The sequence below is a fragment of the Elgaria multicarinata genome, chromosome 4 (genome assembly GCF_023053635.1).
Source record: "Elgaria multicarinata webbii isolate HBS135686 ecotype San Diego chromosome 4, rElgMul1.1.pri, whole genome shotgun sequence".
Taxonomy (NCBI): Eukaryota; Metazoa; Chordata; class Lepidosauria; order Squamata; family Anguidae; genus Elgaria; species Elgaria multicarinata.
In genome coordinates this window covers 18,688,302-18,760,234 of record NC_086174.1, presented here as the reverse complement: position 1 = coordinate 18,760,234, position 71,933 = coordinate 18,688,302, and the positions used below count along the sequence as shown (strand labels likewise).

The 71,933-nt window shown below is 43.9% G+C and overlaps 1 protein-coding gene across 1 annotated transcript; it reads left to right on the top strand.

The window, feature by feature from the left end:
* Nucleotides 1-14,167: 14,167 nt before the first annotated feature.
* Nucleotides 14,168-64,127, top strand: PPP1R21 (protein phosphatase 1 regulatory subunit 21). Its single transcript, XM_063123864.1, has 22 exons — nt 14,168-14,302; nt 17,863-17,931; nt 20,127-20,273; nt 22,697-22,798; nt 26,463-26,627; nt 27,364-27,422; nt 28,499-28,593; nt 30,964-31,016; nt 31,998-32,147; nt 32,874-32,975; nt 33,062-33,150; nt 35,479-35,615; nt 37,529-37,621; nt 39,954-40,081; nt 40,673-40,825; nt 45,641-45,733; nt 48,902-49,150; nt 50,887-50,922; nt 52,925-53,041; nt 55,015-55,113; nt 56,455-56,583; nt 62,431-64,127. Exons 1-22 carry the CDS (start codon nt 14,243-14,245, stop codon nt 62,458-62,460), a joined length of 2,355 nt encoding a protein of 784 aa, XP_062979934.1. The 5' UTR covers nt 14,168-14,242; the 3' UTR covers nt 62,461-64,127.
* Nucleotides 64,128-71,933: the final 7,806 nt, after the last annotated feature.

Below are 71,933 nucleotides of genomic sequence, written 5' to 3'. Positions count from 1 at the left end.
GTTGAGCATAAGGCACCGTTTCACCTTTCGCACGTTTCTGGAGGTTTGTTGGCCTTTTTTTGTTTTGTTTTCAACTTTTGTGAATAAGTTCACATCAAGCCATCAGTTTATTAGCATATTGAAGATAGGGTGGAAAAGTGAAATGTATCTAACTTGGGAGAGATTTCCAAGAGAGGAGCCTGACCATTCTTGAGATACACTACTAATGTTAGTGCCGTGCAAATCTTTCTGTTTTCTTCTTCTTCTTTCCATATCCCAGTGCTAAATTATAGCTTCCATGAGAATTGCAGGCAATCCTTTTTAGAAGAAAAAAAAACCCCAACTTTGAACTTGTATGGTTTTTCAGCTTCTTTCTTTGGCTAAAGCAAAAGCACACCCCGCCATGCTAATAATGGGGTAGTCAAAATATTTATTGAGAAAGAAGAGTATAGTATTTTTAAAATATTGTACCTGCCATTTATTTGGGAAAAAGCACATTCTCCACAGCTTAACTGCCAGTGCCAATAAAAGGTCTGTTTTTAGAAATGTACATTTCCCCCCCCCCTCAGACTTAAAGTGCATAATTTAAAAGTATTACGTTGCCATCTTATAGTGATATGAAACCATTTACCATTGCCAATTCATTGTAACTATTATTTATTTAAAATGTGGAAATTGTAAGAATGCTTTTGGATCAAAGTAACCAGAGTTCTTTTGAAACATTCCCATTAGTTTGTTGCTCTCCCCACCCACCCCTAACATAGCATAAAAAAAAGCTCTTTGGAATTACTTAGAATAACTCTGCCAAGTAGTTGAAGACCGTTCTAACTCTTTACTCCCCAAGCCCAGTTAAGTAGTTTACCTGGTTTAAAGACAATTTTACAGATATTTTAGTTTTTGTATGCTAACCTCTATTAATTAAAATGTTTATGGAGTTTATTTTTACCAAAGAGATGCAATTCATTATGATAAAGTATTTCAAAATAAACTTTGTTTTATAACACTCTTGAGTTATGTATGCATTTGCTTTTTTAAAATAACAGATACGATTGTAGATTCTCATTTTTCAGAGGCCCATTCCTGTAAAATCCATAATGATCTTGTTGGCCACTAATTTTCACTTAGTGGCTGTTTGCAAACTGGCTAACCCATACTCAGTGGTTGACTGTGGATTGCTGTTGAACCACGGGTTGTTTGTTAAAGCGTGGGTGAGCATGTTGTGTGAACCCAGGAGATTTTCCGCAGGGTGGCTTGTTAATCATCCTGAACCTACCCATCAACAAACCATGGGTTCTCAAGGTGGCTTGTTTGAGAAAAATGCCACACTGCATGGTTAACAAGTCACCCTGTGGAAAACGTCCTGGGTTCAGACAGTGCGCTAACTCACAGCTCAACAAACAACCCATGGTTCAACAACAATGCACACTTAATAAGGTAGCATGTTGTGAATACCTAGTCTTAGTAGGCGACTTCAAAGCTGGGGGGAGTGCCTGGTTAGCACCCTTTGCTTTCCACTCCACACAAAATGGCGGGCACACAGAAGATGATCCTGCCTGACCATCGCACATCTATCAAGAAGAGGCTCAGATGGAAGTGAATTCTCTTTCCCTCTTAGACATGTGTTCACATCAGGGGTGCAGGACATCAAGTTTGTGGGTGAGATTCAGTCAGCCTGGGGTTTCAATCTGGCCCTCTGAGGTTCCAGCTAACCTTGGCATGATGCTGATTCTATCATAAATGTTCTTTTAGTCCCCCCAAATAAAGCCCACCTACCCAAATTGGAAACTCCCTAGAAGCTTTTGGTTTGGCCAGACTTCCTCAACCTGACATCCTCCGAAGGTATTGGACTCCCAACTCCCGCCATCCCCAGCCAGCGTGGCAAGGGCAGGGGATAATGGGAGTTGTAGTCTGACCCATTGGGAGGCCTCCTTCTGGGGAAGGCTATACTAGGCTGTCAGACCAAAAAGCTAGTCCAGATTGTGCAAACATATGAAGCTGCCTTTTCAAAGCCAGAGGTGAATGGAAATCTAGTCCTATGCTACTCAGAGTGACGGGTAGCAGCTCTGAGGTTGTGAGCAGAGGACTGTTAGAGCCCTGAAAGCGAAGATCCTTAGAAATGGAAATGCCAGTGACTGACACAGAGACCTGCTGGTGCTCTACCCCTGAACAACTTTGAAAGCTCAGCTGATGATAAAGATGAGCGACGTTTCCATTTCCAGAGACATCCCAAAATCTGTAGGCTGCCCAACACATGTCTTCCCTACTGTGGCAAGAATTTTAAGAAATAGTGGGTAATATTGCACTTTTCATACATCTACCATTGCGTACTGTATGAGGCTGCACAACTAAACCAGAGGGTTGTGAATGTGGGTTTGTGCAATGTTCAATGCACTGCTGGTGGGGTTGCACAAGGCATCAATGAGCCAAAACTCCACTAGCTCAAACCACATTCTCAAGATCAATTCAACGCATGGTTTCAGGATGCATTTTGAGTTGTGTGAATTCTGTTTCCGGGAAGACCGTGATGGCTTAGGGCCCCGAAATAGGGGTCGCGTCCCTTTTAGCAAAAAAGCCCTCATTGGCACATCCAGATAAGCAGATTTCACGTTTGGGGAAAGAGTGCACACAAAGAAAGTGCAGATTAAATTCTGCAGGGTTTTTGCAAAACAATAACCTGTTTATACTGCATTTCCCATACTTTTGCTGATCCCTTCCTCAACCTGGTACCCTCAAGATGTTTTGGACTGCAACTCCCATAATATCTGACCACTGCCCATGCTAGCTGGGGCTGATGGGAGTTGCAGTCCAAAACACCTGGAAGACACCAGTTTGGGTAAGGCTGCCCTAGACTGATGTGTTTGAAGCAGCTGTTGCACCTTGTTTCTAGGGATGGGGTGCTCCTACACTTGAATCGACGCAATGGAGAACTACAGCTTGCTCCAATGGATCTTAACTCAGGACGTAAGCCCCATTGAGTTCAATGGCACTTGCTTACAAGTAAATGTGTGAAGGTCTACACAGCCTTCAAATCTCCCATCTAAAAGTGCCCTGACATTCAGGACCAAATCTAAGATCCAGTAAAGACTTTCCCCCTCTTTGAGTCCCACCTACCCACTATGAAGGAAGCAAGGTCATCCCCCTTACATGTTCCTGTTCCTGGACACATTGGCTAAGAGAAATTGGTCCCAGGAGCAAAGGGTATGGAGCGATCCCCTTGGAAGAAGTGTGCTTTAGGAATTCACAGGCTCTTCTCCAGCCCTGGGAGGGTTTCCTTAAATTAAAGGGATAAGAGAATTTCCCCTGGAATTGATTTCAAAAGTAATGCTGCCTTCGTAACAATTTGGAGCTCTTGACAAGTTGCATGATGTCATCTCCACCCAATCATAACCTGTTTTCTGTGAGCAGAAGGTTGACTCTCCAGGGAAGTATCCAGTGAATGACAGTAGCATCCCATGCAGCAGTCGCTAGGCAACCGAGTCAGCTTTCTTTCGGCAAGACCTAATTTTAAAGAGTTTAACTCTAGAAGAGCCGGGATTCATTATGCCTGGTGTGCTCCCTAGTCACTGCTTGCAGATATTCTAATTTTTAAATTTTATTTTAAAGAATCATTTGGGGGGCGGGGGAGGATTAGGAATGCTTTCCCAGTATATTAAATATGTATGCTACAGAAATATTAACCATTACGTCAGGATGGTGGGAACTCAAATGAAAGTGACCATCGCATGGCATCCCTTTTGACTGAAGATTAGGATAAAAATGCTTTGAATAAATAAATAATTTGGAAATGCATTGCAGACCTTTACAGTGTCCATGTCAGGGAACGCATGGCTGTTGAGTGTTGAGGGCAGGGCCAAATTTCTCTCCCACAAGCACCCAAAGTGCTTTACTTTTCCCCATAGCTGTGAAAGGCAGCCATGCTTGCTTATGCACAAGCAAGTAAAGAGCTACACTTGCCAATACTATTGGGATGTGGGCTAATGCTAGGGTGACCATATGGAAAGGAGGACAGGGTTCCTGTATCTTTTAACAGTTGTATTGAAAGGAGAATTTCAGCAGGTGTCATTTGTATGCATGCAGCACCTAGTGAAATACCCTCTTCATGTCAACAGTTAAAGCTGCAGGAGCCCTGCCCTCTTTTGTATTTGGTCACTCTAGACAGGGCTCCTGCAGCTGAATGAATTAACCCTGAGGGTCATTACAGAACCCAGAAAGCATCCACATCCACATTAAATTGCAGTCATTGTAAAATATATCCCATTAACTGTGACATTAGGGTTGATTTGACCACAACATTGAATCAGTGAAGTGCATTTTATAGGTAAAGGAGTCTTAAAATAGGCTTAGAAGATCAGAGGATATCTTTGCATTATACTGGATCCTGCTGTGGCAACATCAGTAGCACACAGTGCTATGTTAGCATTATAATGCTTTATGAAGTGTAATTGTAACCAAGCACACAACCTATATTCATTGTATACTGGCTCTCATCCTCCCTTCTGTCAGGAATAGAAGGCCCAGTCATGGGTCTTGTAGAGCTAAGTGACCATCTGGACAGGAGGACAGGGCTCCTGTATCTTTAACAGTTGTATAGAAAAGGGAATTTCAGCAGGTGTCATTTGTATGCAGGCAGCACCTGGTGAAACTCCCTCTTCATCACAACAGCTAAAGCTGCAGGAGCCCTGTCCTCTTTCGTCTCTGGTCGAGATGGCAGAGTTCCTGCAGCTTTGGATGTCATGAAGAAGGAATTTCACCAGGTGCTGCATGCATACAAATGACATCTGTTGAAATTCAGGTGCTCCTGAATCTTTAACAGTTGCATAGAAGTCCTCTTTTTCATATGGTCACCCTAGAATTAGACTTTGGGCCTCTTCCAGACATCTTGACAAGGGCTTTGGCCTTTAGCAATGCCCCTGTCCAAACATGGCTGCACTGCTCAGCTCACCAAGATGATGCTTCAATCTGGGGGACCTTTCTGCAACCCCCCTTTTTTCTATCAATTTCTCACAGAGAGTTTCCTGCCTAAGGCTGAGACAAGCAGGTAGGTTAGGGGCATAAGGGCTCTCCTCCATCTCTCCTCTGAGAACACCGACAGAGATCAATTCACACAGATTGTAATATTCCAAAGGCAGATCAGGCCCAAAGGCATTCAGACTACTTCTAATTAAATCTTAACTAAACTTCAAGACCCACGACCACACCTTCTATTCCTGACACCTTCCCTGATACCTGGCCCAGTTTTAGAAGAACATTATGAATGGGTTTGGAGAAATGTAAAAGGCACTGCCCTACAAGAGAGATTTGCCAGAACTGTGTGATGGGAAAGCTTGCTGTTGCTATGATAACAGGAACAAAACAGCCCTTCAGGGCACTGCAGCGTCAGCATCTGTGGGCCTGAGACACTTAGGCTGATGACTTTTGATGACTCACAATGGTTTTCTGATTCCAACCCTTAGTTCACAGGAAGCAACCTGTTGTGAAACGTTCCCAGAACTATCAATGTGACTTGGCGATAGGAAGAAACTTCTAAATAGAGAACAGGAGCGCAGGTGGAGTTCAAAAAGAACTGGACAAATTCATGGAGAATGTGGGCTTTTCTACAAGAGGCTTTTTTAAAATTATTTATTTATTTAAGGATTTTTATGCCGCCATTCAGCCAAAATAGGCTCTCATGGCGGCTTACAAAAGTATTTCTTGACAGTCCCTGCCCACAGGCTTACAATCTTTTAACCCACACCTTTACTGAGGTTTCTGCTTCTTGATGCTTTGTGGGTATAAGGTTGGCTCCTTTACACGTTTTTTTTTCTTTTCTGGTTTCTTTCTTTCTCAGCATTTCTGTATGTTCCATTATGCAGCCACTAAGTGGCACAGCAGTATAGCGAAATTATGCAATTACACAAGGCTTCTATAACACCATTCAGAAGAAATACTACGCTTTCTTTGTTAGAGGGGAAAATGTGATAATGGTTGCAAAGTACCCGACAGGCCCTGGAGGATGATATTGTGTAAAGGACCCACAAACTACCATAAGTAAGCAATCACGAGTGCACAATAAAAGCTTTGTGTAGAAACACTCCCTGCTCATGTACACAAGCCTTCCCCAACAGGGTGCCCTCCAGATTTTTTGGGCTAGAGTTTGACTGGGGATACCCTCTGACTGCAGATGATGGGAGTTGTAGTTCAACAGATCTGGAAGACACTGGGTTTGGGGAGGCTGGCTGTCATGATTCCAAGCCCTCCCACCTAGGTGAGAGACAATAAAGAGGTCTGCTGTGCAATCCACCAAGCTTTATTCAGTAAATAGACATCTCTTCACACCTGAAAGAAGTGTGCATGCTAGGTGCTATCCTCTAAGCTTAATTAGCCTAACAAAGCAAGGGGTTTGCCTATCAACTAAATAGACAGTTTACTGCAATGCCTGACAGGCTTTAACCAAATCCCTCCTTCACGGCGGATCTTCACGTTGTAATCTTTGGTGAGTGGCTAACCTAGGGGACAGCCTCCCAACTTCGCTTGTTTGACCATGCGACCGATTCTGGGATATATCAGTTCCGATGTCTTCTCCCCATCCAACAATGACCAAGTTCCCACAGGTGGGGAGGATGATCCCTGAGCCTAGGCATCCTGTCAAATAAGCTCCTGGGAAGGTTCCTCCTTGACTCATGGAGAATCTTGCAGAATTTCCTCCCCTACTTCCTGTCTTGGCTTGTCTTCAGCCTCTGAATCTGATTCAGGATACCCACCTGGGAGTCCAGACCTAATCCTGACACAGACAGAGGCAATGTATTACTGAATAGTAGATGCTGGAGGCAGACCTCACAGTGTGCCCATCAGCTTCGCTTCCTGCTTCCAGAGGCATTTTGTTGGCGGCTAGCGGAAACAAAATGGACCCTTCGTTAGTCTAGCAAGGCAATTTTTATGTGACAATAGCAAAGCTTTTATATGGAGCTTTGAAACATGGTGAATGGCAAGCAGGGAGTCAGCCCATTAATTTTTTGGTTCCATTCCAGTTCAGGTTCAGCTGCAATTGAAGCTGTTCCAGTTCGGTTCCAGTTCAGGCAGATAAAGGTATAGTAACTCGTTCAACATACACAGTCTATCAGTTCAGTTCTGGTTCAAGATCACATTTAAATTTAACATTTAAATATAAGGCAGGTTTTCCCAGTGAGGTGGAGTAACCTAATAGGTCTAAAACTGTTGCACCTAAGGCTTAATCTACACCAAGCATGATATCGCACTATGAAAGCAACATGAAAGTGGCATATAAAAGGCAGGAGCCACACCAAGCAGGATATAGCATTATGAAAGCAGTATATGGTATGTGTCAAGGGGCCCCAACAGTTGTCAGTGCACTTCAATACTGCTATACTATACCGCTTTCATACCACTTTCATAGTGCTAGATTAGGCCTAAATGTCAGCGACCTGTACTATAAAGCATGCATACAACAACAAAAATGAATTCTAAGTATTAAACAAATGCTTTTTTTATTTGTACTGTTTGGTTTTTATTGTACAATGAAGCAACTAAATCAATTTTAAGGATGAGAGAAAGGACTGGGTAAACAATAGAACTTTCACTGAGATTAGTTAACAGCAAGATCATATGTTTTTCATCTTATTTAATAAAATTAGGGAAACAAAGAATTACAGATCTGCATGTTGTAGCTAATCTAAATCTAATCCACAGTAAGGACTTTTCAAGCACAATGCAACCACAACCAAAACCTAATATACATGCACAAGTGTATTTAATCTGACTGTTTTAAATTACACATTTAAGAATATATGCTAAGCAACAATACACAATTACAAGCACGTACATCAAGATACGCTAATATGTTGTTGGAGAACAGTATTAATTCTTAAAGACCATCATTTACAAATGGAAACAGATGCTATCTCCTGCTAATACTGACTTCTTACAGAAACACTGACAATTCAAAGTTTTCACTAAGCCCATGAGGAGTTACTTGTTGTAAACTAAATATCCAAAATGCCTCTCACAGATAAATTTAGAACATAAGAACAGCCATGCTGGATCAGACCAAGGATCTGTGTAGTCCAGCATTCTGTTCACACAGCAGCCAACCAGCTGTCGACCAGAAAACCACAAACAGGATACGGTGCAAGAGCAGCCTCCCACCCATGTTCCCCAGCAACTAATGTATATAGGCTTATTCACCTGTAAGACATGAGGATCTTGCCTGCTATGAGTAGAAATATGTGCCTGCTCAATTGCAATAAAGATAATGGGTCAGGTTCAGATAACAGCTCAGGTTCTGTTCCAGTTCAGGAAAGAATTAAAGATGTGTTCCAGATTTTAGTTCCGATTCAGTATATGCTTACAGTAACATCTGCTCCTAAGGGAGCAATCCTATGGCCCCTAGACAGCGCCTGGGGGTGGGGGGTGCATAGGATATTTCAGATTCCTGGATCCAAGGTCAGTAGCAGCTCTCCAATCTCAGGTCCAAGATTCCATGTTCCTTGGCCCCTCCCCCTCATAGCCCATGCACAGAGAACCACACTGGTTGCCTTTCTGAGGTCACAAATGCGACCTTGGGGAGGGGAGTAACAGGGGTGAGTCTGTGGGTGGGGCCAACCAGGTCCTTCCCCCCCCCCAACTGCTATTTACTTTTTAAAAGCCATTCACACAATTCCTAACTGTCGTGAATGGTGTCTCCTCTAGTTTGTAGCTTAGACACAACTAACTTCAAAATGTTATGCAAACTCAGCGTGAACAGTCCTTTCCATTTTTAATGATTCACAAACACAAATTCTACATAATGAGGTTGTGCTGTTGAGATTTCCAAACACTGAATATCTTGAGCAGGGAAACACACTAGGACAATGTAGCAGTATTTGGCAAGAAGCACTGGCAGAAAAATTGACCCATCATGGTGGGACTATTGAAGCAAGTGCAATTCATAAAAATATCGTTTCCATACCTATCTTTTATCAGTAAAGGAATAAATGGTGTTCAACTTCAAAGTCACTAACACCTTTCTGGAGAGATACCTCAACAACTTCAGTACTTGTAATGTTCATTTAAAAAACAGCAAACCTTTACACCGTCTTAAACCGACATTAGCTATCTCATGACAATGTTATTCTGTTAACTGAACTCTACATGTTTTTTGTTTTGTTTTCTGTACTATCATTTCCAGGTTAATAATTTTTATTTTACAAAAAATATTTATGCAAACTTTCAGGGGTGGGTGGGTTTCGAAGAACCCTGTATTTTCTTTCCTATTCAGAAAACCAAAGATTGCATTCCAAACATAGACAAAAAGCTCCCCCTAGTGTATTTAAGAAAAAGAGCAAATTGTATTATTCATTGGGATGTAGAAAATGTTAATGGTGTAGGGTGACCATTTGAAAAGGAGGACAGGGCTCCTGGATCTTTAACAGTTGCATAGAAAAGGGAATTTCAGCAGGTGTCACTTGTATGCATGCACCACCTGGTGAAATTCCCTCTTCATCACAACAGTTAAAGCTGCAGAAGCTCTGCTTGAGTTACCAGATACAAAAGAGGGCAGGGTTGAAGTGTGAAGAGGAGTGATCTAGATAATCAGAAATATGTAAGCACTGCCTAAAATTTAACAGGGCAACCTAGAATCACCATAAACATTTAAACCTTTTTACCCACAACAGCAGCTACAAACCATGGTCTCTGGACTTAGCTGATGCGCATTTGATATCCCATTCTTTTTATTTCAGAGACACCTGGGCTCTTTAAACTTTTTATTTATTTATTCCATTTGTATACCGAAGCTCTCTGGGCGGTTCACAAAAGTTAAAACCATCAAATACGAATCAAAGTATAAAACAAAGAACAGTATAAAAACACAATATAAAAGTGCAACCAGGATAAAACCAAGCAGCAATGCAGATATTTATACAGATTTAAAACAGTTTTAAAACAGCAAAGTTAAAAGACTAAGATGATAAACTGTTAAAATACGAAAAATAAGGTTTTCACCTGGCATTGAAAAGAGTATAACATAGGTGCCAGGCGAACCTCTCTAGGGAGCTTATTCCAAAACTGGGGTGCCACAGCAGAGGCCTTCTCCTGGTAGCCTGGACTTTGAATCGGGCCCGGACCTGGACAGGCAGCCAATGTAGCTGGGAAACGACTGGCATAATGTGGTCTTGTTGGCCAGTCACTGACTAGTCTTCCTGCCCTGCTTTGTACCGGCTGGTTTTTGAACCAATTCCAAAGGCAGCACCACTTTATGCTGTGTTGCTTCCTTGGCGTGGGCCACCGTTACTTCTATCACATCTACTTCCTCCATGTCATTATCGCTGCTGACTTTCGTCTCTTTCTATCTGCAGCAGTATTTTATGCCACCTTGTTCTGTCATGTTCATCAAGAATCCGTGGCTAGTGTGAAGTGATGCATAATTTGATATCTAGTTAGAATTTTCAAGTGTCAAAAGCTCAAAGTTGTAAAAACAAAACATAACAAAATACCCAAACCCATTTTTTTTTTCAAATTAGTTGAAAATGGGCTAAAAAGCCAGAGGCTCTTTTGGTATATCGTTGTTTAAATGAAAAAACACACAAATATAATCCAATAGTCCTAAATCCACGGCTCCCACACAAGACCTCCAGGGAGTCAGGCAGAAGCCCAAGATGCTCGAAGCTTTTTCAGAGTCCAAAACTCATCTCTGTAGCAGGATAGTCTACACTACTACTTTGAAACGGTTTATAACAGTAGCGACAACTGTTAGAGTCTCAGGACACACTCTATATACAGTTTTCAAACCGCTTTCAAAGTGTCATGTCGTCCTTGGTGTAGATCTGGTCTCTGTTCTTAGTCTGCCTCCATCTGCAATCTTTGTCTTTTTCCCCACACACAAATAAAACTGAATCACAACATATTTGGGAGTTTAGAATGAAGAAAGGCATGCCTTGTCTCTGATGGCCTTTTTTCTGATCAGAACATTCTCTGGCTATTTCCTGGCCATTCAGAAAGATGGTCTAAGGAGTAGTTCCCATAGCAGCATCTAAATTTACTTAACAAAGGAGATACTTGCCAGGGCTCTTAAAAGTAATCTTCAGCAGTCTTTCTATTTCCTCTCCTGTCCAAATCCCTATTATAGAATCACTGAGTAGGAAGGGTCCCTTAAGGTCATTGAGTTCAATTTCCTAATCTTAAAACAATATTTTACTGACATTATTTATTTATACTATTTTCCCCCTCTTCAACCAAAAAAGGCTCCTAGGGTAGCCATTATAAGGATTAATAATGAGACAGTCCTTGCCCCTAGGTTTACATTATGATACAAAAGGAAAAGGAATTGGGAGGAAGGAGGAAAAAGAAGCAGCTAAACTCAGGCACCAGTTCATCGTTTCAAAGTTCTTATAGTTGTTCTTTCTTGCAGGGAAGGGGGAAACAGGCTCCCTGCAGCTGTTCCATGCAGGACACGGAACAGCTGCAGGACACGGAATAACAGGCTCAAGTTAAAGGAAGCACGATTCCAGCTGGACATCAGGAAAAACTTCCTGTTACAGCAGTACAACAATGGAATCAGTTACCTAGGGAGGTTGTGGGCTCTCCCACAATAGAGGCCTTTAAGAGGCAGCTGGACAACCATCCGTCAGGGATGCTTTAGGGTGGATTCCTGCATTGAGCAGGGGGTTGGACTCGATGGCCTTGAAGGCCCCTTCCAACTCTGCTATTCTATGATTCTATGTTCTTTCTCCGGCTGATGTATGGGGATAGGTTCATCTCCCCCTTACTGCGATGGTCCTTTTTTCATTTGTCCAAGCCTTTTAGTTTTTAATCCTGTTTCTGTTAGTTTGTGGTTTTGAATAATCCTAATGTTGACATCCCTCTATTCTACTATTTTATGAACAGAATGTTTCATTTTTCTGTTTTAAAAATGCATTCTCAGACAGGGTGCTTCTAGGTGAGGCTTTTATTGTGCAATTGCCCAGCCACCCAAATAGGAGCAGAATCACTGCAATGCACCTACAACACCCTGCCTAGAAAGCTTCTCCAGAAGGATACCCATGGCTGATGGTATTGAAAGCCACTGACAGGTTCAAGAGAATCGGCAGGGTCACATTTCCCTTGTCCTTCTCTCAGCCAAGGTCATCCCACAAGGTGACCAAAGCAGTTTCCATTCCAAAACTAGACATGAAGCCCAGCTGAAAAGGATCTAGACAATCAGTTTCATTCTAGAGTGTTGGGAGTTGCCAGGCAACAATTTGCAGACTTCAACCACGCTTCCAGACAACATTTTCCATTTGTAGCCCTCCCAGGCTTTCTCATTGTTTTGTTTTTTTAACCACAGAAAATCCATTAAGCAGGAAGACAGAATAGCTGCCCACTATCATTTGATTGGTAACACAAGGAGACCTCTGTCAGGACACACTCTTGGACTAAATAGTGAGATATATATACATCTTAATGCATGTTGACTCAAAAGTGAGTAAGAGTGCACAGAGTTCAGGTAAATTGAGTAGCATCCAATTAAAGGTGTGCATGTATGGGTTACCCAGCCATTACAAATAGTCAATTTGGGGTGGGTGGGGGATGCCAAAGTCACTTCTTGTGTTTCTGTATTCACTGGTCCACTACAAAGAGCAGTAAGGTGGGTTGGCACTAGAGACAGGGCCTTCTCAGGAGTAGCCCCTCTCCCTTCCAAAAACTAAGGCCATAGCTAGACCTAAGGTTTATCCCTGGATCGTCCAGGGGTCAAACCTGTTCATCTAAGTGACACACAGGGGATCCAGTGCTCATGCAGGGGCGAACCCTGGATGATCCCAGGATAAACCTTAGGTCTAGCTGTGGCCCATATGGGCTGCTGCAACCTTCACCAACTTGGTGCCACTAAGAATGTTTTAGACTTCAACTCTCATAAGCCCTAGATAGCAGGGCTAATGGTCAGGAATTCTTGGAGTTGTAGTCCCAAACATCTGGAGGGCACCCGATTGAGGAAGGCTAGGCTGGCTCCATCTGTCGCTGCATTAGAAGGGCTTTAAAAACATACTTGTTCTCTCTGGCTTTTAAATCAAAAGGTTTCACGGTGTTTGCTTTCAGATGGAGGGCGCCTAGCAATAGCAATCATTGTTTAGCTGTTCAGTCTTTTTCTTTGTAATGGATTTTCAGTGTTAAGATGCCTGAAGAAGCAGTAAGAAAACATGGGATGGTCACGATTAAGTTTTATACAATGAATTGTATAAATTTGCCTTCCCCAAACCTGGCATTCTCCAGATGTGCTGAGTGAATGGCTATGCTGGCTGGGTCAGGATGGGAGCTGCAGTCCAACACGTCTGGTGGAGGGTGCCAGGTTGGGGCGCGGAGGCTGACCTAAATTGAAGACAACGACGTCTGAGCCCCCTGTAAACTTCCATGAACGAGACAGGGTGATGGCGCCATTAAAGCCTCGTCTGGAAGCACCCATCGTCTCCCATTTGTAATTATCTCGTGTTTTTCTGCTGCTTCCATCTTTTTTCCGTAATGGGAAAAATCTATTAAAGAAGAAAAGCCGGAATAGCTGCACAATGCCTTATGGCTGTTAGCGATAGTGCCCCCCGTCAGAGAGCACACTGAGTCGGGGGCGGGGGGTGGTGAGGATTAGGAAAGAGACAGGCTCCGGCCTAGCGCTGAGGCGGCCTTTTGTGAGGGCAACACACGAGCGGAGAAAGCCAGAAAAACCGCATCAGGGCCTTTGTACGCCTACTCCAGGGAAAGGCTCTGGCGCTGCCATGACAACGCTGCCCCGTTGCATTCTGGGAGGCGTTTTCCAAAGCGTCGCTCAAGCCGCCCCTGCTGCCGGCCCGCGTAGGAGACCCCGTGGCATAGGCGCCGAGCCGAGGCGTCGCTCACCGCCATTAAGCTCTCTCACGCCAGGCAAAGCAGGGAGCAGCCAAGGGGGACGGTTCCCATAGCAACCACGGTGGCGCGCCTGTGAGCCCTTCCCGGTCACGTGCCCCACTCCGATTTCCGCTTTACGGGGGGAAAAAAGAGAGGGAGCGGTCGATTATGATCCGCGCGCACACCCTCCCCCCCTCCCTCGCTCCGCCCCGCCCCGCCCCCGGATTTATCTCTATAGAGCTTTTGTTCGTTTGTTTTTTAAACCGCCGCTCATCGGTTGGGGAGCCCAAGATGGCGGACGGGCTGACCCCAGAGCGAGTCTGCGCGGTGACGTCAGCGCGCCCGCTCCGCCCGAACCCGGAAGTGCGTCTCCCGCTGTGGGCAGAGCAGCGGCGGGGCGGCTCTCCGGGTAGCGGGTTTTCCTCCGTTGTGGGCGGCCATGGCGGCAGCCGCCGAGCTGCAGGGGAAGTACCAGAAGCTGGCGCAGGAGTATTCCAAGGTACCGGCACACGCCCCCTCCCCTCAGTAAAGAGCCGATGCCGCCTCATAGCGACGTTTCCCCGCCTCCGCTCTGAGGGACCCTCACGAAGGCGCGTTTCCCCAGTACGGGAGCCCCGCAGGGACAATCAACACTCGCCTGCCCCAGAACGCCGGTTGCCTCCTTGCTGGTCCCTCTGGGCTGGAGGGGGCCAAGGCGCCCCTTGCCTGCCTCGGTCGTGTTGCCGCCCGACGGAGCGCCCTGCCTGCCCCTCATGAGATCTGGCACCCGGAGGCGGCTTTCCCCACCCCTCCACCCCGCCTGCTCGGGGATTTAGTGCTCCCCCTGCCCGCTTTTACCTCATTATGGGCTTATGCCTTGCATTTCTTAGATGGCTTCCTCAAAAATAGAAGTAAAGGCTCAAGGCGACTGACACTAGGATGTCTGGGTGGAGGGACCGTGGCTCAGTGTGGAGGAGCGCATGATTTGCATGCAGAAGCCAACCTCTGGCATCTCAGGTAGAGAAAAGGAAAAGGGCCAGGCAGCGGGGGAAGCCCTCTGCATTGAAGACCGAGAGAGAGAGAGAGAGAGAGGATGCTGCTGGTCAGGCCAGACGATGCTGGCTAGATGGACCCAGAGTCTGGCGTAGGACGTAAGAAACTGCCTTACGTGTATTGTTCGTGTGTGAGAGAAGGAGCACTTGCAAATCCACATGGTGGAGGAACCCAGTGCAGGGTCGAACTGCAGGGATCAGTATCTAAAATAAAATAGAAGGCTATGCTGGAACATTGTACATTTGTGATATCTTTTGAACTATTCGTCTATAAAAAATTCTTAGTACCTTTGTGGTTGAGTGTTATCACTCTTATTGTACCATTGGGATCAGTATCTAACCATTTGGCTCCAGGGCCAAATTTGGTCTCTGGATACTCGTCTGTCAGAATTGCCAACCCAGAGCTGAAAGATGGGGTTAGGTAGGACAGCTTTCCTCAACCTGCTGCTTTCCAGATGTGTTGGACTACAACTCCCATCACCCCCAACCAGTAGGGGAGTTGTATTCCAACACATCCGGAGGGTGCCAGCTTGAGGAAGGCGTGTCTATATCCTTGGCCATGCTGCCTGGGGTCTACTGTCGGCATAGCTGTTTTCACATAATCCCCTTAGAGGTGATCTGGAGGGAAACACAGCAATTGTTTTTTGGTGTGTGGGGTAGACGAAGAACTCTAGATTCTGCTGTCCAGGCCGGCCTTGAGTGCTGGTACACAGAGCTGATACTGTTGCCTCCCATGAAGCAGATGCATGGCGTACTGCAACCTGCCAATGTCCTCTGGGCAATTAACAATAAAAGTTAACCATAAAAATTGCATCCTCTTATTAATATTTGCTCTGGCATCTGTCCTCCTGCTGACCTTTCCCTCAGATGGATATGTGCGTACCAGTATTAGGGCTTGCGGGAAAACATTATTTACATACACATTATTAAAACTTCTCATTATTACTAATTTGAATACGCGTCTCCTCTTTCGGTACTCCTAGTTACTGACAAAAATTTAAACTTCACCTCTATGCAAGGTATTGAAAAGTTGGGAAATCCACCTGTAACCACAGCATCTGTGGTTAAGTGGTGAAAAGACACTTATAGGTCTTTTCACCACTAATCTGCATGAAGGGGATAATATATATTTAGATGTCTCACTTTGTATCAATACCAAAGGGAAAGGGATATTTTTTTAATGTAACTTCTGTCTCTCGCCACCTGCTCATATCTACATACATATGTCAGCAGCATGTTGTGACATATATTGATAGAAAATGATTCCTGTGTTAAGCAGAGTTGTTGCTGTGCACTTAAGAGTAATACAATATTTTTTAATATAGTGATATAGTCCCTTGCTAGTGACAGGTACTAGCTATTGATAGCAAGAGTCTCTTGATTTTCTGTCTCAGAGTTGGTGGTCTAACTCTCCCTGTAGCATAGCTGTGGAGTGACCTGTTATCCTTTATGATATTAACTCAGTTTTTTAGAACTGGTGTAATGCTAACTGTTGTTCCTTTTCTCTGTTTGTGTCTCCCCCCCATTTATTCCTTAATGCAGCACCTGCGGGGACCTCCCAAGGGCCATGGCACCCATGGCAACCTCCAGCACAGCCCACAAAGCTCTCCCTTCCTTGCCCCCTCAAAAAAAATTTTTTAAGTTTTTTTTTTTTTTTAAATGTTAGGGAAGTCTTCTTTCTCTCCCTTCCCAGCCTCTAGCCTTACTGTTTATCTCCCTCATCACCACTAACTCACTTTTGACTAGCCAGGCTCCCACAGCAGCCATTTTGCAACTAGCCACATCCACCATTTCGTGGCAACTCCCACAGCAGTTTCTCAAATTTCAAAATGTGCCCACAGGTCCAAAAAGCTTGGGGAGCCCTGCTTTAATGCTTCATATATGGAGCTCTTCGCTTCTGTAGCAGTTAGAGGGAGAGAACATGGCCATGATCCTAACAATGCTTAATAAAAAAATGACAGCTCTCTGCCCTATGCACCCTACTTCTGAGTCTGTGATGACTTCCTGTGGCCGTTCAGTGCTGAATGCATTCCTCTGCAGGCGCAACTTGTGGGTTAGAGATGTCAGAGAAGTGTGCAACAGAAATCTGGATTTCTATGAATCCGACCTGCGGATTCTGCAGTGAAATGGTTTCTCCAAGTTGCACAGGTTTCGTACACTTGCAGACTAGTTCTTTATTGGGCGGTGGGGCAGTGGGGAGAGATCTGTGCAGATGCAAACCAGAAAGAATTTCTCAAACATATCTAAAAACCCAATTCCATCAATGAGCAGGCAACAGAATGAAAGATACCTGACAATCCATGAAAACGAGGCGGAATGGATTGAACAAAATCAGAATATCGTTAATTAGAAGTGATGAAGCTGTTTATAGCAAAGTTGTAATGTATACCGGTGCTTCCATAGTATAAAGATGCACCAATCTGTGTTGTATGAAACAAAACAAATAATACAATTATAAAAACAGCAATCAGCTTCTTGCATGCCTATCCATACAGCTTAGAATTTGGGAGCCCCATACATCATTGCCACTAAAATTTGATAAAAATAAACATTAGCACTGCATGCATCTGAAACATCACTGGAACAGTTTGAAAATCACTTTTTTATAATCAGCAGTAGCGCTCCTGATCTGTTTGCTTCAAAATCACCTCATTACGGAGACCCCCTCTGGACTAATGCCATCAAATTCTCCATAGAGTCAATATCCCCAGAGGTTTTGTAGATAAAAAGTATTTTAGGAGCTACAATCGGGTTTTCGCTGTATGTTTTATGTTTCAACTTGGCAACGTCTTTCACATTTTGAAGGGTTTAGATGGCTAAATTGAATTTTACAAGGCTTAAATTTCATTTCGATTCTTTATTATATTTCTGTTATGGGTGTTCATGTGTTTCTGTTGTCCTCAAAACATATTTCTTATTTTTCAAAAGGAGGAGGCAAGATTTTGCTGGTGGATGACAGTCAGCCTGTAACCTTATTGCTTCATAACTGGGTTAATGATTTCTCACTCTGTGTTTGTCTCTCTCTCAGCTTCGAGCTCAGAATCATGTACTGAAAAAGGGTGTTGTGGATGAGCAAGCAAATTCAGCAGCTCTGAAGGTATGCCTTTAAAATATTAAAAACTTAAAAGGAGCTTGATCCTGACTTTGGCTGCTTGATTAGATGATGATTTCTGAATGCAAGTTTGGTCCACGGCTCCCTGTCAATTGTACACTCAATGGCAAACTGGAGTTGGCTGCAATGTAGTGTGTGAAACGTCCCTTAGTTTAGAAGTGACCACACTGCAGCACATGTCTGGGTTGGGGGCGGGGGGAAATCTTACAGAAACCTATCAGGTTGCAGAAGCCCTCTGATTGCTGGAGCTGAGGATGGAGTTAAGTTAGGGGTGCAGAACCTGAGCCTCAGGGGCCCAATCTAACCCTTCTGGGGTCCCAGAGGACCCCAGCCTCACCCCCAACCATCAATCATTTGGGGAACTGCGCAAAAGTTTTCCAGCTTTTGTGCTGTTTCTCCTCTATTCTAAAAGGTTGAAATGTCTCTCTCTCTCTCTCTCCTAAGGATTAGTCACTCACCGTAAGAGATTTAACCTAAAATACGTTGGCAGTTTTGATTGTTTCATTCCTTCCTCTTTTGCCTTCAGTCCTGCTTATACCCCTGAATGCGACCTCCCAGGGCTGCTCTGAAATGAATTTTGTCCCTGGGCTAAAAAAAGAAGAAGCAAACCCTCCATTTCATCACTTCCTCTGCCAGAGAGGACCACTAACTGTCAACTACAGAGGAAAGGGCAAAATCCTACCTCTGCTTTCCAGCACTGCTACTGCCACTGAAAGAACTCTTGACAGCAGCCGAGGGAGTGGCCAGAGTCCACTCTCTTTTAAGTTCTCATCTTTCATATAATGCTGCTTCTGTCTACACTGTAACTGGTTTGTCAAATGGTCATCCTGTGAACTGCCCTCAAAGTGTGAATGGAAAGGGCAGATATGAAATGTCTTCAACCCACTTATACTGCGTCCAGCTGTTTCTTCCTGTCACTTAATTGCTATAGGGAGGATAAATTATTTGTCACCGAGTTTTTTAAAAGTGGGATCCTTTCTCCCCCTCTCCCCCCTCCAAAGCATTGCAAGAAAATTGCGCAGCTGGAGAAAAATTACAACCCCCCCCCATCCTATTATTATTATATTATTATTATTTATTTATATAGCACCATCGATGTACATGGTGCTGTACAGACTGCTAATCTGGCTAGATGTGTATAAATGTCATAGTTAGGAACAGTGTAGGATGCATATGCAAAGATATATTTTGAACTGCAGTTCAACGCAGCTAGGTAAACCCCAGGAATTTGGAATTTGATGTTGGTCGTTAGGAATCCAAATTCCTTTAAAAAAACAAAAACAAAACACCAATAACCCAAAGCTAGTCCTATGTTGGGTGTCCATCTAGGAAACTGAAATATTTCCACAGCATTGCTGATGAATTAAAATGGCACCTCCTACGCCTGCTTCCGATAATCAGTGTAGAATTTCTTCCCTGCACACATATTTATTTTGAAAGAATACATTAAAGATTCAGTCTTATTACTGCGAGTGCAAAAGGCTAGTTCAAGTATAGTGTCAATTGGCATTTAAAGATCTTGAGTGTACACCTATCAATTAGGGCTGTGCAAATCCGTGCTTCGAATTCAAAAATTCGAAGCATGGAGGCCATTTCGTGACGGATCCGCAATTTCAATGCACAGGCCTGGGCCTCCATACAGCCTACAGCTCCCAGTCTCCAGTACCTGGGAGCCCTCTAGTTACCGGGGCCCAGGGACAGTGGGTATAGGTCTACTCCCTTCCACCAGCAAGATCGGCTTCCTCTGACCGGCCTCTCAGGCTGGCCTCTGCTCCTCCGAGCCAGGCACTGCGAAATCGGGCCAGAGGAGCAGAGGCCAGCTGACCTCTAGGAGGCCGGCCTGGAGGATTGGAGGCTGGCTGGAGAGAGTGGAGGCCAGCCCAAGGAGGCCGATCTCACTGGCGGAGCAGAAGATGGCAGCAGCGAGTAGACCTCTACCAGCTGTCCCTGGGCCCTGGTAAACACAGCCCTCCCAGGCACTGCACGCTGTATGGGTCTTCTGTCTAGCCCCTGCTATCCAATCCTAAGTAGATTCTGGCTGGGTAGACAAAGAGTGCTGTAGTTTTGATGCCCTGAAAAGTGACTGGATGAGAGGCTGTTTGATTAGGGCAACCTTCTGCTTTATAAAAATCGGTCCACACCAGAACTCATTGTAATGAACCTTCTGATGCTAAACGCAGGAACAACTGAAAATGAAAGACCAGTCGCTCAGAAAGCTGCAGCAGGAAATGGACAGCTTGACCTTCCGAAATCAGCAGCTGGCCAAGAGGGTAGAGCTGCTTCAGGAGGAACTTGTATTAAGTGAATCGAAAGGCAAGAAGAACAAGGTAGGTACCACTCCCATCCGTCCCAACCTGTATGGCCAATACTCAGGGATAATGGAAGTTTTGGTCCAAAACATCTGGAAGGCATCAAGTTGCTTACCCTTGGCTTAAGCAGTCAGATTCGCACGATGTTCCTTCTGACCGTTCCTTGTACCCTCTAAATATAGAAGCCTTGCTTTGTCAGGTTTGTTGGAGCCAGTTTGTAGAGCATTTCCTGCTGCTCGTAAAATCGTACCTGCTAGCATGTTTTATAGAACCAGCAGTGTACTGTGTACAATATAAGCGAGAGGAAGAAGCAACGCAGGCACTGCCCACCTGCTTCCAAACGTTTCTTTGTTACGCAATTGAGGAAGTGAGAGAGGCACAGAATCCTGACCATGGGGAACAGTGAAGGAAACTGACAAAGGAGAAATGACAGTGGGGCTTCCTAAGAGAAATTCAGAGTGATATAGTGGAGTGTTGGGACTGGGCCAGGGAGATTTGGGCTCGTATCTTTGAAACTTAACAGTGATTTGTCCAAGGCCGCCCAGTATCAGGCTAACCAAGAGTTGTTGTGGCATAAAGGCTAAGAGAGTGAACCACAAATTGGGATATAAGCAATTTGAATCTCACCTGTGACATGAATTTACAAATGTTAAAGTAGTATTATTGTTAGCTCACTGGTAGGACATATGCTTTACTTGCAAAAAGGTTCCAAATTCTATCTCTGGTACCTTCTTGTAGAGCTGGGAAAGACTCTAGTCTGAAACCCTGGAGAAACTGAACTAGATGGACCAAAGGTCTGACATGGTATAATTCAGCTTCCCATGTGTCTATTTTACAAGGTGATTGTGAGGCTAAAATGGAATAATCCCATGTACATCATCCTGAGAATTTTTTCAGGAGGGGCAGGATGCAAATGTAATACAACAAATCAAAATAGAATTGTCTGAACTTGATGGAGTCATCTGTGCATGACAGCTACATGATCCTGTGCTACTCCCATAGGGCCTGGAGACTGTTGTTGTTATTACTGTTTTTAAAATTTATGGATTACTTCCCATTGCGAAAAGCAGTCTCAAAGCGATTTACACACACAGTAGAGAAATCTGTGATTAATGCAACAGGGAATCAATATAAACGATAATCAGCACAATAATACAAATAAAAATACTGTAAAACCATGATCTAAGAACAATACCATATGAAAAATATGCATTCACAAATACATGAAATCATTTGCCACTCACAGCCTAGAATGAACACCACAAAAGCAGACCACAACAACTGGGAAGCAATAATAATAATAATAATAATAATAATTTCTTCGTATCCTGCCTTTTCCCCAATAATGGGACTCAATTAAAACATTAAGACAGAAAGAGATATACAAAAAGTTAAAAAATATTAAACATACTACAGTATTAAAACATTTTAAATATTATTATTATTATTATTATTATTATTATTATTATTATTATTATTATTATTATTATTTAAAAAACCAGTATATAAACAACACATAAACAGAGGTCTAACTACTCCCCAAATACCAGCTGGAACAAGAAAGTTTTAGCCTGCCTTCGGAAACACACCATGAGGGATCCAGTCTAGCTTTCCTGGGAAGGGAGTTCCAGAGCTCTGGGGCAGCCACTTAGAAGGCCCTCTCCTGCGTTGCCACCAGGCATGCCTGTGACAGTGGTGGGACCGAGAGAAGGGCCTCCCCTGAAGATATCAGAGTACGGACAGGCTCGTAAGGGAGATTAAGGTCTTTCAGATAACCTGGACCCAAGCCCTATAGGGCTTTATTGGTCATAACCAGCACTTTGAATTGTGCCCGGGAACAGACTGGAAGCCAGTGGAGCTGTTTTAACAGGGGAGTTGTATGCTCCCTGTAGCCAGCCCCGGTCAACAATCTGGCTGCAGCTCTTTGAACCAGCTGAAGTTTCTGAACACTCTTCAAAGGCAGCCCCACGGGTTGAATCCAGAAGTACACCCAAGTTGCGGACCTGTGTCTTCAGGGGGAGTGTAACCCCATCTAGCACAGGTTGAATTCTTCTTCCCTGATCTGCCTTTCAACTCACCAGGAGCACCTCTGACTTTCTGGATTAAGCTTCAATTTGTTTGCCATCATCCAGTCCATTACTGCCGACAGACACCGGTTTAGCACTGAAACAGCTAAACATAAGCATCTTATGTTGTTGAGACTGAGGTTTTAATTGGCTTGCTTAAAAGCATCCAGTAATTTCATGGATAAGGTGAGATTTGAACTAAGGCTATGCCAGCTCGCAAGTCTGTTCCACTGTAGTAATAGTAACTATAAGAAATCCTACATATGGGAAGTATAAACAGATCCAATGTTTTGTTGTAAGAATCCACAGGAGCTGTTATATGGAGTAATCTCTTAAGTGCATTCAGTAAACAGGAATGCTTTTACTTCCTATTAGAAAAGTGGTGAACCTGTATCACAGTTGAGTCAAGAACAGAAGAATGTCTTTGATGAAGACCTTCAGAAGAAGATAGAAGAGAATGAACGGTTGCATATTCAGGTATGTAAGTCTTTTAGTACAGATCTGGTTTAAACAACTCATGGATTGTCATGCATGAGTATGAGAGAGCAAGCCCGCTGCCTTCCATGTGCCCAGTTTTACTGCTTAAACCCCACAACTGGCTCGTTCGTAGGTTGTCGAGTGTGACATGCGAACCCAGAACCATGGTTTGTTGTTGGGTTAATCGCTGGGTTGTTTAGACCATAAACTCCCCATCGGTCTGGGTTCGAACGTCACACTCAACAACCTACAAATTAGCTGATTGTACACTGTTTATTAAATGTGCAAGTGGCTGGCACTCTCTCCTGCTCATGACAGCCCATGGTTGTTTAACTCATGGACTTTTGTAATAAGCAGGCTGCCCCACTAAGGACTCTAATTTTGGTCTCAAAGAACAGTCTGGCAAGGATGGTTCAACACTATGATTGTGTTACGGAATTATTTTGTTTGTGCCAGTGAACTTGGATAGTCCATAGGCTGCGTAGTGAGCTCTAGAAATGTGTAACTTCTGAGAAACATTAAACAGTTGAATGACCCGTCCGTCTTTTTCAGAGCACCTTTTGAAACTTCGTTTTTCACAGTGTCCTGAGTTTACAGATCTCCAGATAACCAGCCTTTTGATCTAAAAAGAACAACACATTTGTAGTACCTGAGTGGAAGTCATTTGATAGAATAGAACAGATCCAGAATCATCTAACCCAACTCGCATCTGCGTCTGTTCTGTGGGGTCATAAAATATCCTGGGAGGGAGGGATTGAGGCACTCCTAAGGAAGATCCTTTGTTCCTTGTATGCCCTTCCGTTTCATTCTTTCTTTGGTGCCTTTTCATGGAGTTTCCTGGCTTGAAAAAGGCACGAAGGAGCAGAGCCAAAGAAATGTGCAGGGGAGAGAACCAGCTCAAGCGAAGAGGGGAGGCGTTGGTTGGGGTTTGTGGAAAGGAAATAACCCTCTGCCCTTTCTTCCTGGGGTAAAGCTTGAGAGAACAGTCAGCAGTGGGTGTTTGTGAGGAAATGGGAGGCGTGTCTCCTCTTCTCTCCCCTGCCTCCCTCTCACCAGCTTGTAGTGTAGGGGGCAAGAGGGTGAGGGAGTGTTGCCCTGGGGTAGGAAGGCTTGCTAGTAGAGTGAGTTGCTAACCATGTTAGCAACTCATGTGCTCCTTCACTGGAGCTATTTTTCCTAAAAGCATGTGTTGGCTTGGAGTCACGCTGCTGTCTGGATATGGATGTGTAGATGGCTGGTTCTGCCTTCTAACTAGAGGTTTGGGGTAGATTTTCTTTCACCTGTTCTTACAATAATGATGTACGCAGGGCTGTAATCTGCCACAGTCATCGTCCCGCCCCCCTGAAACCAGCCCCTGTCTTCCTGACCAAACTTACCTACGGCCATCCTGCTCCTTCTTTCTCATTGTTTCCCGCTCTGACCAAAATATTTCCACATTTAGTGTTCAGAAAGTACTATGTACATTAAGCATACGCTGTTCATGCTTTCCCTCTCTCACACTCTCTCTTCTTTAGGCTGTGATCAAACTGATTCATTAGGACTTTACTTAGCTTCAGTCTGAACAAGGGGAAACTAGAATCATAGAATAGCAGAGTTGGAAGGGGCCTACAAGGCCATCGAATCCAACCCCCTGCTCAAAGCAGGAATCCACCCTAAAGCATCCCTGACAGATGCTTGTCCAGCTGCCTCTTGAAGGCCTCTAGTGTGGAGAGCCCACAACCTCCCTAGGTAACTGATTCCATTGTCGTACTGCTCTAACAGTCAGGAAGTTTTTCCTGATGTCCAGCTGGAATCTGGCTTCCTGTAACTTGAACCCATTATTCCATGTCCTGCACTCTGGGATAATGGAGAAGAGTTCCTGTGTGACAACCTTTCAAGTATTTGAAGAGTGCTATCATGTCTCCTCTCAATCTTCTTTTCTCCAGACTAAACATGCCCAGTTCTTTCAGTCTCTCTTCATAGGGCTTTGTTTCCAGACCCCTGATCATCCTCGTTGCCCTCCTCTGAACCCCCTCCAGCTTGTCTGCATCCTTCTGGATGTGTGGTGCCCAGAACAGGACGCAATACTCAAGATGAGGCCTAACAAGTGCCAAATAGAGGGGAACCAGTACCATGCACGATTTGGAAGCTATACTTCTATTAATGCAGTCCAAAATAGCATTTGTTTTTTTTGCAGCCACATCACACAGTTGGCTCATATTCAGCTTGTGATCTACAACAATTCCAAGATCCTTCTCGTTTGTAGTATTGCTGAGCCAAGTACCCCCCATCTTGTAACTGTGCATTTGGTTTCTTTTTCCTATGTGTAGAACTTGGCATTTATCCCTATTAAATTCCATTCTGTTGTTTTCAGCCCAGCACTCCAGCCTATCAAGATCACTTTGAAGTTTGCTTCTGTCTTCCAGGATATTAGCTATCCCACCCAATTTTGTGTCACCTGCAAATTTGATCAGCATTCCCTGCACCTCCTCGTCCAAATCATTAATAACTAAATTCTTCCCCTCTGAAAGGGTTGAAGGCTGGCTAAAACGTTTTACATGTGTCTGTCACAGGTGCTTATTGACTAGTGCTCATGGCCTCAATGGGACCAGAGACTCTCACTTTTCTATTCCAGCATTTTTGCCACTGTTCATAAAATTATGTGTGTGTATAAATGGATAAATACATAGGCACAGAAATGCAAATGTGCCTCTTAAAACAAAAAGAGTGCAGCCATCTGCTTCTTTCATCTCAGTCCTCCAACACTTGATTCTGAGCTTCTTCTTCGTCTTGCCATTTTGTCTTCCCAACAACCTTACAAATGTGAGCCTGAGAAAAAGAGCAACTGGCCCAAAGTCACCCAGAAAGCACCATGGCTCAGTGGGGATTTGAACCCGGGTCTCACTAGTCCAATGCATTCTACACAGTATCCGACATGCGCTTTTGCTTGACTTTTACAACCTTTTTTTTTTTTTTTTGGCTGAACAGTTTCAGCACTAGAGCTAACAATGCCTAGTATTTAATGTTTTTTAAAAAAAGAAACTGCAAACACAGCCAGTGCAGGAAGACTATCCTATTCAGAAGCAAGATTCCCCTCCTCTTTCACTACATTTGTCTGGTTCTGAAGGTGGAATAGGGCTTGAACCAGCATAGTGGTTGGGGGTGATTGTGAGGCAAGGTCTCACATGCTAAATGTCTGGTGGAGAAAACATGGTGAAAAATGCTGAAGGAGGCAAACCATGAGGCAAGTAACCAGATATTCGAGTGAGTGGTTTGAACTTTTAGAATCTATCTTGGTGTTTCAAGGCTTCAGTATTAGCTCAGGGCACAATTAGATGTGACACGGGAGATCTGTGATTGGGAACTCTGATTTTTTTTTATATAAAAGTGGATAAGGGTGGCACAGCGGCATATATGTGTGGCAAATAGCATCTTTGGGAGGATTCTTTTATTTGGGAAACCTCAGAGGAAAACGTTAACCTGCTCTTCCTTACTCTCTACCCGTGGCTGCTATTAAGGGGTTATTTTACTTTTTAGAAAGACACCTTCAGGAGTTCCTGATCATTGCTGAGCTCTGCTTGTGGACTTAGTTCCAGTGTTGTCCTTGGTGCAGAGCCAAGCTGTGCGATGCTTTTCTGGGTTGCACTCCGTGGCAGTTTCTCATTACTTGCCCTTCTCGTCTTAGTTCTTTGAGGCGGATGAGCAACACAAGCGCTTGGAGATTGAGCTGAGGAGCAGACTTGACGTCCTGGAGATGGAGGCTGCACAGCACCAAGCCGTGGTGGATGGCCTCACTCGGAAGTACATGGATACCATAGAAAAACTGCAAAGTGATAAAGCCAAGTTAGAAGTAAGTTTCAAAGCCAGGCGTTCCCTGTCCTTGCACTCGGCCCGCAGAGGCCTTCTGGCTGTGTTCTGATGATCCTATCTCGGCTTTATAAGCCAAGTCTTGGAACAAGCCTTGTTGTCCCCACACACAACTACTTTACTCTTCTCTTGAGCTGGGAAACAAATCTTTAGTGAACTGCTTGATTCGAAACCGGGAAACCATGTTTAACTATCTTCCGAACAAGCCAGGTTTCGAAGCCAACTTTAAAGCATGGTGTCACGTGTTGGCTTGTTCAGAAACTATTACCTGGTTTGGATGTAACAGGTAACTATAGTTAATTGAAGGTTTCCTGTCTTGTCCACATGAAGGAAGGAGTGAAGTGCATGTGGGGCCGCAAACCTCATTCATATTTGGCTTATTAAGCCAAGGTACGCTTGTCAGGACACAGCCACTGTTGGCCTTTCAATGACAGATGAAAACCTTGCTTTTTCAATTAGCATTCTTTGCGGGTTGCATGATGGCTTTCATTTATGGTCTGTTTTTAAATACTTACCTGATGGTGATTTAGTTTTTAGCGATTTGTTATTTTGATGGTTGTTTTCATTTTAGCATTCAACACTGATTTGCATGCTGTTTTTGGCAGAATTGTGGCTTGTAAATTTTTAAAATCGCAAAATGCACTCGCTGTCCCAGCGTGGAATGGGTTGCGCAAATAGTTACTGACAGCCCTGCTCTTCCTCACCCCGCTCCCTTCTAGATCAAATCTCAGACCCTAGAGAGGGAAGCCAAAGACTGCAGGGTTCGGACAGAAGAATGGTATGTTACTGTTCTTTTTCTTCTTCTTTTTAAAGTACTTAATTTTATGGAGAAAGTTCTAGTAGTAAAACTGTTTTCACTTATTATAGTTGCTGTCAGAAATGGGGATGGAAAGCAACTGTTTACTGAGTCAGCCCTGCGGCCCATGTTGCTCATTAGGATACCCTGCAGGTCAGGGGTGGGGATTTGTGGCCCTCTGGACTGCACCTCCCATCAGTCCTAGCCAGTACAGTCAATAATGGGGCATGATGGGAGCTGCAGTCCATTAAAATCTGGAGGACCAGCCATTCTCCATCCCTGCTGTAGCGGCATGTACAATTCAGGAGGGCACTTACAGAGCAACTAGGTCAAGGACACTGGTTTCTTCTCAGTTGGTGTGTGCATGATAGCATATTGTCTGTACCCGGTAATGTGCGAGTGCTATGCTTAGAAGAACAACAACTGCTTGTGTGCGTGAGAGGGAGCTGTTACTGCCCCTGGATGCCTCTGGTGTGCATGCAGATGTGGGGATGGTGCAAATAAGACCCAGCGTTGTCTCCACCTTTGTCTCTGGGAAAGTATCATCATGATGCACACTGAGCATTTAAGCTCACGATCAAGTATGGAATTGGATGCTCAACTAACTTAAAGAAATGAAAGGAGGTTCAATTGCGCTCGAATTAAGCTTAGACGGACATCTTCATGTTCATGGAAAAAACTGCACATAACTGTTAAACCAATTCAAGTATCATTTTTATTCAAGGACTTAATAATTCACTTCCCATTAATATAAAACAAGTTTGAATTTGCAGCTCATCACATGCACCTCTGGCCTTGAGCTTTGCAGCCATGGTGCCTTGGTAAGGTCAGTCAAGGAATGGTGGTAGTCAGTGCATCAGTTACTAGACTACTGGAGCTGCATCTCTAGAAAACACTATTGATAAAGGGTTGCTACTATAGACAACGGTTTTTCTTCATGATCCATCAGGTCTTGTGAAGCTTGCTTGTCATGCTTTCTTCCTTTATGGGAAATGTATGTCTCACAGCCCCAAACTAACATTTAATACTGTGGTCTTTTTTTTTTTCTTATCACCCAGCCAGCAACAGCTAAAGCATCTTCATACTGACTTGAGTAGCCGGTTGGATGAATCTTTACATATCATCAGTGAAAAAGTACCTTTCAATGACACAAGTAGGTATTGCATTGATTGCTTTTTCTCTTTAAAGGAACAAAATACAGAAAACTAAAAAGAGTTAAATTAACTTCGTTTTGCTCAATCCAGAACTAAACTTCGGATTGGTAGAACTGTACTGTATAAGGAACATGGGGCTTCCACTGAAAACGACAGCCCTGCGCTGAACTTCCGTCCCCCACTCTATCATGGGTAGTGCAACCTACCCCATGTCTTGATGTAATTTCTTCAGCACCTCCAACCATTGTTGTAGAACATGGCGGTGAAATCTCCACTATAAGTGCACAAAGACATGGGGGTTGGTGTGCATGACCGAGGGCTGCCATATATGGAAGCTGCTCTAGGTTCCTTAAAACCATGTTGTTTCACTTGTGCATACACTTTTGAGAATGGATGTAGAGCAGTAATGCTATTATAAGACAATCACATGAGAGAAGATTCAGTAAAAACGGCTATTTGAGGATGGCTGTGGGCACGTGAATGATGATACTGGATGAGCTACTGCCTCTCTTTTTTGTTGTTCCATTTTGTAACCCAGAAAGCTTCATCTCCCCCATCTTCTGGCAAGAGATACGGTTCCAGATGCTTGTTAAAGAGGAATCATGAGTTACTTGCTTATCTGCTGTGGCTCCTTGCTTGAATATCTGAAGCCAACCTTGATTTCAGGTCTTTCAGGCACATCCTCTAAGACAGATGGACTATGAACCCCACAGGCAGCATGGCCGTGGTGGCTGGGGAGTGGTGGGAGTTGTCCAACACATCTGGAGGGCACCAGCTTGGGGAAGACCTGCTCTTAGGATCAGGAGTGTGCCCACAAGCTGGCCATCCAGGCATGAACTTGGGTAGGCAACTTGTAGCCTTCCAGATGCCATCTCTCACCGTTGGCTAGGGCTGATGTTAGCCAGAACATCTCAAGGGCCATGGGTGGCCCTCCTGTGCACTGACTTTGGATTGCCAATGGTAGGAGTTCACAGAAGATGCCCCTTTCCTACGGCATTTGCTTCACTTTGTAGAGTTCTTCAATCTGGGGTCCTGTTTGTTATCTCCTTTTGCAAAATCCCAAGTTTACTTTTAGTGCCTGGGATTAAGGGAGGAATGTATTCAGGTTTAAAATCTTTTATTTCCCCCATTTAGCTTTGGGCATCTTATATGTGGTCTTGAATTTATTGTTACCATCCGAGCCTCTGGATGATGGTGGTCCAGAAACGTAGTTAGCTCACGAGGTGTGTGGCATCCGCCGCATGGCTGCCAAGCGACACTGCTGAAATCGATGCTAGCCTTAAGGATTCATGGATACCCTTAATTTAGGTATCTCATTTGTGTTTCTTACTTAAGAAACCCATGTTTGTAATATAAAAGAATTAGTGTAGTGGGCTGGCTAAACGACCAGGCTGTGCGCCAGGAAGTTCCCAGTTCAGATTTTGGCTCTACCGTAAATTCATTTTGTGGCCTGAAATAAGCTCCTGTCTCTTCGCCTCAGCTTTTCCAGGTGCAATATAGTGAGAATCCTGACCTACCTACTAATTGAGTCAGAAAACTAGGATATAAGTGTTGTTGTTGTTATCATTATTGCCTCCCAGACTCCTTCCTCCCTGCCTTCCTATGGGCCAGATGATTTCAGGGGATGAGGATCCACCGCCTGACATCACTGGACCCCCCACCCCACCCCACTGATGCTTCGGCTGGTGTGCCTACTTCACTTCAGCTAGTCTTCCCCTGGCTAGGGAAAGCCCAAGCAGAGCGAAGTCCACTGAGACTCTGGCTTTACTCCTCCCTCACATCCCCTTTGCTCCTCTGTTGCCTTTTGATGCAGGAGCAAAAGGAAGCGAGGCAGCTTCGCTCCTCCCCAATTGAGGTGCCGGACGGAGGAGGCCTGGCTCCAGTGCATGCGGGCTTTTCCTGGCCAGAGAGTGGCTGCATGCACTGGAGGCTCCCTGGCCAAGGTGCCAGGTGGAGTCCTTCCAGCTCGTGCCCATTGGGAAGGAAGTGGGGCGGGTGAAGTGCTAAGTGTGTGCTACTCTCCTTCCCAATTGGGGCAGTGAACAGCAAACTTAAGTAGATGGAATTCCTGCTGCTATCGCTGGCTAGTAATTGGAGAGGGTGGAGTTTCCTCTCCCTGCTAGCTTCCTCAAGCCTCCTCTAGCATCCTAGGGGGCAGGGCTTGCCAAGGTTGCCCAAGCCTCTACAGGTTGGATTGGGAAGATGCATGGCCAGTTTGGGCCCACTGGCTGGAGGTTTCCCTTGCCTGGTTTAAAGTGCCTTTGCAGAATGCTGCCCCCACCACCATCTTATTCATGTATTTGAATTTTTAGCCTGTCCTCTCTCAGGGGCTCAGATTGAGTACTGTAATAATTTGCATTATTTTGTAGGGTGCAGCCAGTATAATGCTCTGAATGTGCCATTACACAGTAGACGGCGGCAGGTGAGTGATAGACCTACAACGCTAAGCCTAAAAAGGACGAGGCATCTTTGGCATAAGGCTGTGGGCCAGCATAGAGCTGTTTGTTTATTTATTTACAATATTTATATACCGCCTCCCCGTTCAGAATTTTGGAGTGGTGGACAAAATAAAACAGAATACAAACCCATTAAAAGTACATTTGAAAAAAATCTAATGCTGGTTTCCTCTTAACTATGAATAAGAAGCCATCATTTCAGAACTTGGTTAACGCTTTGGCCATTCAATTTACATTGAAGCAGGTACATTAACATCGGTGCTGGTGTGCTGCTTAGTTGCAGTGAAGATGGGAGTGGGGATTTTAAGGGAAGTGCTGCTCCCCATATCCCCCCCCCAAAGCCCTCCAGGGTATCAGGGGGCCTCCTGAACAGTGGGGATTGTATTCTATGGGGCTACAGTGCGGGGAGGGGGGAATCGCCCCAAATCAGGTGTAGAAATCTTGTGCTAACAGTGGGATCAAATGCTCCCTCTGCAGGGGCGTGTGGGGTGGGCTGCAGGGTTGAGGTAGGGAAGAGGAAGGTGGGTGGTTCAAGCTGCTCTCCCCTTGCGCATCTGTTGGATATGATCCTCCGTGCAGCTTTAATACTGCTAAAATTTGATGCTCAGTCGGCGCTTTTGCGTGTGTGATCTAATCAGTTCAGATGATAATGGGTTGCCTGGTAGGATACGACTTGGCGTATAGAGCAGCTTTCAGTTTCCACCACAAACTGCATTTTGGTTTTGCCATTGAGAAATGTGCAAGGAGCGCCAGCATTCCCTCCGGCTCAATTGTACCGAAGAGCCTTTTTTCCGCTTCTCCAACTGAAGAGCCTTTGCAGCAGGGAGGGCCTCTGCTGAATTCGTATCTTGTGTTTGTTCAGTTAGAGGCACCGTTGTGAAACGCCTCTAGTAAAACACAGATTGCACTCCCATCAAAGTAACACGGCTGCTCTTTGTACCGTGCAGTTGAAGCTGCGTGACCTGGCTGGTCAAGCGCTGGCCTTCGTTCAAGATTTGGTGAAGGCCCTTCTGAATTTCCACACCTACACGGAACAGCGAGTCCAGATCTTCCCTGTTGATTCTGCCACAGACACAATATCACCATTAAATCAGAAGGTAAGCTGACTTGGGGTGAACTTCAGGCAACTAGCTTAAAGTGAACTTGTGATGTAATCGTGCCACATACCAGCTTGTCACAGCTCTAGAGAATGGTCAGAATTTAGCTATTAAAATTACCCATTTGTAACAGTGTAAGCAGAAGTGCAGAGAGAACTAAAGGAAATGTTCCCCAACGGGTCATTATGTATGAACCCAGAATCATGGGTTGTTCATGGGTTGTTTCTCAGGTTACAGTGGTGGTGGGCAAGAGCAGTTAAAAACAAACAAACATGCCAATAACACAGCACTACAAAGATATTTGGGATACGGGGAGGGAGCAGGTGAAGGAGGAGGGAAACCAACAACCCAAGAATTGAGCAAGCAAACCATGGGTTGCTTGATTGTCTGCCAGATAAACCATAGGTGAAATAAACCATGGATTAGCTTTATGTGCAAACCCAGTCAGTAATTTACTCTCCAAAATGGCAGTACAAAAGCAGTGCCAGAATTCATTATAATAATGGACTGTTTTACCCTACCCTGTGCCTGTTTGGTGCATTCTCTTCCCCTCCTTATTGTTTTATTATGATTTTATTAGAATGTAAGCCTATGCGGCAGGGTTTTGCTATTTTATTGTTTTACTCTGTACAGCACCATGTACACTGATGGTGCTATATAAATAAATAAATACATAAATACATAATAATGCCAGCTGGAACCACTGACTGGTCTCTCTGCATTCAGTTCTCACAGTACCTTCACGAAAATGCATCCTACGTTCGCCCTCTGGAGGAAGGAATGCTGCACTTGTTTGAGAGCATCACAGAAGACACCGTCACAGTGCTGGTAATACACCTACCCTGTTCTCACCCTCCCTGTACAAAACAGGTTGGTACTCAATATCTGAAACAGTGTCTTTTTGCTCTTCCAAGGAAACCACGGTGAAATTGAAGTCCTTTTCTGACTACTTAACATCTTACGTCTGCTTTCTCAGGAAGATTCTTCCTTACCAATTGAAAAGGTATTTTTCCCTTTTTAATCTCCTGTTTGGGAACTGTAATTCGGTGTGCAGTTTATCACTTAATGTTAAGATTCTGGCAGTGCCAGGGTACCGTGCCTCTGGCTCTCGAGTGTTTTCATAACAATTGACAGCAAAAGATAAAGTTCTAGAGCAGGGGGTCTCAATTTTTTCATAGTGACTGTCATGATGTACCTGAGGGGCTGTTGCTTCCATGTCCCATCATGATTTCTTAACATGAACTAGGGGGAATAACCTAAATGGCAAGATAGAAATCTATTAAATAAGTTGGAACACTTTTTGCACCAAATCTGTGTAATGTGTTTGGTGGCTTTCCTATATGTGTCGATCATCTTTTCCCTGGGAATTTTTTCGAGGCCTGAGCATCTCTTTATAAGCGTTAAAACACACAGAGCTGTCTTCCGGTTTAAGTATGTTTAATTGATTCATCATCTGCTTTTTAAATTCTTTTATAAAATGTATTAATCACCTTTCTGACATAACATGTCCAAGAACTCTACCATTTTAAAACCAATAAAATGACATCGCGAAATCCAGGCAAACATTTTAACCAGTTGGTTTAGATGTAAATATACATATTACCAAAGCATCAATTTAGATTCCCTTTTGACATATTGAAAGAAATGTGAGAACTTAATAATTTTTGTGAACTGCTCAGAGAACTTTGGCTGTTGGGCGGTACAGAAATGTAATAAAATATATAAATAAAATTAAAAACATGCAAGAGCAGGTGCACTGCCTCCCACACACCTGCCACTTCTGCTTTTAATCAACAACCATACGATTGGCCTGCTCATAGTTCGTTGAGTGTGATGTGCAAACCCTGGTGGAAGGATTGTTTAGGGGCTAAACAACCCAGCAGTTAAAACCCATGGTTTGTTGTTCCATTAACCTCTGGTTTGTTTAGCCCCTAAGCAGCCCATCAGCCTGGGTTTTCAGATCACGTTCAACAACCTTTGAACAGGCTGATCGTAGGTTGTAGATTAAAAGTGGCAGTGGCTCTCTCCCACTCATCCCTGGCAGACCATGGGTTGTTTAACTCCTGGGCTGTAGTTATGTGTGAACTGGCCTGCTGTTAGAAGGACATCCTTAATATTTTCTTTCAAATTACCTATTACAGTAACATACGACATTTAAAATAATCTTAACTCAAAATTAACTCACAAAATAGGATTGATCTCCCTCTGATGAATTGACTACAGCTTCAATTGTCGAGTCCACCTAAGAAACTGAGTAAAGTTTGCAGCTGTCAGTCAAAACCAGGTTTATTTGGCCTGGTGTTGTTGTTTTGTTTTTTCTTTTTTTTTTCTGTTGTTTTTTGGTAGCGTTGGTAGAATCAGCAGAATTAGGTGCTTCCAAAGGCATTCCTGAATGAGCAGGCAAAATGGAAGCATCTTCCTCTTGTCTCTCTCTGTAGTGCTGCCCTACTTGTGAGCTGCTACCTAAGTGCATACAGGTTTCTGACGGACCAGTACAGGAATGTTTTTCAATTGCTTGGAGTGTAGAGAACTTGCAGCCTAAAACCATGTGGTGTTGAATGCCAGGAATGCATATACCGCCTTAATGATTTATTTAAAGTCTCCCACTCTTCAGCCCCAAAAAAGCTCCCAGAGAGGCTTACAATCAGTGAAAAAGACACAGCGCCCAAGGAGAAGGGAATGGGGAGAGAAGAGGAAAAAGTAGATTGCATTTGATTCTGGAGGCTTGTTGATCCTGCCCCCTCCCATTCCCATGTGGGATGGCGGAGGGGAGAAAGTTCTCTGCTCTACCTCTGTAGGCTCCCCTGGCAGTTTAGAACCAGGAAGCCTGCATGTATAGATCAACTCCCTGTTTCAGAGCACCCTCCTCCCTGCCTCAAAATGCAGGGGGGAGGGAAGCAGGACCAGCCAGCACTGCGTTGTGCTTCCTCTCAGTGATGATGCCCGCGTGATGCATAAGGCCTGAGTTGTGTCAAGGGGAGGGACGAGCTTCTAAGAGGACACCTGCCTTATTCCCAGTTTTACGGCTGTAAATCCCCAGTGTCGAAAACTTCTAATAGCAAATCAAAGATTTCTTCTAGCAATAGCATCAAATTCCTTTATTTTTAAAAAATAAATAAATCAGTGCCTGTCAGTCCCAAACAATCCCCAGCAAATGTTTTATGCGCTGCTTTTCCAAAGGTTCATAAAAGTATCCTACAATGGGTTTCCCCCCATCTTTTATGAAATTCATAACATGTTGTTGTTATTTTTTTATATAAAAAAAGCAAAAACAAACCGCCTCCACAGCCACAATACTCACTTTTAAAAACATGAATTCATATGTTCCTAGTTTGGAAGAAGAGTGTGAATCTTCTCTTTGCACAGCTGCGTTAAGAGCCAGGAACCTGGAGCTCCAAAGTGACATGAAGAAGCTGACAGCGGTTTTTGAGAAGCTGCACACCTATATTAACCTTCTTGCCTTACCCAGTAAGTGTTCGGATGTTGGCAACAGCAGTTCAGCATGATGTATGAAATATAGTTGCTGTTTTTGTAGGGCAGACGTTAAGCTATGCACGTCTCATTGCCACTTTTAATTGTACAAGAGAAGCCGAGATATATACAGATTTGTAAATCTTGGAGATTTATTTTATGTCTCTTTCCCCCATCCCCCACCTGTACTTACCCTTTAACTGAAATTAGAAGCCGCCGAAAGCGAAGTTCTATGAACCATATAAATGAATGAAGAGTTTTCTAGTTGTGTTTAACGTCAGGCAGGTCTTAAACTGCAGCTGTAATTTGCGTTTTCCCCCAAATGGGTGTTTTATTTTTTAAAAAAGATTTTTTTTTTTTAAAAAAAGAAACCATTTCCCTCAAATTGCCGTGGGTTTGTTTGTTTCTGGTATTTCGCTGTCTAAAGCAGTTTCATTTCTGCTTTATACATAAAAGCTGCCTAATCTCTCAGTAAAAAGTCCTCAGAGGGGGCGGAGTGACAGAAATTATAGTGCTGTTGAGCAGCCCTGGATCAATCCAGAGCCAACTCTAGTGATGCAATGAGTACTCTTTTAACAAATATACACTTTTTTGTGAGTTAGTACAGCCAAAATTGCAGGGTGGGGGATGATTGTGCCTTTTCAACTGAAATATTCTCGTAGATGCTAGAGCTGTACGTTTTAAACTTCGTGGGGTTTTGATTTTTTTAAAAAAAAATGTTTGGAAAAGGGCAAGTTTAGTGGTCTTTCTCAGAAGTCAGTGATCCTAGGACAGACGGGTGCTGCTGTTCGGGTGTTTGAGGCAGTCATTTGGGGGTGGAGGGGCATATTGGCCTGTTGGAATGCTACCCAGTAGGATTGACTATTGGACAAAATGCAGGGGGTTGCAAAAGGGCTGGTTAGCCCATGCAGGAGCCAGGCAAATGGTCCATGCACCACACCTGCTGCTCGGCTCAGGTATGGGGCCCTCTCCACATATTTTCTAGTATGTGTATTTGTGCATGGCAACCTGGCTTTGAACCAGGGACTGCCAGCCTGTAACATAGGGCTCATCTACACCAAGCAGGATATTCCACTACGAAAGCAGTAATAATAATAATAATAGAGAGGTAATGAAGTGCACTGACACCTGTTGGGGCCCATTGACACATTCCATATACTGCTTTTATATCACTTTCATAGTGCTATATCCTGTTTGGTGTCGATGTGTCATGGGCCCCAACAATTGTCAGTGCATTTCAATACCACTATAAAGCAGTAGTGTAGATCTTGCAGTGCACATCAGTACCACTATAAAGCTGTAGTATGGCTCCTACCTTTCATATACCACTTTCATACCGCTTTCATAGTGGAATATCCTGCTTGGTGTAGATGAGCCCATAGACTGTGGCGCCTTGCTTGGGCTCCTCCTGCATTCCTAGCATCTATGATTGGATGTTGGGGCTGGGCGGAACAGCAAAGGGCCTATGAAACTGTAGTGGGGCGTCCCCTGAATCTTCTAGCTCCTCGCCCGGCAGGCCTTCAGTATAGGATTGCACCATAAGTTACTTGCCTGTTATACAAAATATAGTACTGCTTCCGAGTGCTCTGTCTATGATTCCCCTCCTTTAAATTTGATCCCTAAATATTTAAAATTGTTAATTGGCTGAGAACGGTTCGTTCTCCCGTTAGGTACCATTTCTGGGCTTTTCCAAATATGACCGTTCCTAGCATAATTTCTGTGTGCTTTTCCTTTTAATCAAAAGTCCCTTAAAATTTTGATTTGGTACCTTGTTCCTAAGAGTAAAAACATTGGCATCTAAAAAAGGACAGCGGCTGGAAAATATTAAGGACTCAGTTAAAATGCATTTTATTCGGAATACTTCCGAATTTGGTAGATAATAGTAATTGAATTTCAACTTGCTGTTCTAGGCACAAAACCGGACCGCCTGCTTCGAATGAACTTCAGCTCGGTATTCACATACATTGCTTCAACTCTTCATGGATTTCATGATGTCATGAAAGGTGAGGCCTACCGATCCATAGCTTACAGTTTCCCAGTTTGGAGAGATCCTTTTGGAACTCCTTGCAACCCTAAATAATTTGTGGTCTTCAGCAAACGTGGCTTCTTCACTGCTCGCTCCTAAGTCAAGATCATTTATGAATAAATTGAAAAACATTGGTCCCAAAGCAGATCCCTATGTAGGTCAGAGATGAAAGGCCCCAGTGTGTTTATAAAAAGTTTGGGTTGGATCCAGGATCTGCCTTCCACAGCAGGAAGGAACCTCTCACCAAACCTGGGGGATCCTCCCCTCCACACCGCATCACAGCTCACCCTATTCAGCAGGGTCTCCTGACTTTTATGTGTGGTAGGGTGACCCTATGGAAAGGAGGACAGGGCTCCTGCATCTTTAACAATTGCATAGAAAAGGGAATTTCAGCAGGTGTCGTTTGTATATATGGAGAACCTGGTGAAATTCCCTCTTCATCACAACAGTTGAAGCTGCAGGTGCCCTCCCTCCTTTTAAATCTGGTCACTCTGGTAAAGCTCGTGCACTTTAACTGTTGTGATGAAGAGGGAATTTCGCCAGGTTCTCCATATATACAAACGACACCTGCTGAAATTCCCTTTTCTATGCAACTGTTAAAGATACAGGAGCCCTGTCCTCTTTTCCAAATGGTCACCCTACTGTGTGTCATTTTCAGGCGGCTGCTGTGGGAAGGAGGAGGCAGAGAATTCCCCTTCCGTCAGTGCAATTGATCCAGCATAAATCTGGGTCCAACCCCCTTTTATTCCAGCTTTGCTGAAATGAGCTCAGGGCACCACACAAGATTTCTCTCCTCTGGTCTCCCTGCAACAACCTTGTGAGATAGGGACAACTTCAAGCAGCAGTTTGAACTAGAGACTTTCCAGCTGAAGCCTAGTTATCATTTCACTCAGTGGATAACAATTACTTTAAAATAATTAGAATTAAGAAATAAGTTTTTTTAAATGGCTTTTTAAAATTAAAATAAGTTTTGCTTTAGTTTTCCTTAAATTGTAAATGCTGAGGCTGCAGTCCTGTACACAGTTACCTGAGAGTAAGTCCCATTGAATTCATTGGGGTTTACTTCTGAGAAATAAGATTATGTATTATGTAGTAGCCAGGTTAATATTAAATAATAAGTGTATTAGTCCCTACAGTTGGTCTCTAAATTGAATCAATGCCTCCACCAAGTATATGAAGTTAAAGGAGCCTTTTCTCTGTAAGTGAGGAGCCAATGTTAACATTTCTCAAATAGGAATATTTAACCTCTACCTACCAGATGCAGGTATTTAATTTTCACTTAACGAAATTAAACTGCTCTAGTCTTCCCAATAACTGTCAAGCCTTACATCCACCTATCAGTCATTGGTACTTCCTTTTTGTCTATTACTTTGTTTTAGTGAGGGGGGAGCTGGGCCAAGATAGAAAACCAGAAAGAAGCAACACTGGAATGTAGCAGAGAAGACAAAATTGTCCAATGTGCAAATTCCTATGTTCCCATGCTTAACTTCACAAACTCTCATGGCTGCTTGATGTAAGAAAGATCCTCTCTAGATGGGATCCTCTCTAGTTTTTAAAAAAGGCATGCAAACCTTTGACATGTGACAAACAGATGCAGGGCCTAGTGATAAGGATGGAAGTGTAAATAATTCTCTAGTTGTAAATTAATATGCTTTAATGGTCAGTTTTACACCATTGTTCAGGAAATAAATGAAGTATCAGTGGGAAACTTAATTGAAATCCATGATTTAAATAAGCCTTTGGGAGGACTGTTTTTAAATAATGATGTAGATTACATCAGAACATTTGAGAACTACAAGTTCAACCGCAGCTTTTAAAGCTCAACTAAAAACTTTTCTTTTTCCTAAAGCTTTTAAAACTTGATGTTGTGCAGACTTCTACTGTTACTTTCTACTGTTAGTTTTACCCTACCCTGTGCCTGCTTACCCTACCCTGTACCTGTTTGCATTCTCTTCCCCTCCTTATTGTTTTACTATGATTTTATTAGATTGTAAGCCTATGCGGCAGGGTCTTGCTATTTACTGTTTTACTCTGTACAGCACCATGTACACTGATGGTGCTATATAAATAAATAATAATAATAATAATAATAATAATAATAATAATAATAATTACTTGATTTATTTATATTAATCTACTCTGATCTACTAGAGTCCATGGTGGCTCTCCAAAAGGTGGAGAGGAACAAGTATGCAGCCATCCTCTCCAGACGTATGTAGGAATCATCCCACTGTAAACCATGGGACTGACTTCTGAAATGACCTGTATACAGGTGTGGCACAGCTGATGCAGATTAATTCCTTCCTTAGGTATTTACAAGCACTATAGTCAAAAAGCTGCCTTGGAGCATGATCTCCCCACAGCCACGCAGAAGCTCATCACTACCAATGATTGCATCTTGTCCTCTGTCGTAGCATTGACCAATGGAGCAGGCAAGGTAACTTCTCTTCTTACCAAGAGCAGTAGTGGCAACCTAAGTCAGTGCCGTGAAACGCCTCCCACACTCTGGCATATTAATTTGCAGAAATTGATATGCGTTATTTATTTGCCATTTTTAGACATAGTTGCTACATTCAGATGTGGTGCTAAACCATACTTTAGGGTTAGAAAAACGAGCCCAGGAGAAACTTGAGCTCACATCCTCCCTTTGCCTCCAGTGTGACTGAGAGTTGATTGGAAGCTTCTGCTTCCATTTTAGATTCACCACAGTTTAGTATGTTGTCCAAACCCTAAACTATGATTAATCTTAACTATGGTTACTGGAAACAAGCCAGCTTTCTAAAATATGGCTTGAAGTTGGATTGTTTTATGCTATTTAAGATTGACCACAGTTAGTCTGGGTTTGGGTTAAACTGCAAGCTGCGGTTATTTAAAATGAAGGAGAAAGCTTTGAATTCCTCCTTGTTGCAGTTCTGCGATGTGGGGGTGAGAAGCATGCAAATCTGAGGTTCATTCTTGTGACATAAAGCTGGTATGGCATTGCGTCCAAAGAGTCCAGCATTTTACACGCCTGTCTTTTTATATCTAGGTTGCTTCTTTCTTGAGCAATAATTTAGACTGCTTCACTGCATCGCTGAGCTACGGGCCTAAGGGAGGCACAGAGTTTATCAACCCCCTGTCTGCTGAGTGCATGCTTCAGTACAAGAAGAAAGCAGCTGCCTACATGAAACTGCTGAAGAAGGTTTGCGCTTGTTCAAGTACAATAGCCGTGGCACAGTCGCTTGGGCCCCTTGGATACGCTCTCAGAATCCTTTTGATGTGGGAGGGGGATTCTTCTCTTCCCATGAAAGGGCCCTTTGTTGCAGACGGAGCCGTTTTTGTTGCTGATCTGTGTCCTTGCTTGTGGTGGAGCTGCGGGAAAGATGGCAAAGCATGATTATTGCTGGATAAATAGGAGAGCAGTAGCGGCCTTTGCACACTCAGCCCTTGAAAGGGGAGGGGGAGGCTGGAAGGAATTCCATGACATCACGCTCGAGTGTAATTGAAAAATCTGGGTAGGGTGGCCTTGCAGCTGAGCCGGTGAGTAGAGAATCACGGCCCTTTGGGAACAGGATGGCTTTGGTATGTCTGCATAGGGCGAGAACGGGGATTGGAATTCTGGGTATTTAGGGTTTGATTTAACTAAAGCTGTTGGAGAGTTTGACAAGAGGTAGAGCTATCTCTGCAGGCAGATTGCCTTCCCTTGTTTCCCTTGTACCAGCAGGCCGAGAGGCTGCCCAGTGGTGAGCCTATGCCGATGGACAGTAGGGGCCCATGAAGATCTTCTCTTAGGCCCTGTTATGGACCAGCAGGGCAATAGTGTGCCCCTCTCCTTTCACCTCTTCCCTTCCTGGGGCCTTTTCTGCAGCCTCCAGATGGAGATCTTTATTTCTTTGCCTGCCTGCCTCAAATCAGCCTCAAAACTCTCTAGGTCTTGGGTATCTGCTTCAGATAGTGTGGGTTGGTTATTTATTTTATTTATTTATTACAGTTTTATACCGCTCAATAGCTGAAGCTCTCTGGGCGGGTGGTTCACAAAAATTAATACCGTTTTTGGGGAGGGGGGTGTTTTTCAGAAACAAGAGAAGAGACCGCAACATTTCACAATAAATGTGACTGAAGAAAAATAACAATAGGATTATTATTTTTTTGAAAATCTGAAATCACACTCTCACGCACACATCAGACAAAAACATGGATAATAGGGTAATGGAACAACCATGAATAAACACATCCAGCTATCCTAACTAAACTGCGTTCCTATTTGATCCAAGTCCCTTTTTCAAGCCATGTCTTACTGCCATTGGCCCAGCTCTCTCAATCAGTTCTAGTGGCTGTAACTCTTCATTCCTCTAGACTTCTTTCCTTACTCCTCTTTCTCTCCCATGTCTTTCTGCCTTTGGCCCAGCTCTCTCAATCAGTTCTAGCAGCTGTAACTCTTCATTCCTCTAGACTTCTTTCCTTACTCCTCTTTCTCTCCCATGTCTTTCTGCCTTTGGCCCAGCTCTCTCAATCAGTTCTAGCGGCTGTAACTCTTCATTCCTCTAGACTTCTTTCCTTACTCCTCTTTCTCTCCCATGTCTTTCTGCCTTTGGCGTTTACCTTCTAAAATTATTTCTCTCCCACCACGAATCAGGAGTTTAGTTTCTTGTTGATTTCTGCAATCTAAGTTTCTAATTTTTTTTAATTGAAACTTCCCCTCCCTGCACCCATACTCTGATCTTCAACGGCACTTTATAATCACCTGTTCCTCTAAGCCCAGGGTTCCCAAACTTTTTCAGGTAATTGCCTCCTTGGTTCCACAAACTCATGTCCAGCGCCCCCTACCCTACACTATAAAAATCATTATTCAGAACAGCCATTTTCAACGAGCCACTAAGGAAGATAATACCAATAAAATTCAAAACAGTAACAATTAATTGAATAGTTATTCAAAATCCAAAGCACCCGCCGCAGGCTTGCCGAGGGAGGGAGGGAAAAGAGAGCGAACGTCTCTGTTTTGCAGCCGGCATGGCGGGGCACACCAAGCAGGGTATGTCTCTTCATTAGCGTTTTGGTGCTTTCAATTCACCGTTAAAAGGACTCTTCTTAAACGGTATTAATACATGTGTGGATTCTTCCCCTATATGGCTTGGGACCAATCTACCTTCTCCCATAAAAATGTCTCTGGGTTTTAAGACCTTCTGGAGAGGCGCTTCTCGGAAAAGACCCCCTCGAGCGCCCCCCTGCCGCCCCTTTGCCTCTTAGTGCCCCCCTGCCGCCCCCTTGCCTCTTAATGCCCCCCTATGCAATCTCACCACCCCCAAGGGGGCAGTACCGCCCACTTTGGGAACCAGTGCTCTAAGCACAAGACTTCTATGTTTTGACTAAACCTTTGACCTCTAAACTATTAAACTTTTGGCTGAAACTGATCACCACATGCAACAACATTTAGTCCCATAATATTCTAAAACCAAAAACAAAACTATAATGGAGGGCAGTTTTGTTCCTTCACATGCCCCAAATTTATATCTGGGCTACATCAGGATTTCTTTCATTTCCATAGGTCTGCTATAGCCTAGCAGACTCCGCGTTGGTGGGTACACAAACGTACTTGCCACTGGGGGATGCTTTGGGGGGCGGGGGCAAGATCTCCAACCTTGAGACAAGGGACTGTCTAGATCAGGGGCAGGTAACCTAGTGCCTTCCAGTTGTCGGAAGAGTAGTCCAAATCATCTGGAAGGCACCACCTTGCTTTTACCCTGCTCTAGACCTTGTGCTGAACCTCAAAAAGGGGCAGAAAGTAGCAAGACCTGTTGCTGCTTTCTGAGCCTTTCCTTAATTCAGTTTTACAAGGATTCCCCACCCCCAACCCCCACAAGAGGATAACATTCCCACACAGTCAAGGAGTGTCTCTGGAGCTCAGCATAACTTGACAGGCAAACCCCCTCCTCCTTGGGTAATATTGGTTAGTGGTGACCACAAATTTGGGCTGGCTGCCAATGCCAGCCAAATCGGTCAACCCCTGCTTGACACATTATGCAGAGGTGGGCTTCATGGCTGCAAAAATAATGGGAAAACAAGTCAAGAAGCTTCTGCCTGCTGGCAAATTGCTGGAAGAATAGCTGTGTTTGTCTAGAGCAGAGATAAAAATGCTGTAATTTATTCAATTCTCTGCTGAAATGCACAGTCGGCAAATTCAAATGATCTGTCCATTGCTAGATGGTACCATGGAAGACTGCTGGTGTGGGACTGAAGGTTGGAAAGATCCTCCATATAGTTTTGTTTAAATAACATCTTGCATAAAAGACTATCTGCTTAGTTGTGGCACTTCAACCACGCTTCTCAGCTGAAAAGACCTTCGGAGCGGCTTACAGAAGATCAATAAAAATGACAACAAGGCAGCCCTGCCCACAGGCTTACAATGTAAAAGACACAACCCAAAAGGGCAAGAGAGAATATTTACTTCTCACTTACTTGTAATAGAGACTTATTGTTTGAAGAAACATGTCAAGATATGGCATTGGACTCATCCATTCTTATTCTTTTTTTAAGAAGCAGTTGATAAATTGATTGTGTTAATAGAAATCTAACCCCCTTTGAAAGACAGTTAACAAATTTCACATCAGGAAAAAAGTCTTCTTTCATAGACTTATAACTTATTGATTCAGAAGCACTTTGGAGGTAGGGAATGGATTCAGAAGTTGAAGGCCAGATGGCAAGAGAATTGATGCGAGGAAATTACAGAAGGGCAATGGTAATCTCTTTTTCAGAATAAAATAAGTGACCCCATTGCAGCTAATCTCAAGAGAGAGCCATTTTAAGTAGGACTAGAAGCCTCCTTGCACAGGGAAAAAGCTTCTACCCTATTAGGCTTTAAAAAAAAATCCTGAGGAGCATTCAAACACTCAGGCCTGGTTTGCACATCATGATAAGCCAGAGTTCCAGAGCACTTCATACGCAAATACTTCCCAATCCATGCATAGTTTGTTTAGTGTGATGTGCAGACCAGGACCTCTGGCTTGTCTCTTTTCCAACGTCAGAGAAATAGCCCCCAAACAAACTGGCTTACTTCTCTGATTTAATGGGGGAGAGAAAAGCCAAAGGTTTTGGTTCATACAACACGCTAAAAAACCTTGGGTGGAAAGTCCATGGGTTGTTTAGCTGTTCCCGCTGCGGCATGCAAGTATGCTGCTCATAAACAATGTGGGATTCCCCCCACAACTCTGGCTTATCACGATGTGGAAACCAGGCCATGGTGTCCCTCTTTGACTTGTTGTTTGAAGTGGTGCAGTCTAGTGTGTTTCAATCCTAACTGGTTTGCGAGACATAAATAGTTGTAGGAAGCTTTAAAATGTATGTTGCTGTAAACTAGTTAATCTAGCTAATGTGCCACAACATTTTTGGTGTGTGTGTGGAGTGGGGGGAGGGCAGGATACTTTGCTTTCAGATGAAAGGAGAAAATTGGCAATAGAAGCAACTCCCTAATTTTGGTTTGGCTGAGAAGGAATCATAGTTGCTTGTTAGGAGCTGCTAAAAGAATAAGTGTTCCATCACCTTGACTCCTCTAGTACCCATTTAGACCTCTTGTCACCCTGCTCAGCCTCTTATATACTGTTAATGACTTTTCACACTATCCTAATCCCTCTCCTCCACCCCCAGCATCTCGCACAACTCTTAGTGCCTTCATATCGGAGGATGAAAACCTCAGATTTTGTTCCAGCTGAAAAGTTTGCAATCAGAATGGCATACAGATGTTTTTGTTCACTATTTTTAGGCCTAGTCTAGGCCTTCCCCCACTGTTTTTGCCTAATACCACTGTAGGCTTTTTAGGACATTGCTGCAGCTGTTCAGTTTTTTTCTTTGTTTCTTTCCAACTGCAATACCACAGGCCCAGATCTCTTCCTCTAAAGGTCTGCAAAGCATCACACAAGATTTTTGCTAGCAAGGGGTGGGGTAGGGTGGGGGAGCAGTGGGGAAACGTAACGCTTGCCATATGTAACCTGACTCACTGAAGTCATGTGTCTTTTGGCTCCAGCCGTGTTCCGATTCAGTGCCTTACGAAGAGGCCTTGGCCAACCGCAGGGTTCTTCTGAGTTCCACGGAGAGCAGAGAAGGCCTCGCACAGCAGGTATTCCATGGTTTGGCATGCAGCCGTTCCAAAATTCAGCGTGCTCACTTGAAAGGGTGTTTTATTTGGGAGGTGCACTGTGCTGACGTCCTCTTTGAGTGCACATGGTAATCTGTGTCTCAATCCTAAAATCCACAATTAAGGGAAGATTATGATTGGTTTTAGAATTTTGCATACAATCCAAGCTCAGTCCAAGAGCAGACAGGCTTCATTGACAGACTGTTCCCCAAAGGAACTGTATCAAATTTGGTTGTTTGCTGGGTGCTATTTGGTTGGCTTTCTGCCAATAAGCCAAATGACATGCACCAAATACTCAAATTTAATAGAGTAGTTCTGCCTTTGTAAAAGTGACCCCTTGGATCAAATCTCTGGCTATCTGCTGTCCCACTGGTCTCAGGTTTGCGAGTTTAAGGCAGAAAGGAAATAATATGGAAGGTCAAATGTATATGTAATTGGACATTCCCACCCCACCTTAACTTTTATTGGCATGCGTGTTTGGTTTATTTTGTGTCATTTTCAGGTGGCAGCATGCATGAGAACAGCCTATGGTACTGTGAGGTTTATCTGCTGCTAAACATGTTGTCCAACTCAGAAACTTGGCTTATTGGGAAACTAGGCCTCAAGCTTGATGGCCAGTTGTGATCTAGTAGCTAAAAAGCCGAAGTCAATCTCTATGAGCTAGTTCTTAATTCTTTCAAATTCAGGTTTCAGTTATCAGAAGGGCCATGCTGGAAAAAGGCTAGTAAGCAGCTAGGAATACATTGTGTGAGATCCAAAATGAACTCCCTTCTGGGGCATTTGGAGAATAATGTAATGGGCTCTCTTTCATAGCTACAGAACATTATCCAGTCTGAGCATTCCATTTAGGTGATGACAACAAAGCACTAATAGTCGTTGACGATAATAACCAAAATTAAGGTAGAAAAATACACACAGTGAAAATAGTTCAATGTTAAAAAGTGCAGGGTTAGCCCTAACCAGAAGCCATGCTGTCACACACAACCCTTTAAGCCATGGTTAGAGCCGCTAATCCTGCTGCAGACGGTCCGACTGTGGTTAGTGAGTGAGCAGAGTTTCGCAAAACGCATCTCACAAGACACCTTAACCAAAAGCCTTAACCAGCAGTGTTTAAGGTATCTTCTGTTTTGTATCCAAAACATACGTGTTACAATTTACAAAATAAAAACAGAATTGTAAAACTTAAAAACTGATGTTAAAATGTTGTAATAATATAAAAGGAGACATATGACAGTATGTGTGTGCGTGTGTGTATGTGTTAGGTGTGTGTGTGTATCTTTAAAAGCTACAAATGGGCTAAACACATTTCAACATTATTTTTTATCAGTGACCTATATAAAAGTACGAAGTAAAAACAACATTAACAATTGCACTGTCAAGAGTCTCAACAAAATAAATAAGTTTTAAAAAGCAAACTGATACTCATCGCTATGGCCTGAGCACTAATTAAAAATCCTTTCATTGGAAGGATGAATGTGTATCCATATCTTTGGCAGACGTTTATTCTAGGTAATTAGCAAACTTTAATTAATATCTTGCCATGTAGCAGTTGCCCCACCTCCAAATGATTCCAAAACACAGGCGTTACTTGATGAATGTAGATGCCAAAATAAGTTTAGCAAAAGTCTAAACAACATGGGTTGTAAATAAAAACATATCTTTCTCCATTAGCTTGTAGTAGTTTCACATTGTTTGCGTGTGTGTGTGTGTGTGTGTGTGTGTGTGTGTGTGTGTGTGTGTGTGTGTGATCAGTCTGCCTCAGTGTTGGTGGATTGATATCAAATGCCCAAAGCCTTCCCTATCTCAGGAGAATTTTTTTTTATTAGCTGTGTGTGGAAGCGGTATAATTGACCTTTTCGGTTCCATACTGAGATTCAGTGCTAGTGCAATTAGACATATGGATCCTAAAACATAAACAAGCAGTGAAAAACGCAGGGGCTTAGGGCGCAATCCTATGTGGATTGCTGGCAGCCTCCGAGCTCAGAGGCTGCCTGGTATCCAATGCAGGGCAGGAGGACAGCAGAGGTGATCTTCACCTCCATGCTCCAGCTGCGCATTTTTGCTAGATGGGTGATTTTTCCCATCTAGCAGCGGTGTCTCTGAACAGGGAGGGGAGGAGGCGGGGGGGGCATAGGATAGGTGGTATTGCAGCTGCCCCAGTCTCCTCCCATCCCCGCCTCCAGGAATGCCCCCTTTACTCTTTCTCTGCGCTCCATTTTCTGACCTGGAAGCCAGGAAACGGAATTATCCTATGTCTCCCTCCAGACGCCGTCTGGGGGCCATAGGATTGCTCCCTCCAACAGAACAGAAAAGCATAACAATCCAAAAAGGGTGAACTGTTGTTACAACATGGGAGCCAGCGTTTGTAAGAAGTCAATTTGAAATACCCCTCTTCTCTTTAGTTTGGCTTCTAGTTGTATGTCTGATCTGATGATTTTTTGAGGGTTCAAGTCTTTCTCACTATGTCCAGAGTTCGCCAAATGTTTAATGAGTGGGGCTAGCCACTTAAAATACCTTAACTTTGGACATTACGTTTAGCCAAACCTTTCACAGTTGGAAAGATCCATACTAATGGACTTGTATCATAATGTGCTATGTTCTTCATGGGTGTTTTAAAAGAAATCATATCTTCGTTTATTTATTGCAGTTTATAAAACTTTATCTGGCCTGTAACTGCAGGCATCTGTTTCCTCCGTTCTGCATATGAATCTGCTTGTCTTGTGTACTCAGCTGTGTATCTTGCCATTATCATATGTTTACACTTTTAAATGAAGGAAACATTTGTTTAAAGCTTCGTAAAAATGCAAGTTGTCTGTTGCAGCCTGAGTTTTGTATGGGGTCTTTGCACTTTCCTTTTCTTTTCTCTGCTGTGTGTTTTCAGTTTTAAAGGGCCAGAACACAATGCTCATAGGGATGCCTTGTTTGTAGTTCTTGCTGTCATGAGGGCTCGAAACTTTTCAATGCGAGCTGAGGTTGAACATGAGCTTGCAAGCCAGAGCGATATGGTGGGGCCTTCTTCATTGCCTCTGCTCCAGATATAGCCTGCTCTTGCAGTGACTCTGTTTGCTGTGCACTCTCTTTTAGATAAACCTACTGCACCGTTTGAGTTCTGTCATTGGCTTCATGGTGGTAACTTCCCTTGTTATCTAGGTCCAGCAGAGTTTGGAGAAGATTGCAAAACTGGAGCAGGAAAAAGAGCATTGGATGCTAGAGGCCCAGTTGGCCAAAATTAAGGCAGAGAAAGAGAATAAAAGGGTCTTTGATAAACTCAAGAACTCTCTTGGCAACCAGCGGATTGAGGCATCCCCGGAGAGCCCCCTCACGTTGAATGCAGGTGAACAGGAGAAGGAGGATGCCACAGAGAAGGTTTCCAGGGAGCCAGTTGAAAGTACAAGCCTAGTAAGCATATCTTATTTCCAGCGATGTACTAGACATTTTTCCTGTCCACTGTTGTTGTTTTCTTGGCAATTTCCTCCACTTGTTATGAAAAATGAAATTCATTGTTCATAACATTGATTAGTAACTTAATAAATGAACACAGTGACTGGGTCCACACAAAACACTAACCCACACTCAAGGTTGAGTATGAGTTGACTGTGGGTGATCATTGAACCGAGGGTAATTGTTGAAATTGGGATGTTGTGTTGTCTGAACCCAGGTGTGCTAACAAACCATGATTTGTGAACCATGAGCAACCCATGAAAAGAACCTATATTTTCTTGTTGGGTTGTGAACTGTGGCTGTTCATAGTTAAGAAACCATGGTTTGTTAGTGCACCTGGGTTCAGACAGCACGACAACCCATACACAACCTTGAGTGTGGGTTATCCTGTTGTGTGAACCCCTCAATGGCTACATTTAAATGAACAAGACTAGGGGCAGGGGGAAATACTGCTGCTATCTCTTATATGTGGTTTTGGCCTGAAACCCTACACACGAGCTCTTTGTATAAGTGGAAAAGCTACACTTGCCAAAAGGATTTTAATGAGTTTGGGGACTTCAGAGGGGGCTTCTGTACTGCTAGAACAACAAACTCAATCCCAAGACTGGTTGTTGAATGAATATTTGAGGATATGGAATCAGTGCAGATTCATAAAACAGTGCCAGCATTTACGGCTTCCAAAACCATAGGTTTTGGACCCATGGATGAGTGCTTCTGTTTTGCCCCTTGTCTCTCCTCTTCCTGTCACACGCTGCCTTCAGTGCAGACTTCGTGGCTTTCATTAAATCACCATTCACTTTTATGTCCGAATCATGGAACTCTGTTTCAATGTTAGTTAATAAACTGCCATTTGTTAACCAACATTAAGCCAGAGTTTCCAGGGAACTCTGACTTAATGACAACCAGAATCTCCATCCCAAAGGTGGTGCAAGCAAGGAGCATGAGGCCATGGCACTTAGTGGCTGGGCTCACACAACACAACAGCTCACGTCCAACCCATACTCAAAGTTGAGTGTGGGTTATCTTTGAACCGTGGGCTATGGTTGAAACATGGGCTGTTGCATTGTGCAAACCCAGGTGTGAACAACCCACAGTTCACAAACCCAACAACAAACCATGGATTGTCTTTGTGGGTTGTTCATGGTTAACAAATCATGGTTTGTTAGCGCAACTGGGTTCACGCAACGTAACAACCCACCCCCTTTCTACAAACTGGTATTTTATCTCAGAAAAGCTTAATGGAGGAGCAGAGCTTAATTTTCTTCTTAAGGTGTGTGAGTTGTTTATCTTGCAGAGATTTAATAATTTGTAATGTAATATATTAAACATCAGTAACATGATATGGGTCTTTAATATGGAAATTATGCAAACTGCTGTTTCAATATTCAAGTATGATTCAGTGGGTGTCTGGAAGCAAGGCACTTGCAAGGCAATTCCATTGAATATATTTTCTGTTTGTGGAGAAAAATGCCGCAGGCGAAATGCAGTTAAGGCTTACATTGAAACTCCATTGATTCCAATTGGAGAGAGTTGAGCATATGTTTAATTTTACCATTGAGAGCAGCGGAACTGTCACGTGCCCCAAATTTTAAAATGTTTAAAACTATTGAGATGAACTTCTATGTAAATGGATTTTAGAGCCAGAGAATAAATTACTTCTTTAAGCTGATCCTGTTGTCCTAATCTCTTTCTAGGTTGGGATGCTGACAATAACTACTGGAAACGAAGAGGTACAGCTCCAATATTGTAGAGTCATACTAGCATAATTTTAAATTGAATATATCAACAAATGCTAAAGCTACCGTTTTACAAACCACATGTTCTTTCTGTCCCCTCCTCCACCCACCCACTCAAAATAATGTTAAAATGGACCTGCTGTTCAGCGTAATTTGCATGATGAACCATTTCTTTTAATGTCCCTTTTTTGGTCTTAAGGTATTTGCTCGTTGACATTTTGTGACTTACATTTCCTAGTTTGACACTAAGTATGGAGGCAATATGATGGAAGTGGTGTTCAGCATCCTGTTCTGCACAGTACCACAGAATCTGAGAAAACCACAATGAGGACATGAGGGCAATAGCCTTCTGCTGTTATTCCCCCGGAAACTGGTGGTATTCAGAATCATGCTGCCATTGATCCGGGAGGTAGTATGTAGCCATGATAGCCTTGTCCTTCATGGATTTCTCTGATCCCTTTTCAAAGCCATCTCCCACCATTCAGTTTCATTGGATGATCCCAGATTCTAGATTTACAAGGATAAAAATCTCTCCCATCCACTTTCTCCACACCATGCATAATTTTATAAACCACTGTCATGTCTTCTTTTGAGTTTTTTCTAAACGATAACGGCCCAAAGGTAACTTTTCCTCTTAGGGAGTTGCTCTGGCTCCTTGATTATTCTCATTGCCCTTTTCTTCACTTTGTCCAGCTCAGCGGTTCTCAACCTGAGGGTCGTGACCCCTTTGGGGGTCGAACGACCCTTTCACAGGGGTCGCCTAAGACCATCGGAAAACACATATTTTCCGAGACAAGAAAGAGGTCCGAAGGGGGAGAAAGGGGATCAGCCGCCTGGTCCCGCTCCTCTCTCCCCCCCTCTCAGCATCTGCTCTCACGCGCCTAAACGGGGGGGGGAGGGGAGAGAGCAGCGTCGGCGTACAAAAAAAAAAAAAGCGGGCGGTGGGCTGCAAACATGTACGCGCACCACTCTCTCACCTCAGAAGGTGCTGCGCTGACGAGTCTCTCCGGGAAAGAACGAGAGGACAGGCGACTCCCACCACCAGCGCCCCTCCCTTCCTGACCTCATCCTTCTCATGCCCTCGGTGCCTCAGTGACTGTCTTCGCCTCCCCCCCTCTCTGATTGCGCCCGCTGAGCTCTGATTGGCCACCCCGTTCCGATTGGACGAACCCAAAAAACTGCGGGCCGTCCGTCTTACTTCACCTACCCACCCCTTTCATGCAGGAGTGGATCCTATTGGTTTTCCCCTGGGCGCTGATTAGGCTGCCAATCAACGCTCACTTCCTAGTCTGAGGAAAAGCGGGGGGGGGGGAAAGCTGAGGGAGTTTGGTTTAGAGCAGGGATGGTGAAGGTGGCATTTAGCGTCTGAAGCAGCTGGATGGGGCTGTAGGACTTTTCCCCCTGTCTAAACCTTTTTAGGACTTTGTTTTTTAGCCTGGCCCTGGATTTTCCTTTTATTTTGGCGAGGAGGAGACATCTCCTTGGATAATGGAGTGCCTCTGGCCATGTACAGAGTGTAATTAAAGAACCAACCTTGAACACCCAGGATTTTGCAAAGCTCTAGTCTGAAGGTGCCAGGCTCGAGCACCCACGATTTTTTTAAAAAAATATTTATTTCATTTTTATATTGCCCAATAGCCGAAGTTCTCTGGGTGGTTCACAAAAATTAAAACCAGGAAAAATTAAAACCATGAAAAGCATAATAAGACAACCAACAGTCTAAAAACAGAATTGCAAAATTACAGTTATGAAGTAGCAACGAAATTTTTTTTATGGTTGGGGGTCACCACAACATGAGGAACTATATTAAAGGGTCGCGGCATTAGGAAGGTTGAGAACCACTGGTCCAGCTCTACAATATCCTCTTTTCAGTTGTAGCTTTCACAGGCATTCAGTGCAGCAGAGTCTATGTTCACTTTGTTCAATTTGTGGTGTTTTCGCAATTTAAAGGACATTCACACATTTTGTTTTGTTTTGTTGCAAACTTCCTTTGCAGATTCCAGAAGCTGACACCCGAGAAGACTTGATCAAGAATCACTATATGGCTAGAATAGTGGAGCTTACGTCTCAATTGCAGCTGGCTGACAGCAAGTCTGTACATTTCCATGCAGAGGTGAGTGAGCAATGAGTTGCCTACCCTGAAAGTGAAACATTGGTCTTACAGTGAATATTCCTTTTTGCTCTGGAGGGCCTCCTAGGAGGGTAACTTCCCTCTCCCTCCTGCCCACCCACCAGTGGCTGAGCTTCAGAGAAAAGCCAATTAATTGGCGGAGGTCGTAGAAGGAAAAAGATACAGAAAGCAGGCAGGGTGGACAGTGAGCAATGCTGAAGGAGATATGATCAGATAAAAGGAATTCCACAGTGGAGAGGTGAGACACTGCAATTCTTGCTGAAGACAAGATCAAGAATGCCCACAAAAGTGCGTGGGAGAGTTTGCCCAGAGACAGAGATTGAAGGAGGTTAGAGAGAAGAGAAGGGAGGTAGTGTCAGGATCAGGCCCGGTCTCCCTGGTATGTATTTTGAATTGGACTCAGAGCCAGAAGAAGTAGACCAGCCAAGACAGAAAGCAAAGGAAGAAATTCTCCAAAACGCTCCAGGAGTAAAGGAGGAATCTTCCCAGGAGCTTACAGGAAGCACAGGCTCAGAGATCATCTCCCCTCTGCTCCCCCTCCCTGGGAACTCAAGCCTTTGTCAGAGGGAGAGGGAGCATCAGAATTGACATATCTCAGAGTCTGCCTAGCAGAGTTGAGAGGAGGTGGGAGGCAGTATGGTAGACTAGCCACTCGCCAGAGGTTACAACTTGAAGATCCTCCATGAAGGAGGGGTTCTGTAAAAGCCTGACCTTTTAGTTGATAGGCAACTGCCTTGCTTTGTTAGGCTAATTAAGCTTAGAGGATAGCGCCTAGCCTTCGCACTCCCTTCAGGTTTGAAGATACATCTATTTACTGAATAAAGCTTTGTGGATTGCATGGCAGACCTCTTTATTGTCTCACATCTTGGCAGGAGGGCTTGGAATCACAACAAGTGACAAGGTTGGCGGAATTAACACTATGAACGTTGAAATCACCAAGGAATGAAGTGTGGGAGTTATCACAGCAATATGCAGAGGCAGGGAGGAATAGAGTTTAACACATTGAACGTCAAAGAAAGCGAAACGATGGGATGGAGGGATGGTCAGAATCTGGAAACGGCAGAATTCAGTTCGTTAGTGGGAAGAAGGAGGTTGACATCACTGCCGCCAAGGATCTCTAGGGCAAGTTGTGTGGGTGAGGGAAAGAGCCAGTAACTGAGGGACGAAGCCAGGATTCAGTGTGGGCAAATAGCTTGCGGGATTGAGAAAGGAGAAGTTCATGATTGCCTTCTGGATGAGGAAGCAACAATTCCAGAGGGAATAAAGGAAGGGGAAGGAGGGATGACAGGAAGATGATGAATAGGAATGAAATTTGGAGAGGCAGGCTGGGTGGGTGCCACAATGTTTGAAATAGGCAGGACCATAAGGAAAGCTGAGCGAAGGAAGATAGATGCTTTTGAACTGTGGTGTTGGAGGAAAATTCTGAGAGTGCCTTGGACTGCAAGAAGATCAAACCAGTCCATACTCCAGGAAATAAAGCCAGACTGCTCACTTGAGGGAATGGTATTAAAGGCAAAACTGAAGTACTTTGGCCACATAATGAGAAGACAGGATACCCTGGAGAAGAGGCTGATGCTAGGGAAAGTGGAAGGCAAAAGGAAGAGGGGCCGACCAAGGGCAAGATGGATGGATGATATTCTGGAGATGACAGACTTGACCTTGGGGGAGCTAGGGGTGGGGACGGCCAACAGAAAGCTCTGGCGTGGGCTGGTCCATGAAGTCACGAAGAGTCGGAAGCGACTGAACGAATAAACAACAACAAAGCAGTGTCTGTAGTTCATGCAGTTCTGATCTAACTAGGCGCACGCTGGGCTCGCTGACTGTTGCTAGAGTTCTCAAGGTGGGAGGGGCCACACAGCAGCTTCCAGGGCAAAGATGTCGCACCCAATAGTAGTTGCCTGTGTAATGGTCCAGCTAAAAAAACTCCCATGGTTTCCTTGTGTTTGATTTGACAGTGCCGAGCACTTGCAAAGCGACTCTCTCTAGCGGAGAAATCTAAAGAATCCTCACTGGAAGAGATGAGACTATGTAGGCAGAGCATCACTAGATTACAGGTGGGTATATTTCTGAGAACCTGAGACCAAATTACATGGATTTGTAAATGCTTTGGAACACGTACTTTTGCCGTGCTCTGGAACTGTTCCAGCACTAAGGGAGCTAACAGCACCATCAGAACAATATCAAGGTCAATTCATCCTCTTGGCTGTGGAAAGACGGCATCCCAGAACGGGTGGACCTCCCATCTCTCAACTGATCTTTCTTCTGCAGGACACTGTGCCATTGTTTTCATCTGAAAAAGTTTCCTTCCTTTCCTCAGTAGCTCTAAGCCATCCTTGATAACTCTAAGTAAGCTGGGATAGGCAACTTTGGGAGCTCCGGGGCACACGTGCATTTTCGCCCTCCTCTCCCCACTGAAGGCTGTAGTCAACTCCAAAAAACATGGTCAAAGGGGTCAAATTTAATTTATGCGCAAGTGAAATATTTCTCTGGGAGTGGCAGCAGCTACAGACCCCTCAGAGGGTCAGGTTTACTTTGCAAACAAGCTAAATTGGACCCCTTTTGTGATCTGCTGTGTCACAGACACCACCTTTCCCACTACAAAAATAAATAAATAATTGGGGTGCTGGGGGACGGCATGTTGCCCAGCCATGTTCTATGCATACTTGATAGAAGAAAGCTTCACACACAAACTGTGAGAACTTGAGGATTTTGACATGAAATGTAATTTTGTGTATTATATAATGCACCCTAGATGCCACTGCGCCATAAAATCTCTTGTCCTACCCACAATTTTTTGTATACTTTTCAGCTTTTTAGCACTTGGCCATCCGGGAAGGGCTTGATGGTTGGAGCTCCCATCTCCTTGGCCAGTCTGAATCTCCCACCAAGAGGAACTAGTGCAGCTGGGGACAGAGGTGCTAAATAGCTGACCCTGCAAGTTCCCTGGGATAGACTCCTCCAGGAGGCAGGCTGCTCCAGTGAACTAATCCTTGCAGGTGGTGGCTCAGTCAGCCTGCTCCATTACCTACCCATTGGCTTCAGCACGGGAAACCTTGCTCTGATGTCAAATCCACTGGCTTGAGCATGTCACAGTCTCTCAACCTAGCCTATTTCGTGGAGTGGTTGTGAGCTCAGAAGTCTTCTCTGAGTTCTGTTGCGATAGCATTGGGTCCTTTCGTTGGGTCTTTTTCAGCTTAATATCAAGAGACACGAGAGTGATGCATTTTAAAGAAAAAAGTATTAAGTTTATTAATAGAACTATAGAAAGTCAGTAAGCTTTGGAATTTGATTCTTGTTTTTGTTTTCTGCTCCTGTGTCTTCTGCTTTGGGAGACACTGATGGTGGCCACATCTCATTATTTTGCAATTGAAGGCACTATATCTTTGGCCTTTTAGGATGAGTTGACAACTACTAAGAGAAGCTATGAAGACCAGTTGAGCATGATGAGTGACCACCTCTGCAGTATGAACGAAACTTTATCCAAACAACGGGAAGAAATAGATACATTAAAGCTGGCTAGTAAGGTATGTAATCTTGTTGCCCTGGCCTGCACCTTGGATTCCCTGCAAGTCACCAGCATTTCCTATCCTTTCTTGATCACTTAGTTTAAGAAACTGATGAATAAAAGGATCAAATCTATTTAAAAAGTGTGTGTGTCTTGGGTGTTGAACTACAAAATCCATGGGATTGCCTTAGACACTCCAAAAGAAATGAACAAATGGAACTGCAGATGGCAAAACGTTGCTTAATTCTAGATTTTTATTACATCATGGTTTTGAGTTCGTAGGGTCCCTCAAGGGTCGCTTAATTTCAGATGTAAAACCACACAGAGGGTTTCATACCCCCTAAATTACTAGAGACAAGTTGGGGGAAGGGGAGAGCAAAGTACAAGCGCTTGGCCTGTGAACTAAGGGAAATATTTCTGAAGGGGTGGATGGGTGTCTGTCTCTATCCAGCTCTACCCTTGTTTAATGTTTAACCATGTCCAAAGTCCTGCACCAGGAGGTAGAAGAGACTAGCTTCCTACCCGAAAGGCCTACGATCTATATTAGATAACTTGGCAACGATTGGGAGAGTGGGGAGAGGTTGTTTGCTGGCATAAAGGGTAACTAAGAATGGATAAGAATGTAAGTGCTATGCCGGATCAGACCAAGGGCCCATCTAGTCCAGCACTCGGTTCACTCAGTGGCCGACCAGGGACCAACAAAGCAGGACACAGTGCAACAGCACCCTCCCACCCATGTTCCCCAGCAACTGGTGCAGACAGTCTTACTGCCTCGGATGCTGGAGGTAGCACATAACCATCAGGGCTAGTAGCCATTGATAGCCTTTTTCTCCAGGAATTTATCCAACTCCTTTTTAAAGCCATCCAAATTGGTGGCCATTACTACATCTTGTGGTTGTGAATTCCATAATTTAACTATGCGTGTGTGAAGAAGTCCTTCCTTTTCTCTGTCCTGAATCTCCCAACAATCAGTGAAGAAGCAGCTGCAGAGATCTGATGAAGGCTGGAGAAGCTTTGTTAATGAAATGGTGGCCTTGAGAAGCGCGTACAGAGGGAGAAGCCGCTTGGCAAACGGGATACTGGCTCAGCCATAGGGAGCAGCATGGTAGGGAGCACCAGTGGGAGCTGGAGAGGTAGAGAAAGGGGGCTGACAGTGGCCTTCATTTGATGGATGAGAGTCTTGATGGAGCATCTCAGTTGTGAGCCACAGCAATGAGGCAGGGGCTGTAGCTTGGTTGGCGAAGCACGTGCTTCGCAGGAAGATGCCCAGTCCATGGCATCTCCATTTAAAAGGATCTCGCGTAACCAAGGCCTGAAACACTGAAGAACTGCTGCCAGTTGGAGCAGACCACACTGAGTTAAATGGGCCAGTAGTCTGAGTCGGCAGGGTAGCTGTGTGTGTGTTGACGTGTATTTCTGATGGGACATGAACAGGAGAATGCCACATAATTCAAGTAGTGGGAATGCAAATTGCCTCGTCATTATGGATTGAACAAAACCCTCCAGTTGTATTTACAGTATGTTTGTTTATTCTTTACTCTGAGTCGTAGACTCCAGTTACATTCTGAAAAACCCCAGACATTTTTTTTGGGTGTGTTTTTTGCAATGAGATTCACACGGAACTGGAATGAAGTGCAGAGCGAGATGGGGGCGGCAGAGGCACCATTTCACAACTCAGTTCAGTGTTGATTTCATGGTGTAGCAATTGGTTTTGCTAGCAGAGTGGAGCTTCGGTGTGGAAGTTGCATGTTAACATTTTGCGGCGCACCTTTAGAGCATATGAGTTATCCCAGCCCCTTTGTCTGCATAGTCATGCGCCACATTAGGAAGGAGCAGTTTACCCCAGGAGTAGCAATTGATACAGGCTGCATAAAGGAATAGGTTGTATCTACCAGTGATTTCACATATAGGCAGTACCACTTAAGATGCAACAGGAGGGAACTTTTCAGCTTCATGCTTATGTTTGGTATCGACACTGCGCTGGATGGTGTTCACAACGCAGCAGCAATATCCCTGTGAAGCAGGCTTAGACAGAGACTGGTGGGGTGAAGGTGAAAAGATTAGGCCTTCCATTGGTTTGTTTGTTTTGCTTGGCCTTCCTCAGCCTGCTGCCCCCAGAGGTGTTGGATTGCAAGTCCCATCATTCCCACGGTCATTGGCCCTGCTGACTGGGAATGATGGAAGTTGCAGTCCAACACATCTGGAGGGTACAGGCTGGGGAAGACCGGCTTAATTTATATGTAGGGTGTCCTTTCCTAAGGGCTTGACAGGTACAGTATAAAATATGGTGCTAAGATGGGAGACTTGACTGATGACAGAAGGTCTGGAAAAAGCTTGTGTGGGACAGTAGAAGCTGCCTGGACCAAATGGGGCTGGAAGAAGTGACAGAGAGGCAGCTTGACGGGGTAGGGGAGGCTGTTCTACCCCATTTGAGCATCTGTGTTGTACCACAGCTCCTCCTGAAAGGCTAGAGCCTCGTTGATGGACAGGAAGCTTGTTGTGCAGAACAATCCATTCCTGCGTCATGAGTTGTCACATGGGGCTTGGGGGAGGCAGGAGGGGGAGAGAAGAGGCAGGCAGTTGTAAAGACCTTGCCCGTGGCTGCCTCGCCCAGCTGGAGAGCACTCAAAAACAAATTGCTGGAGGATAAGTGGGAGAACTGATACTTGGGGGAAGAAACCATGGATGAGCTTGTGAGGAAAAAAATATATTTATGCATTGACTACAGTCTCTCTCTCTCTCTCTCTCTCTCTCTCTCTCTCTCTCTCAGTTCCTTTCTCAAAACCCCACCTGTCCCATGAAGCCTTTGTCTTAACCCCTCCCCTCCCCTCCAACTGAAATGAAACCAAAGTATTGTCAACTCTGCTTGTGCACATTCTATCCATGTTGCCTCTCTTCCTCTATTGTTTATGTAACGCTATAAAGCGTCATGCGCTTCGATGGTGCTTGCAAATGCACTCACGCTACCCTGACCCACCATTTGTGCTTCACTTATTAAATGTGAAATGCCATGGCTCAAGGTTGCTTAGCTGTTGCTTGCCTCTTTCTAAAATTGAAATTTGATTGGGTTTTCCCCCCACATAAAGAGACGGGTTGTGTTTTATTAGAATTTACCATGGACTACCAAAGCGTGTTAAATGTACAAAGCAAGAGTGCACACTAAGCATTTCTTAGAAGTTGAGGGAGAATTCATCTGTGCTGAGTTATCCTGAGTGTGCACTGCATTTTAGGCATCTAAGCGCTCTGCTGGATTAGACCAAGGTATTCTTTACAAGAATCCCAGCCACCAGTAAGCGATCCTTTCGAAATCAGTAGGATGCAATTCTTGGAAAGGCTTGGATCCCGAGTTCCTTTCCACAAATGCAAGGGCTCTTTCCATTCACGGAACGCCTTGAGATCTAGCAGAAGATACTACAGGTGGAAGTGGGGGAAGTGACTTTAATTAACCCCCTCGTGTGGCGCAGAGTGGTAAAGCAGCCGTTTCTGCAGCTGAAGCTCTCCCCACGGCCTGAGTTCGATCCCAGCGGAAGCTGGTTTCAGGCAGCCGGCTTGGGTCGACTCAGCCTTCCATCCTCCCGAGGTTGGTAAAATGAGTACCCAGTTAGCTGGGGGAAAGGTAATAACAGCTGGGGAAGGCAACGGCAAACCACCCCGCTATAAGGCCTGCCAAGAAAACATCAGCGAAAGCTGGTGTCCCTCCAAGGGTCAGTAATGACTCAGTGCTTGCACGAGAGGTTCCTTTCCTTTCCTTCATTCCCCCCACTGTTCCAGAGGATCAGATTTTTTTGGGGGGGGGGGAGGTGCCACGTTCCAGAGCAATTTTTTAGAAGGCACATGGGCTTGAGGCCGAACGGGCAAGCAACAAAAATAGCCTTTCCTTTTCCTCTTGTGAGAGGAACTCATCTTACAAGATACTGTTAGTTTTACCCTACCCTGTGCCTGTTTGCCTTACCCTGTGCCTGTTTGCCTTCTCTTCCCCTCCTTATTGTTTTACTATGATTTTATTAGATTGTAAGCCTATGCGGCAGAGTCTTGCTATTTACTGTTTTACTCTGTACAGCACCATGTACATTGATGGTGCTATATAAATAAATAAATAAATAAATAATAATAATAATAATAATAATAATAATAATGCTCCCACCAGCAGAACTTGCTTGAAACCTGAATTCAATGTGTTGTTGTTCTTAATTGTCACTTTTATTTACATGAATGAAGTCTTGTGTTAAAACACGTCTTTAAAAAGAAAAAAGAGACCATTTTATTTTTTGAAGTCAAACTTTTTTTTAAAAAAAATCAGTATCTGATTATGCAGGGAATGCATTGTGTACACTGGCAATATAAATCACCTAAACTGACGGATCAGCTGTCTTCACGGCAGTCTTGGCTGCTTGTGAAATCTGGTACTCCCTATGTTCCCAAGCCCTGTCTTCTGGCTTCTAATTAAGACAGCATGCTTGTGGTTTCTGAAGGCTGTAGAAGTTGTAAAGATTTCTTCCCTAATGTTTGTTTTCTGATGGAGTGGATTTTTTTTGTTTTAATGGAACTGGCAAGCAAAAGCTTTAATCCCAGAAACATGGGAGCAATTTGCCGCCTGAGGCTTGTCTACACTGAAACCTCACATAGCTCAAATTTGCACCATGACGTCATGCATGGTTTGTACCTCTTTTTGATTTGTCTGCTCTTGCGACTGCTGTCAAATCAAAGGTGGACTTCTTGTTTACCACGTTTCCTTAGGTTTTGTCAGTGATAAGGTCGTTCTTCCCAGGGTTTTGCTTCTTTGTCACCCTCACAGTGGTTGCTCTTGTTCTGGCATGGAAGGGGAAACTCAAACTTCATATTTCATAGAATCATAGAATAGCAGAGTTGGAAGGGGCCTACAAGGCCATTGGGTCCAACCCTTTGCTCATTGCAGGAATCCACCTTAAAGCATTCCTGACAGATGACTGTCCAGCTGCATTTTAAATGCCTCTAGTGTAGAAGAGCCCACAATCTCTTTAGGTAATTGGTTCCATTGTTGTACTGCTCTTATAGTCAGGAGGTTTTTCCTGACGTCCAGCTGGAATCTAGCTTCCTCTAACTTGAGCCCATTATTTCATGTCCTGCACTCTGGGATGATTGAGAAGAAATCCTGGCCCTCCTCTGTGTGACAACCTTTCAAGTGCTTGAAGAGTGCTATCATATCTCCCCTCAGTCTTCTCCAGGCTAAACATGCCCAGTTCTTTCAGTCTCTCTTCATAGGGCTATGTTTCCAGACCCCTGATGAGCCTCATTGCCCTCCTCTGAACACGCTCCAGCTTGTCTGCATCCTTCTTGAAGTGTGGTGCCCAGAACTGGACACAGTACACAAAATGAAGCCTAACCAGGGCCAAATAGAGAGGAACCAGTACCTCCTGAAACTTTGAAGCTATACTTCTATTAATGCAGCCCAAAATAGCATTTGCTGTTTTTTTGCAGCCATATCACACTGTTGACTTACATTCAGCTTGTGATCTACAACAATTCCAAGATCCTTCTTGCTTGTAGTATTGCTGAGCCATTTATATAAAAAGAATTGCTTAGAAAATTAATAACTGGCTATATGGCTATGCATGGGAAGGGAGGGGTCATAGCACAGTGGCTGAAGATAGCTTTGTATATAGAAAGCCCCAATATCACTCTCTGGCAATCACTAAAAAATTGGGAGGTGGGGGGCAATCAAGTAGGAGGTGATGGGGAAGACTTAGGCTTGGGTCCCTGGAGAGCTGCTGTTACTAAGGGTGGAAAACAGGACAAATGGATGGACTAGACGGACAAATAGTCTGACCGGCTCTTAGGCAGCATCCTGTCTTCTGTGATGATGACTTGTCTTCTCTCCTTGATCTAGGGAAATTCCAAGAAGAACAAAAGTCGATAGTTTTGTTCAGCCAACTGCCTTCTGGATTTTGCTGCTGCGCAGAAACACAGTTGCTGGAAGTGGAATTCGTTCGCCGAATTGTTTCTTGACTGGACGTGGCCATAGTGGTGGACTTACCCATTTGTGCTTTGGTGTTGTCTGTGGATGTGAGACAGCACCGAATTTGGTAGCCAGCGTAACGCAAACCGAACGTGGTGTGGTCAATAAAGCCGACAGGGAAGATATATGCACTCCGTGGATAACTTGCATAGGAATTAACCGTAACTTTTTACCGTACACTTTGTAACTACTTTCAATTTCCATGTACAAACTTCCTAGATTTTGTATATTTGAGTGCATATTTAGATGAAGAAATCTTGCATCAGTGCGGTAGTTGTCTTCTGCTAATATTGTCATTCCTGCCTGTCCATTCCTTTCTGTGGGTAAAAAAGGTCACACAAACCCCAGAACTATAGATACAATATATTTCAGCAATGTCTACCTGTGCAGTTATTGTAAAATGTACTACCAATTCCCATCTTTTCCTCTTCTAGACTAGCTTGGACGATTACCTAAGAGAGGCAGTTTTGGTACATTCATACTGAAGCATTCAGTGCAGCTGTGACTAATGAAATTCATATTAACTGTAATGAGCAATTAAAAGTGTACAGTAGTGGTCTCTTGAAATCAAGTGCAGAAACTGGGCCAAAGAAGGAGTTTGTGTAAAATCGTACTGGAGAGTGACATTTTGTCCATTTTTTGTTTGTGGTGTTACTTTTCAGGCAAATCTGATGAAAGAAAAGGGGATGGAAACAGCTGGAGTACGATTTGAACAGGTCAAATACTGTGAAAAGGGACTTTTTCAGTGAAGACTTTTTACCTTGATAAGAGTGGGATGGTATGCACGATGGACCATCAGTTACAAACGAAGGCTGGTATATGAAAGCAGGCTAAGAAGTCACTGAATTAGCACAACTGTGCACAGAAGGGCTGATTCAGGGCTGGAAATAAGCCAACATGGAGTGGGTGGATGTGCAATCCTGGGCTTTGGGAGCTAGCTGAGTCCTCACCTAGCAATCTGCCTGTTTCTCCCAACCCCATAATTGCTTTCTTCAGGGATGTGCTGCGGAGATCCCTGTGCATGTTCACCCAGGGTTTATATCACTTCCTCCATATGGCATCATAGACAACCTAGCAATGTGTCCTGCAGCCTATTTTGGCACTTTCAGAGTCCGAACCAGTCCTGTGTTGTTTGTCCTATGGCAGTGGTGCTCTCCAGATGTTCTGGACTATAACTCCCATAATTCCTAACCATTGGCTGTGCTGAATGGGCCTTATGGGAGTTGTAGTCCAAAATACCTGGAGGACACTAGGTTGCCTACCTCTATCATACGGCATTTAGAAATTTGTCCAAGTGACGGCTTCATGTTCTCTAATGTATTCCCGTTCACATTTTCTTTGCCGTGTGGAAAGCTTGTTTACACAAACCTGAGGACTTCTCAATGCAGTATTCCGTGGAAAGACTCCACGGTCAATTCACAAGACGTTCCACTACTGAGTATTTCACACTGAACTACTTCTGTTGCCCCGTAAGAGATAGTAGCTGTCCGATATGTAAGGGTTACTCCACTGTATCAACCATGTCAATGTGTATTATGAGCATAAAATAAATATACTTCCAAGTTAAATCTTCACTTCAGAGATTGTTTTTTTGCTGATGTCTCTTTCTTTGTTCTGTGTTTGTAGTGTGCAACTTCGCAGAAGATGTGGCTTTGAGCAAAACTGCTTTTGGACATGTCCATGTCTCATGTGTCTTTAATAGCCTTCGAGATTTATATCTGTATTACAAAGTTTGGGACAATATGATGAAGCATCTTGGCTGTTGGCAAGATGGGGGGATTTTATGTTGAAAGGTAGTACATTTGTTGGGCGGGATGGGGGGAACACTACTATTGAATATTAATTTTAAGCTGCTTTTAAAGGAAGAAAGAGCCAGTCTTAAATCAGTCAGATCCATAAAGAAGCATATAGAAAATTCATGAGTTTTATCTGATTTTTCAAAGCTGAAAAATTCAAACTACCTAAGGTAATAATGGTTTCAAAAAATGATTGGCTCATTGGGCTGTCTTCGTATTATGCTGCTAATTCCCAAAATGTTCTGTTATCTCCGCTCAGAGTTTCAAGAGAGTGATGCAGCTGTTAAAGGGTAGTGGTGGGAAAAGGAAAACATTGGTGGAGGAGAATTCATGTAGAGTACATGTATGGAGACAGATATATTCTGTTTTGGATTATTATGGTGATTGACTTTAGAAAAGGAATGAATGATAGCTTCTCTGCAGGATTTTAATGTTTTCAGGGTCACCTGAGGGCACATTTGCATGGTGGTTTTGAAGAGCAGACCAGATGTGCCAGCTACTTCATTATGGGCTGGTCCTCAACTTACTGTCGTCATCATCATTGGTATTATTATCATGTCTTGTTATTTCAGTGATGATATTTATAAAATCACACTCTGTCTAGAAGTCATTTAGGGTGGTGTACAGTAAAATGCATCTATTTGTTAACATTTGTTTACTGCCTTATTTGCTAAAAACCTATCAGATTCATAAAACCCAAGCAAAAAAGGAACAAAAACATACAATAAAATTTATGACTGGCATTGAAATTAAAGAATGGCAAAAACACTAAACATTTAAAGCCTGCGAGCACAGTCTTTACTCTAAAGTGGAATAATAAAGGGATCCATTTCATCTCTTGCAAGAGTCAGTTCCACAATCAGGGGTGCTGCTACTGAAAAGACCCTGTGTTGAGGACCTGCCAACCCAGTCTTCCTTGCTAGTGGGGACATATAACAGGGTCTCTGATGATAGTTGTAAGTGGCAGACAGGTTAATATGGAAGGACATGGTGGAGACGCTGTGGATAGATTTCTTGTGTGGAGAGAGTGGTATTCAGCCTGCTTTGGACAGGGTTGCCTCTTGAGAGTGTTCCCAGAACCAGATTTGTTACTAGAACAGCAGGTGGCCTTGGTTTTACCAGCAGTCCCTAATTTGTCACCTGTGGCCATTCCTGGACAGGGACAGCCTGGCTACAGCAGGGAGTGGAGAGTCTTAGGCCTAGGGGCCAAATTCCCCATGCTCCTTTACCTTGGCCTCACCTTTGACCCCCCACAACTAGCTTTGTGCAGTTTCCCCCCCCCCATTCTAAAAGGTTGACATGCCTATCCCAAGCTTAATTGTTGGCAGTAACGGCTTTAAGCTACATATACTGGTATTTTAAAAATATTTCTGGCTTTGAACAAATCTCAGCCTAATAAGTATTGAGATAAAAAAAAAAAACCAACTAAATTTAGCCTCCTATAAGCAGCTTTCACCCAGCTACTTTTGCGGGAGCCTCTCAGTATCAGGAAGAACAGACCCGTTAGAGCACATGTATGGAGCTGCACTAGTAAGTAAATGTCCTTATCCAGGCCTGTGGGTGGATAGAAATAACACCAGCTTCAAGCCACAAAGCAGCATTGGGAACACAACTCGGTACTGTGAAAATTTGTCTTAAGAAATTTGGACTGCACTACTTCCAATGGTTTTAAATTGGCATCAGCTCAAGCTGGAATCCCAAAGAGCAGTTGGGCTGTAGGCTTAGCTATGAAGACTTCAAGTGCCGCAGGAATAAAATTACACCACTTGGTTTGATAAAAACTCAGTAGAAATCTAATACTTCTCGTAGCTTTTTCTGTCACATAATCTTACTGAGCTGACTGTGTTCCAAAACATTGAAATGCTATTCCCAGATATTTAAATACTTTGACTTGCTCAGTAAGGCGTCTATTCAGGAACCATTTATGTGGTTTATAACACCTGGAAAAAAAGACCATTACCTTCATTTTGTCGTAACTAACTATGAGATATTTAAAAACAAACAAACAAACATCTATACCACCCAATAGCTGAAGCTCTCTGGGCCATTCACAAAAATTAAGACCACAAAATACAGCATAAAATACAATATAAAATATAATAGCGCAAAACTACAGTATAAAAGTACAACCAGAGTAAAAACTAGCAGCAATGCAAACATTTAAAATGTAATCACAGATGTAAAACAACAGAGCTAAAAGACTAGAATGCTAAAATGCCTGGGAAAATAAAAAGGTCTTCACTTGGTGCCAGAAAGAGCACAATTTAGGCACCAGGTGAACCTCTTTAGGAAACACATTCCACAACTGGGATGCCACAACAGAAAAGGCCCTATTCCAGGTAGCTACCTGCCTCACTGCTTTTGGCAGGGGCTCCTGGAGAAGGACCACTGAAGATGATCTTACGGTCCAGGCAGGTACATCTGAGAGGCCCAATTCAAATAATGGTATCTAAACAGCTTGAGATCCAAATATCTGAAGAGCTGAGCATGTCTTCCCATACCTGCATGCTTGTGTCTTAAGATCTTTGCTGAGTCCCTACTCCAAGTGCCTTCCTTATCTGAAGTGTGCTATGTAATTCCAAAGGAGAGAGCTTTCTTAGTGATGGCACCCTGCTTTGGAATATCCTCTCTTAACAGCTATGCCTTGCCAAAAGAAGAGCTAAGCAGAAGAAGAGGTGTTGGGGTGTGGGTGATAGTTGTATTTATATGGGAGAGCTTCTGGCAGGCTGACTGCTCCCCTTTTTCCAACATCCGCTGAGAATGCATGTGTTTATTAACCTAGGGCACTGTGCATGCCCCTATGTTTCGTTTTCTCTTTGGCGCGCGCGCACACACACACACACACACACACATTATTTATTCATTATTAATTACATTTTTATACTGCCCAATAGCCAAAGCTCTCTGGGCGGTTCACAAAAATTAAAACCATAATAAAACAAGCAACAGGTTAAAAACACAAATACAAAATACAGTATAAAAAGCACAAGCAGGATAAAATCACACAGCATAATTGATATAAGATTAAAATACAGAGTGAAAAAAGTAAAATTTAGATTTAAGTTAAAATTAAGTGTTAAAATACTGAGAGAATAAAAAGGTCTTCAACTGGCGACGAAAAGAGTACAGTGTAGGCGCCAGACGGACCTCTCCGGGGAGCTCATTCCACAACCGGGGTGCCACAGCAGAGAAGGCCCTCCTCCTAGTAGCCACCTGCCTCACTTCCCTTGGCAGGGGCTCACGGGGAAGGGCCCCTGTAGATGATCTTAAGGTCCGGGCAGGTGTGTGTGTGTACATACATATATATATATATATATATATATATATATATATATATATATATATATATATCTATCTATCTATCTATCTTCCTCCCTCTGTTTTTTGCATATTCATTCACTACTGAAAGTATTCCATGGATCTTGAGATATACTGGTCAGAAAACTGAATATTGAGGCTTGTTTTTGACCTTTACCTCAAGGTCTTGGTAAATGTCATCCTTTATTGATAAATGATGGAAATACAAGTGGAATTTCTAGAGGGCATTCAGTTGGCCTTGATATTTATCTGTGATGGAATTTCCTAACATTCATTCACACATACATTGATGTATACTTACTAAGCAATTGTCAGCACAATCCAATAAGCCTGCTCTTACTGCAATCCTTGAACTGCTTAAGCCACTACACATGGATTGAAAACTATTTTAATATTACCGAGATCAAAGTGACTAAGCTTCCTGGAACAGCCCGCTTCTGTCTGCATGCACTCCTTTTGCATACCGCATTTGGGAGAAAATCTGAGCCCTAAATACTTTCCTAATCCATTTATGTTAGCATTACTGCTTCTTTTTCTTCTGTTGAAACTGCTTGTTGTCAAATCAACGGCCCAGGAACTACCCAGGACCCTTTGTGTGCCTTTATCTGGGCCAGGGGAGGCAAAGAGACTGAGAACATTAGTGTGTTGGGCTTGGAATGTTATTTGGTAGAAATCCATTGTTTTGCAGAGAGCTCAGTTTGGAATTTGAGGCTGGAAATGAATAAGTTGCTGCTTTGCAAATGGCTTTGCCCTTGATGATTTTCCTCTGATCTTACTGTAGAGCCACTGCCCCTTCAAGTGTGGCACATACATGTGTGTGTGTAGTGGTGGGGAACCCTTGTCCACTGGTATATGAGCTCAGTTAAATTCGCTCTGCTAGTGTTAAGGGGTATAGATTGATGAACTTAACTGATTAACCAGTGGGTCATATTTAACTGGTGAGATGCACCTTAAGGGCAATTATATTGTCATTTAATAATACACAGATTTGTTTCAACAGAATTGATCAGTCTAAAAGATGCCTGATTATTAAAAAAGTCTATCTGTTATCATCCCTAATTTAACAACGTTGTTGGCAGCAGTTAAGGCTGTAATATAAAGTAGGGCTGGCACGGACCTGCCAATTCGGAGCCTCTGAAACTGCCCCAATTCGCCTCAGGGTGCTTTGGAGGTTGCCTGCCTTGCCACAGTGCCAAAGTGAGATTCGGGCACTCCGAGGCAACTCTGCCTTTTCTGAGTGCTGGCTGCGTAGCTGACACCCAGAAAAGCCTCCCTTTTCCCGCTCTCCCTGCTTATCTGCTGTCATTGCCGCCTCCTCCTCCTCATTCCTGCTGCCATTGACGCTGCCGACAAGAAGAACCAGGCCGCGATTTTAAGATATTGTGGGGGCTCTGATTAATAATAATAATAATAATAATAATAATAATAATAATAATAATAATTTATTTCTTACCCGCCTCTCCCTTTGGATCGAGTAGTTTGCGGCCATAGAGGTACTAAACTTAAAATCGTGACCTGGTTCTCAGATGCGTCATCGTCGATGATGGCAGCCAGCAGGAGCGCCACGGCGGCAATGGCAGCTGGTAAGCGGCCCAGTGCCACTCCGAAGCAACCCGAGGTGCTCTGAAGCCAGTCAGCTTCGGCTTTGAGGCGCCTTGGGCTGAACCAGAACTGCCTCAGAACCAAGGTGAGGCGGGTTGAATCAGCCTGCCTCAGCTCGGATTCGGACATTTGTCCGAAGCACTGCACAGCCCTAATATAAAGGGCTTCCTAATTGGACAAGTTGTTGTGAAAAGGGGGTGCTTGTTGGTAGGAAGTTTGAACATATCCCCCCTGTGGTCTTGCCCAGTGTTTCTCAAGCTATGGGTTGGGATCTACCACTTGTTCTTAGCCAACCTCCAGGTGGGTCTCAGTGCTGCAGATTGTCCAGTGCCTTTTTGGTTAACCACCATTTGCCTTAGCTGCACAATGCACACTACATAGTCAGGCATAGCTACAGGATGAAGATGATATAATAAAGGAGAAAGGGATAAGATGGGGTAGCTGTTACAGGAGGAAGTAATTGTGTAAAAGCAGCAAGAGGGAGAGATGGAAGAAACTGGCAGAGGCGTCTGAAAGTATGTTGGTGCTCATGGGCACCATGTCGGAAACGCAGCAAATTTTCCCAAAATGAGGAGGCTGAGTAATTATGAGCTCCATCACACCAGCATTTTAACTCACTCTCAAAATGTCTGGTGTTTTATACTTATTGTTGTTCCCTGCCTCGCTCAGGATAGAGAGGCAGGTAAAAATGATGATGATGATGTCCAGTTTTGCAGTGCAGCACTCACATGACAGCATACCCATCTAGCTGTGATTGCGCCGTTTCCCCCTCCTCTTCCATTTTATTTTTGTGTGGGGACAGTCCATTTTTTCCCCCATATGCGATAACATCGTTGGTCTGTTCCCGTGTAATTTCCTTTTCAATGCTATTTCAGATCGTCCCAATTTTTCTGCTGGGAGTGGGTCTGTGGAAGGGCATGTGTGTAGGGCAGTGTCGCTGACGAAAGCAGAGGGTGGGGTGGTTCTCCAGCGTGCCATTTCAATTTCCTTTCCTCATCATTCTCCTTGGGAACGCCTGCTGGATCATTGGTACAGAGTTCGCTGAGTCGGTCCACTGTACTTTTGGTCCTCCAACTCAGTTTATAGGGATCCTAAGGAAAGCATTGTGTTCTTTTCCTCCACTGCCACTTTCCCCTAAGTTTTACTGTGCAACAATACTTTGTTGAAACCAGGATAGGTAGACCAGTCCATGGCCATGCAAGGGGTTGACTTTCCCTAATCCATTAATCCCTTAAGTACACCATTGCATCATAACACCAGTTCAGCCTACCAGAATTGCATTCAATTGCATTTGTGCAGAAATAAAAAAATAAAACATGGAAAAATAAGAATTAGGGTGAGAGAAGTAACCCATGTCCCATGTCCATTTCAAAGTCCCTCCCAACCACAACAACCAATGAACTGCAAAGGGAGGAGACAGGGCTGTATGTTAGTGATGCAAGCCCGCAGAGGTGAAAAGATGCACATTGAAACAGCGCAACAACGCACACATGTGAAAGTGATCAGCGCTTGATGCGCTGTCAAAACAGAGACAGATAGTGCAGAGACAACCTGGGGGTGGGGGGGAAACGTGGTGTGATGGAACTTGATACCCCCAGGGCTAATGTCTGTATTTAACTTGAGGAAAGCTGAATTCTGGAACTCCCTGCTTTAAGGAAATAGCTGTGGCAAAGAATTTAGCAGTTTTTCAAGAGGGATTAGATAACAATGTAAAATGATACCTGCAATTGCCAGCTGATAGTGCCAAACTCCGCCTTCAGCTCTCTTAAGACGGCCCTGGGGGTAGAAAGGTTAAGAACTTCTGCTCTAACCAATTGGTGAAATGGATTTAATGGCTAATCAAACAATATTTGCATACTCAGTATCAATTTGAATTGTCTGAGTGTCAGACCTTATGTAGCCAACATGGTATTTTCCATGCACATGAGGGAAGTATCAGCAGGCTTGGGGAAACCCCATATTTTGCAGAAGTGCAATATATATCTATATCTACCTATATCTATCTTTGGGAACCGCCAAAGCAGCTCAGTGAAGACTTGTGTGCTCAGTGTCCACAAGATGCCAGCTGACGTCGGTGGACATAGAATGGGGTATGCTGAACAGAATTTACCTAATTGTTGTTCTTGCAGAATCTTGGGCAGGATTCTGGATTGAAGCACCTGCAGGATGTGTATGTCTGCTATCACTCTCTTCTGTCTTCTTTTGGTCACTCATTTTTGGATCCAGAATTTATGGGACATTACATGGCTAAAGTTTTATTGTTTTCAGAATCTAGGCTGTCTGCAAAGACCACAAGGACATTTTCAGCTGATACAGGCAACACTCCATATCTGTCAAAATGTGTAGGAGGAGCACATTCTTCAATCTCAAGGAATTTTGTGCAGGGTGAAATATTTTTGTCTAACGAAATGTCATTGCAGCATTTACTTCCAAGGAAGTAGCACTACTAGTGAAGAAAGTGTGTGTGTGTGTGATATGTACGCACACACATACCAAGGAATACTTGGGTGGCTGTGTTCTCCACTAGCTGAAGTTTCTGAACTGTCTTTGCATTGCAGTAGTCCAGCCTGGATGTAACTACCATGTGGAAAACTGTGGCAAGGTCTGTCTTCTCCAGATAAGGCCACAGCTGGTGTACTAGCCTAGGCTGAGACAATG

Bases quoted from the DNA above. Each gene is read 5' to 3' on its own strand.
- PPP1R21 (XM_063123864.1), top strand. From the start codon at position 14,243: ATGGCGGCAGCCGCCGAGCTGCAGGGGAAGTACCAGAAGCTGGCGCAG. The intron at 14,303-17,862 runs GTACCGGCACAC...TCTCTCTCTCAG, and splicing joins TGGCGCAGGAGTATTCCAAG to CTTCGAGCTCAGAATCATGT. The intron at 49,151-50,886 runs GTAAGCATATCT...ATCTCTTTCTAG, and splicing joins CAGTTGAAAGTACAAGCCTA to GTTGGGATGCTGACAATAAC.